This window comes from Chiloscyllium plagiosum, unplaced genomic scaffold, assembly GCF_037043375.1.
Source record: "Chiloscyllium plagiosum isolate Xiang-an unplaced genomic scaffold, Cpla_swu_hap1 HiC_scaffold_16, whole genome shotgun sequence".
Lineage (NCBI taxonomy): Eukaryota > Metazoa > Chordata > Chondrichthyes > Orectolobiformes > Hemiscylliidae > Chiloscyllium > Chiloscyllium plagiosum.
This window is the reverse complement of record NW_028270154.1, coordinates 59839821-59911909: the sequence shown is the minus strand read 5'-3', so window position 1 is coordinate 59911909 and position 72089 is coordinate 59839821. Positions and strand designations below refer to the sequence as shown.

The following is a 72089-nucleotide window of genomic DNA, read 5'->3' as shown; positions in this document are numbered from 1 at the left end:
CTTTTTGGGGAAAAAATAAGTTTCCAAGACTATCTAACAAATTAACTGAAAAAGTAACAAAACAGTGTTGGTGCTGGAAATCTAAAAGTGGGTTGGCATTCTTCCTGTTCATTGTTAAGCATTAACTACTTTTGTGATTTAAGTCAGCTTTGTGTTTACTCTTACTAGTTACACCTTTTCTCTAAGCTGCTGTATCATGCTCAGTCTTCGAAAAGTGTCTTCCAGGTACAAGAATCTAGAAAATTAAATGTTAATGAGTGATATAATGTCAGAATGGGAGGGCGTTTTAAGGATATTCCCTGTTAGTTCTGCCTATACAAATCACCTGAGTGTCTGGTATTATCAAGGGGTAAAAACAATGACTGCAGATGCTGGAAACCAGATTCTGGATTAGTGGTGCTGGAAAAGCACAGCAGTTCAGGCAGCATCCGAGGAGCAGTCAAATTGACGTTTCGGGCAAAAGCCCTTCATCAGGAATACAGGCAGAGTGTGTAGTCGAGGTGTAACCGAGTCTACGGTTTACCAGCCATTCCCATGGATGTGGGGAGCCGCTGGCAGTAATTTTTGTTGGCACTCTGGGCACTGACCAACCAACTTGAGTATGTCAGCATCCAAACCTGGCTACCAGACATAACTTCTCACCAACATCTTCACTTTGGAAACCTTGGATGGCCCTGGTAGAGTTCAGTGAGTATTTCACGGTGACCTTTACTCGGGATAATCACTCTTGCTCCCCACAACAATATGCCATCCTCTACCATGAGCTGGTTTCTCCAGGTCCAAAAATGGCTTCAATTCTAGTTGTGATGGCCCTTTGGTTTCCCCCATCAACACCAGTTGTTTCATTTTTGACAGGACTGGATCATTCTGTGTCCAATGCTGTGTCAGCTGTGACTGGGAGCATATCCAGAAACTTTAATATCATTATAGTCTCTTCCAATGGGGGTATGACTGGTAATGTATCCACTAATGGGAGACATCTCAATGCATCTGCATTTACTGTTCAGCTTTCTGGATGGTGTTCTAACTTGAAATTATAAGCACTCCATATTAGACCTCATTGCTGAATGTGGCCCTAAGCTATGGGCCGCATTGTCTCATCCTCTTTAAGCAGACCAAGTAGGGGTTTGTTGTCTGTGATTATCACAATTTTTTGTCTGTTAAGGTATTGGTGAAACTTCCAGACTCCAAATATGACTGCCAATCCTTCTTTCTCTATCTGGGTATACAGATAACGCTCTGCATTAGCCAAAGTCCTGGATGCAGATGCTATTGGGCATTGCTTTCCTTTGGGCCAGAATACCACCCCAATGCTAAATGGGAGGCATCGCATGTCATCACCAGGACTTTCTTGGGATCATTGTATGCCAACACTTCAGAGGATGATAGCTGTTTCCTTACTTCACTGAAAGCTAGAACTTGTCTATATGACCATTTCCAAGCCTGACCATGTTTTAGGAGTTGATGCTCTAGTGCCAGAATGGATTCCAGGTTATATATGAACTTTCCATAATAATTTACCTAAATGGTTTAAGCTCTGGTACAGATTTGAGAGCTGGGCACCTTTGATCGTCCTCACTTTATCTTCCAACAAGTGTAACCCAGTCTGGTGAACTCTGTAGCCCAAGTAGATCACTGGGGGGCCTGGAACACATTTTTTTCCCCTTTCTCGCCTTATGCCTGCCTTGGAAAAGCACATTATATCCAAGGTCTCTAATTGTTCCGAATTAGTTTTCACAACATCATCTTGATAAATGGGAAACAAAATGCTTTCCATTGTCCACTGAAAAATTGAACAGGCTGATGATACACCAAATAGCAGGCTTGTCTATTGGTATAAGCCCCTATTGATACTAATTGTAGCATACTCATGGGAATCCTCATTTACAACTAAATTGCAAGAAAGCATGGCTCATGTCCAGCTTCATGAAGGGCAGCACCTCTATCAACTTTGCGTATAAATCCTCTGAGGGATTCAGTGTTTACCCAGCTGGAAAAAAAGTGGTTTACCATCTGTTTATAATCCCTAGAAAGGCAAACCAACCCATTGGGCTTCAAAAATTGGTATCACCGGTGCTATCCATTCTGCAAACTGAACTGGTTATAGTGTCATAGAAATGTACAGCATGGAAACAGACCCTTCGGTCCAACCCATTCAAGCCAACCAGATATCCCAACACAATCTAATCCCACCTGCCAGCACCCTGCCATATCCCTCCAAACCCTTCCTATTCATGTACCCATCCAAATGCCTCTTAAATGTTGCAATTGTACTAGCCTCCACCACTTCCTCTGGCAGCTCATTCTATACACGTACCACCCTCTGTGTGAAAAAGTTGCCCCGTAGGTCTTTTATATCTTTTCCCTCTCACCCTAAACCTATGCCCTCTAGTTCTGGACTCCCCAACAGCAATTAAAATGCTTGCTAGCCTGGATCTTGAAAGATTTTTAACTATTTGACTGAGGCTTGGCTTTATTTTGGGGTTTTGCTGTGGTTTGACCTACAGTCCCTCTGATCAGGATATGTCCTGAATGAGGTTATTCAATTGCCTTCACTCAAGTGGTGTTCTCCAATCTCAGTTGGACTGTGGTGAGGGTGTTAATTCCATTAGAATACCTTGAACCCCATATGGTCTGCTCACTGCATTTTCCAACGATAAAGCCATTTGTAGTGCCTGCTTGAAGTCCACTTGGGCTTCAGCTTGTAGGAGTGTTTGCATAGTTACGTCATTAATTCTACATACCAGATGGTCTCTAAGCATCCCATTAAGGTTTAAAAATCACGCTTTTGCCAATCGTCCTAACTTAGTCAAAAATCCCCATCCAGATTCCCCTGGTTCTTGAATTGCTGAGTAAAAATGATAACGTCTCAGAATTAGAAGAGGCTTGAGGTCATAATATTTCTTAACTATGTTCATCAATTCTTGAAAAGTTTTAGTATCTGGTGCCTCAGGGAACGTTAGGCTCCTAATAACAGAAAAAGCTGCAGCTCCCCAGGTTGTCAGGAGAATTACTTGTTGATTTTTGACTGCCACAATCTCATCTGTCCAAAAACAAGCATTCTTTCCACACACTGGATCCAGTCCTCAATGGCAGGGTTGAACGAGTGAAGCTTCCCGAACAAAGGCATGATCCCAGAAATGCTTACCCCAACTCAAAGATTTCTGTTGCAGGTTTCTTTAGTGCTGTGCTTTAGTCACTTGGCCACAGAAATAACTCTACAGAGGTCGATATCTATCACCAGGTCACCCTTTATTTGTGCATGAACAGTCCTTGATTTTAGTTCTGCCTCATTAAGGGTCAACTACCAAAATGTCAGTATCAATGTCACTCCACTTTTTTTGTGTGTGATCAAAACAGTGAAGGGGAGATCATCTTTTTTTTTCTTTTTTTTTCCACCTTTTCCCCAGCACCCATGGTGTGTGTGTGCAGGTATGAGACACAGTGAAAGACACAAAGTACACGAATCTTTATTCAAATTCCACCACCAGGAAGATAGGAAAACACCCGGGTGGCCAGTGATAAACACTGCCCTTCACATCAAAGGGCAGTGCTGTGTGATCAAAACAGTGAGGGGGAGGGTCACTCCACTTTTTTTTTCACTCGATCTTCTGTTTTTTTTTCTTTCTTTTTTTCTTTCCTTTTGAGGGGAAGGGTAGGGACTAAATCAAAATAGAGTTGGACTCTGTTTTTTTTTCTCCTGTGAATCTCCTATTTATCTTTTTTTTCTCTTTTTTTAACCCCCACACTACCACCTAAGTGCGGTAGTGCTTATTTTTCCCCCAGCACCCATTGTGTGTGTGTGCAGGTGTGAGACACAGTGAAAGACACAAAGTGCACAAATCTTTATTCAAATTCCACCACCAGGAAGATAGGAAAACACCCGGGTGGCCAGTGACAAACACTGCCCTTCACATCAAAGGGCAGTGCTGTGTGATCAAAACAGTGAGGGGGAGGGTCACTCCACTTTTTTTTTCCTTTTTTTTTTCTCTTTTTTTCTTTTTTTTATTTTTTTTTCCTTTAACCCCCACACTACCACCTAAGTGCGGTAGTGCTTATTTTATCCCCAGCACCCATGGTGTGTGTGTGCAGGTGTGAGACACAGTGAAAGACACAAAGTGCACCAATCTTTATTCAATTTCCACCACCAGGAAGATAGGAAAACACCCGGGTGGCCAGTGACAAACACTGCCCTTCACATCAAAGGGCAGTGCTGTGTGATCAAAACAGTGAGGGGGAGGGTCACTCCACTTTTTTTTTATTCTAACCCCCACACTACCACCTAAGTGCGGTAGTGCTTATTTTATCCCCAGCACCCAGGGTGTGTGTGTGCAGGTTTGAGACACAGTGAGAGACACAAAGTGCACGAATCTTTATTCAATTTCCACCACCAGGAAGATAGGAAAACACCCGGGTGGCCAGTGACAAACACTGTCCTTCACATCAAAGGGCAGTGCTGTGTGATCAAAACAGTGAGGGGGAGGGTCACTCCACTTTTTAAATGTCAGCCAGGGTTCCCTGATTGGATCAGATTAACAGCCTCAATCAGGGAACAAAATGCAATGCAAGAACTGTTACAAACACTACATTGGACAAACAGGCAGAAAACTAGCCACTAGGATACATGAACATCAACTAGCCACAAAGCAACATGACCCTCTCTCACTAGTATCCTTACGTACAGATAAGGAAGGACACCACTTCAACTGGGACAACACATCCATCCTAGGACATTCCAAACAGAGGCACACACAAGAACTCCATGGCATTCCAACCAGAACTGTTATCAACAAACACATTGACTTGGACCCCATTTACCATCCCCTGAGAAAAAGAACAGGAAGTGACATCACCATAGGAAATGATGTCACCACAGGAAATGACATCATCAACCCAAGGAATCCAAACATTGATTAATATGCTCCTATTGCTTTATCATAGCAAAGCCAATACTAATTATCAGATATACCTTCCCAACAGTCCCTGTGTGAGAGTTCCTCTGGTCTGGAAGTTTCTAGCAGGCAACAGCAGGTGAGCAAGTTGTCCTAGCATCACATGTCTCAGGTCATGCCCACAACTTTGGGACCATTTACCTCTGCAATGATACATGCATGTGTTCACTGACCATTTAGTCCCTTTCTTAGCCTTGCTCCCTGCCGACATACTAATCCTCTAATACATTCCCATCTTCCACATTCCATGATCATCCCAACACCCATTCCCTCTACTTGGTAGCCACCCCTGCTTTGTTCTGTCATTTTTGAAATGTCTTTGACTCAGCTTCTCACAGCTCCCCTTTGCAAATTTTCTGCTGTTTACTCAGTATGCAGGAGCTCCTTACCTTTTGTCTCTGCCCTCTGCTGCCATGTCTGCTCAAGTTTTTAAGAATTTGTGGCTTGGCAGAATCCAAATTCCCAGTCCCACGCCCATGCCCATTGAGTTTCCCTCACCTTTCAACTCAAAGTGGTTGCAGCTGCAGATAGCTCAGAGTCAACAGGCAATGCTTTAAATTGGAAACCTGAGAGTAAATACGCTACAGCATACAGGGAAATGAAAATGTTTCCTAGATAGTCAATGCCAATGATACTGGGAAAAGGAAAGGTCAGATTGTGTTAGCAGTGAGTTCAGCTTCAGTTTTATCTGGTTCAACCAAATCCATGGGAAAACCTAAGGTCATATACTTCTGTGAGATAGAGAAACATTGAGGCACAATATTGCAATGAATGGCTGTAAGGGGTTAAATAACAAGCAACAAGGAGGTTTCTACAAATATGTGAACATAGAAATTAGGTGCAGAAGTAGGCAAATCAACCCATTGTACTCTGCCATTTGATAAGATCATGGGTGATCTTATTTGGCATCAACATCTTTTTGCCTGACACCACATCCTTAGACTTCCTTCTTCATGAATAATTGGTAACTCATCATTCTATTGACTCACAATCCTCCAAGAGAAAAGAAATTCCTTCATCTGAAATAGGAGACCCCTAATTTTTAAATTGTTTCCCTTAATTCTAGTTGCTCCTTGAGGGAAAGATTCTTTCAGCATTCCACTTTTTCAAGCACTCAAACATATTTCAATAAGATCACCTAAATTAAATGAGGACGTACACTACGATCAGGGTTTGAGAATTTGAAAGGATGTTGACTTGCCACCAGTGTGGCCAGTTTGAACTATGGGTGACCCTGCTACTTGATGGTGAGCCTACATAGAACCCCAAGGAAAAATTTAATACGAACTTTAATTTTACAATAATAAAAGTAGGAAGTGTTGGAGAAACTCAGCTGGTCTGGCAACATCTGAGGAGAAAGAAAAACAAAGTGAATGGTTTGAGTCTAATATGACTCTTCTTCAGAAGTCTTCTTCAAGAGTTCCAAAGAAGAGTGTTTTGAACTCAAAATGTTAACTTGATTTTTCTCTCTCCACTTGCTGAGTTTATCCACCACTATTCTGTTGGAATTTCAAATCTCCAGCACTTTGTTTTTAGTTTGCAGTCATTAACAGCAATTCAGTTCATTGAGGAAAGATTCACATTGATTCATGTAATCAGTGCTGTTTTTGACTTCCTCTTTGATGTTCCCATTTTGCAGAATAGCACATCAAAGTAGTTGATTAAACATTACTTGAAGCTAGAGAAAGCTTTCAACTGCTGAAGTTCCAAATATATTGATGCTTCAGCTTTGTGCAAAGAACTGTAAACCATTGCAAGACAAGTTCCAAAGTGTGCATTACCACAGTGTACTGTGCGTACGAAAATGAACTGACAGATAGAAGCCCCAGCATATGTATTCCTCTCTGCATCGTCTTAACCCTTTCTGTTTCTATGGCCAGTCCTGAGTGAAGTTTTATCAAAATAAAATTGATCAAAACATTTTATTTCTCCTCTGAATGATGCATGATCCTGTTGGACTATCATCCTTGTGAATCCTAAATCATCCCGATTCAGCAAAATTCCAGGTCTATATCTTTTTGAATGTTTAAATGGCAAGATTGAAGTGAGCCAGAATGATGAATAAATTCAGCTGTCTTATTTAATCTTTTCTTAGTTAAAATATTATCAACTGATTTATAAATTAATATTGAATGTTTTTGACTTAAGTCATGACATAATGTTACTTCTGCTGCCATCAATTGGCCATAAAAGAGATGACAAATTGTATTTGTTTGCCAGATTCACAGGAAACACATGTTTTGTTTTGATGAGATAATTTTCTCAATATAATTTTAAAATACTTGTAGTTAAAATATATCCTGATTTTCTTATTTTACTTTAATCTATGATAATACAGCTGCCTCTTGCAATTGATCTCTCTGAACTAAAAACATGACCTATAAAATCCTTCAAATTGAAAAAACTCTTACTGTTTCATAAAGAAATTTCTAAAGTACAATTATCTCAGAACAAAATACAAATCAAAATATTTATGATAGATTTTTATTGCATTTTGTCAGAAGGTTCGTAGAAAAGAAACAAAGTACAAGTAAGATGGTGATAGTGCATATGTCATAATTTTTTAATAATTCTGATTATACTAAGACTTAAGCATTTTTAATTACTGTATTGTTATATATTTTTCGTATTATTTTTGTCCATGGTGAACATGCTTTTAATGGTCGATAGCAGAAGCTTGATATGACTTGTCAAGTTTTAGCTATAAATAAGATTTTTCTGTATCATTCATTTCCAACCAGTGTTTAATTTATTATTAAACTGGAGATTTTGTCAGCAACTTACAATTTAAATAAACTTTGGAAATGTTCAAACACAGTGATCAAGCTTGTCTTGGCATGTGACTCAAAATCTGTTGCTTTCCAAATAAATGTTAACTTTGTTCCTAAAACATCTAATGTTTTGCTGGTGTCTGGTAAAAGTCAATAAACATTATTGAGAAGGAACTGATTTTTTTCTTTAAGCCTGAATTTGAATAGCCACTAAATTCCTGCTTGTTGCACCCAGGTGAGGAGGGGTGAGATGTCTTCCCTCCTTCGCCATGCCTTATCTAATTGTCAAAGGTTTTATGAATTATAACGAAGGATGGACTTGCTAATTCTCTGTGTGTCTGAACTTCATATGTGCCGATCACAAAAAAAACTAGCCAGGGAAGTTTTCTTGAGGTAAACAATTTAAGATTAGTCTTAACACCAGTAAAGTCAACCTAGGTAAACACATTAAAGATATTAAAAATTCATCCCAACTTTTGCAATCTCTTGCACAAAAACACATAGATTAGAACCACACATGCGAATATACAAAATACAGAATGAAAGAGGTTACATTTGGCCAAAATTAAAGTCCTTAAGAAGAATAAACAAAACAGTTCACAGTTTGTTCACTTGACTGGATGCAAACATTCAAAAGCTTTGGATTCTCAGTTAGAGTTTTAGCTCATATCTTGGCTTCTGAAAATGCTGTTGTAGAAACTAGTCTTCTTTTAAAATTCTTTGTCTACTGTGACAAAATGGAGCTTTAAAAGACAAAGCCCCATCTTAAAGGGAAAGGGAGAGGGTGGTAGCCTTGCTTCATGAGCTGCTAGTACTTTTCTGCCAAAGAGTTAAGTCTAAAGAACATACAGAATTGCCAGCAAAAAGTTCAAATATCAATTGTGGTTATTTTAAACAACCTGATTGTACTATGCCACACCTTTGAACCTTGATCTGCCAACTCAGCGCTGGGGAGCACCACCTCAAAAACCTGTAAAAACTGTATATTTGAAAAAGTAGCTTGATTAGTTCATACACGTAGAGTTTATTTAGGCATTGTTTAGACTCAAGTGAATGAATTTAATAAACTGTTTTCAACAATGAATCTTCGATACTCGTCTTAATTGCCTTGTTAGTGATTCATGTGCTGGAATCATTCACATCCCTCAGGAGTGTTTTGTCTCTGTTAGGTCTCCATAGACCCTGCGCCTCTATTCCCACCGAAGTGGAATGCAGGCTACATTGCAATGCAAATTGTGAGAGCCATTTTAACTCCGTGCCCTTGCCAAAGTAAAACTGTACTTAAAAAAAACTAATGCCTGTCTGTAACCTATAAATTCAAATAATAATTGACATAAGAAAATTTTCATGACACTATTTGAAAATGATAATTCCAAGAGCTCCCCAATTGCTTAACCATGCAGACAAGAACAGACTTGGACAAAGTATTTGTTGACCTTTGATACAAAGCAATTCAGTATAAGAGTAAAGAAGTCTAACTAGCAATTTTGCAGGACAATGGTGACATCACATAGAATCATAGAGTCATGGAGATGTACAGCATGGAAACAGACCCTTCGGTCCAACTCATCCATGCCGACTAGATATCCTAAATTAATCTAGTCTCATTTACTAGCATCTAGCGATATCTATCTAAACTCTTCCTAATTATACACTCATTCGGATGCCTTTTAAATGTTGTAATTGTACCAGCCTAGACCACCTCTTCTGGCAACTCATTCCATACACACACCACCTTCTGCATGAAAAGTTTGCCCCTTACATCTGACATATTGCATATAGTTTTCGATTTCTTAGCTAAGGAAATATGTATTTGCCTGAGACGAAATTCAACTAAAGTTCACTGGTGATGAAGGGCTTGTCCTAAAGGGCAATTTTGAGTGGACTAGGCCTATAATCTGTGAAGTTTAGGAGAAGGAGAGATGATCTAAATGAAATATACAAAATTCTTGAAGAGCTTGACAGGGTATATACTGGGAAAATGTTACCTCTAGCTGGGGTATCAGGAGGTCACAATCTTAGAATAAGGGTCAGTCATTTAGGGCTGAGACTTGAGAAATGTCTTCAGTTAAAGTTGTGAATCTTTGGAATTCTCTATGCCATAGAGCTCTGGATGTTCACTGGGATCAATAGATTTTCTTAGTGTTAAGTGAGCTAATGGTTATAGAAATAAAACAGTGGTAAGGTAAAGTTGAAGCAGAAAATTAGCTACGATATTGTTGAATTGTAGAACAACTTCGAAGAATCAAATGATTTACTCTTGCTCCTATTTTCTAGGCCCTTATCCTGAAGGCTGTGATTCTCTCCCAGTGGTTTTATGGGTGGTCATCACCTTGGCAGTTTTTTAAAAATTTCTGCCCACAATTTTGAATCAGTGTTTCCTGAGTACAGATAGGGAATCCACCTCAGTGGTATCCTATATTTTCTATGCCCTTACCTTTCATTTTGTCTTTTACTTTAAAAGGAACTACTATTATCATAATGTTAGGAGTATCTATATGCAATTAAAGTCTGAAACCAAAACAGAAAAGCTGCTATCCCATCAGCAAAGTGCTTGTTGCAGTGTAAATTTTCAAAATCAGAATGGTGGAGGACCAAGGGAACAACCCGCAAACTCAAGGAAATTCTTGCAATGAAGAATTTCAACGGGTTCTTGGAAATTGAATGAAGATGGTGGAAAAGGAACTTTTAACTTTTCAGAAGCTAGTGGGGAAGTGCTGATATGAGAAAACACGCAACAAGGATATGAAAGTAGTGAGGTATCAGGGTAAAACCTATCAGGATTTGGTTTTGGTTGTTTTGAAACGGGTGACAATAGACAACAGTTGGTCTTTCGGAGATTACACCATTTCATACCAGTATCCCTAGTGCAAAGTTGCTTGGCAACACTTGTAGTTTACATGATAGGATTCTTAATATGTCAGCAAATTAAAATCGCACAAACAACATCTTGTGGTCCTGTCATGTACATTTATTGCTGTATATTCTATTGTTATATATGAATCCTGATTAACTGTGAAAACAGGATCTGGATACATTATCACAATGCACTTCTTCAGGTTCAGACGGCACGCAGTATCAGGAAGTGACAGGCAGGAGGAGAAGGAGATGCCACCATCCTGAATCTGATGCTATAAAAAGAGAAAGCAATTATACCAATTGAACTCCATTCTGGCCTGGCTTTTGGGAATGGAGATGTTAATCTATCTACCACCAATGAGTTCACAAGCTCATGTTTAATGTTTCTACGTTTTCATTAATCATTTTGCCAACTACCAATTTCCTCAGAATAAATTTATCAGATAGTTAAGATAGAATGACAATTATCATAGAATCCCCACAGTGTGGAACCAGGCCATTTGGCCCATACTGATCCTCCAAAGAGCTACAAATTTGACTAGGTGGAATGCTGAGGTCATGAGTCTTCTAAGGTCTGTTGCCTCCTGGATGCAAGAGTTTGGTACATAATAGAAAGGCTGGATAAACATCTAGAAAGCGAGGGTGAACTAACAGTGTTTATTATTCACATGTGAATCATCAACATGGGGAGGTGGGGTAACACCTTGGAGATCTTGCAGGAGCAGTTTTAGGGAGTAGGTCAAAACCTTCAGAGTAATAATCTTAGAAATACTACTTGGTGGCATGAGCCTCACCTTTAAGGCAAAGGCAGATCAGGGAGGTAAATGCATGGCTTGAGAGATGGTGTAGAAGGGATTTTTGGCATATTGGGATCAGTTTTGGAAAAGGAGAAAGTTGTTCAGAAGAGATGGGCTTAACCTGAGCAGAAATAGAATTAATTGCCTGGTTGACTGAGTAAATAGTGTTGTAGGGATGGATTTCAAGCTTAAGGCAGGTGGGTGGGTTGACTAATAGAGCTAGTTTGGGAAATGCCAAAGAGGGCAAGGATATAAGGAAAAGAAATTTGTGGGAAGGTTTCAGTGTTGACAGTGAACAGTTGCATTTCAATTGGCAAGGAAGAGGAAAAGATAAGGGCAGGATTAAATTGTATATATGTAAATGCACAGCATATAGTAAACAAAATTGGGAAATTGGAAGCTGAATTTCTCTAGGGGGATATGATCTAGTAGCATTGACAGAAGGGTGGCTCAACCGAGAACAGGTCTGGATACTTAACATCCAGGGTTATAAGGTTTTCAATAAAAACAGGATGGATAAAATGTGAGAAAGTGTAATAGTCTTGGTCAAAGATATTATCTTTGCACTTGACCAAGATGCAGTTCCTGAATTAAAATCTATATGGTTGGAGGTAAGAAACAGAAAGGGAGCAATAACATTATTGGGTATTTATTATAGACCTTGAAATAATGGATAGTTTTTGGCAGGTGGATTATGAAAATCTGTAGGATAAGCAGGGTTGTGATAGTTGGTGATTTTCAATTTCCCGAGGATAGGGAAAAAGATAGACTATGGGGCACAGAAGGGAACAGTACGTTTCCAGTCCTACCAGGGAGGGCGCTGTGTTGGATCTGGTTCTAGGAAATTAAGCAGGCCAAGCGGAGAATGTCAGAGTCAGGGAGCATTTGGGAAATAGTGATCATTATCATCTTAATATTTAACGTTATAATGTTTAAGGATAAAAATCTGTCAATCTTCCAGACTGGGAAAAAATAGCTGTTAGGAGTCTAAAATTTGAACTGGAGCACATTGATTGGAAATGCATTTGGTGGTTAAAATAGTGAATGAAAATTGGGAGAATTTCAAAAGAGAGATGAATAGGATGCATGCTAGGTATATACCCATGAGAAGTAAAAACAGAGAAAGCTAGAGTACCCAAGATGACTAAGTTTGTTCATAAGAAAATAAAGAATAGAATAATATGATGCAACACCAGAATAATAATAGGAATAGAAATCAGGAAGAGTATCTCAAATGCAGCAGAGAGGCTATGGCTAGATTAAGGAAGGCTAATTGGAAGCATGAGGAAAGGATGGCAAGCTGTGCTAAAAACAAACAGTAAAATGTTCTCCAGACATACTAATAGTACAAGATTTACTGAAAGCTGGGTCCCACAAGGAACATTGCTCACTGAAGCAAAGGATATGGCTGACGTATAAAGTGAATATTTTGGTTCTGTCTTTACCAAGTTGAAAAATGGTGACCTAGTTGAAAATGTGGGTGTTGAGCAAGTGACACAGGTGAATGTACTGATCATAACTGCATAAATTGTTTGGATAAAATTACCAGACTTTTTGGATGGTGTTTATTATTGCAGCCATTCAATTTAAAAAATTATACACATGGCAGGATAAGAGAACATAATTGCCAAATGTGTTACCACAATTTTAATGAAGGAAAATAGAGGCATTCAGTGGTGGGAAAAACCAGGCCGTGATGGACTATAGTCATGTATGTTTGCATTCTTAGAATCAATGTAATTTATATGGATTGTTGTGTACTAATAGAGTAAGGCAAAAGGTTCTTTTTAAATGAAGCCATCTTTGTATATTGATTGTACTTTATTTTGGGGGCGGGGAAGCTGTGATGATACTTAGGCTTTGAGAGGTGTATTTTGTCCTGGTTTTTTTTTAATGAAGAAAGGTCGAGACCGATGTGTCAAACAGTCTGCTTGAAAGCCAATAAACTAAACAGCTGCGAGGCCTTAGGGTTTTTTAAAAGTTGGAAGAATAGAAGCTACCTGAATGGGTGAGGTTAATCTCCCACAGAACCAGGATGTTTAGCTTTAATCTTCTGCAGTAACTTGGGTCTTGAAGCTGGACGTGGAAGCTTTTATTCCTCTCTGTTACAGCTCAAAGCTGGGGTTCTCTTCCTGTTGCTAGAATTGCGTGAGGGGTAATATTTTAATTTGAATTTGCCTTTTCCAAGGGTATGTTTATGGGATGTTACTATTTTAGAACAGTTAATTAGTAGCTTATATATATAAATAAAATTTTGTTAAGCATTTCAGTTGTTACAGTTAAGCCAAATAGTTTTGTTTCATTTTGTCCGTATTTTAACTGTAGTGTAAAAATAAAGTATGTGCTTGCTTAAAGTCGAGTTTGAGTAATCGAATTGCAACTGGAACACAAAGCCTTATACTTGCCTTTAAGATAAGGAAATGATAGGGTCTGGACTACCGTCTTAATATATTTTGAGGGAGTTTGGTCTGGTCCATAGCATTTATACTTTTATGACTCTTGGCTAAGATAAGAGGATATATTATATTTTCTTTGCCCATTTGTTTGGGATAGGGACATATATGCTGTCAAACTCTCACGATAGATATCCTTGAGCTCATCATCTCAATTTCCACACAATTGGTAACAGTCTCTTGTTAAATAAAATCCCATATCAGTGATAGCATGTTTTAGAGGTCAATTACAAAGCAATGTTTTTCTCTCGGTTGCTGAGAGGGCTTTGAACAAGTTTCTTATTTTTAATTCAAATGATATAGTAGAAAATTTGCTTATAACTTCAGGACTATACATAACTAATACAGGAGCTCACAAAGTGCTTATTCAAACATATTGCAAAGGTAAGTAATACTCAAGTTATGTAATGTGGATATAGTGAAACAGTGAGATATCCTTTATATATTCAGTCAATACATTGTGATAAGTAATGTAATTCTAAAGGATTATACAGTTACAAACTTAAATGCATGTTATTGCTACAAAGTTAACAATACAAAGATTACATTTAGTCAAACATTTAGCTGGTCTTCTAAAATCACAAAGCTTTTATTTTGTTCCCATCCTACAGTAACTCCCTTTTTGTCTTCCTCTGTTGATGGTACCAACTTTTTCCCCAATAAGGATTTAGTGATCTGGAAGGAGATTGCAAATTCTCAGAATCTGTCTCTGTGAAATGGAAATGAGCAAAACAGGGGCATCTAGCATTTAGTTATTCTCATTCAGTTCAAAATCCCATATTGCATTTCCTTGTCAAGTGAAGCTAAGCTGAATTACATGACTTTAAAGTATTAAAATCTACATCAGTTACAAATAAGCACAATATATTAATTGATGAGTATAATTCAATTGTGAAATATCAATATCCCTACTCATCCTACAATGTTGCAGCTCAGGATTAGGAAGTGATAACTGGATGGTTACAAAAAGCAAACATTTCACATCCCCCATTGAGATGAGGCAGGTTTTGGCATTGCCACTTTTAAATAACAGTTCATCCCTCTTTGAAGGTACCAAAGGAGAATTCATCGAGTAGATTACACAGGAGAACTGTCCATTGCTTTGTGATTTGGTGATTCGTATGCTGAGCTAAATGGGAGATAAAGCAATTACTCCATACCAAGTTAGTGATTTCATTTACGTTGCTGAGTGCAACTACCTCTTTTTAGAAGGGGCAGAACAATTGAGCTCCAGTCCACTGACCTTAAGTTGAAGTTACCCTCTGAAATGGCCTAGCAAGCCATCTAGTTCATGGATGGGCAATAAATTGCTGAGCCTGTTCCTCAGGAGATTAACTATAGTCACCATATATCCACCTTTGCTTTTCATTGGTTCTCTGATATCATTTAGGATACCTACCTTTAGTCCTTTTCTGATTGCAATATTTGGTGGCATGTAGCATCCAACCACAATTTACAAGATTCACTAAAAAGTAAATTTTGAAGAAGGAAATATGGTGTGTATGGATAAGTGGGAGGGGATGATTTGGGCTGCATTTATGCCACTTGGGTAATCAATGATGCTATGGAATCTGGAGGGATTATAGCTGACTAATATCCAATGAGGAGAAAGTGAGGACTGCAGATGCTGGAGATCAGAGTCAAGAGTGTGATGCTGGAAAAGCACAGCAGGTCAGGCAGCATCCAAGGAGCAGCAGAATCGATGTTTCAGGCATTTGCCCATTATCAGGAATGAGCCCTTCTTTCCTGATGAAGGGCTTATGTCCAAAACATCGATTCTCCTGCTCCTTGAATGCTGCCTGACCTGCTGTGATTTTCCAGTACCACACTCTTGACTCTGATCTCCAGCATCTGCAGTCCTCACTTTCTCCTCATTGGATATTAGTCAGCTATGATCCCTCCAGATTCCATAGCATCATTGATTACCCAAGTAATCTGATATCCAATGACTGCTGTGAAGAATATGCACAAATGCAACTTGGGAAAGGATGAGATCAAGTTCAATTGTGATGGCCTTTGCTCACTACACAAATCACCCATGAGGGTTGGGACTGCTGACACCAAATGGATGTAAAATTCCTGGATGTGTTCATATCAAACGATATTTGATTTGAAATGTAATTGTAAGCAAAATAAACCCATTGAGGAGATCATAATATGTAACAGCAGAAGGCCATTCAGCCCATGCCATTCAATAAGGTCATTGCTGATCAGATAATCCTCAACTCTATTTTCCTGCGTTCACCTCACAGCCAGATTATAGCTGACTAATATCCAATGAGGAGAAAGTGAGGACTGCAGATGCTGGAGATCAGAGTCAAGAGTGTGATGCTGGAAAAGCACAGCAGGTCAGGCAGCATCCAAGGAGCAGCAGAATCGATGTTTCAGGACCAAAAATCTGTCCATCTCAGCCTCGAATATACTTAAACCACCAACCTCCACAGACTTCTGTGGTAAAGGATTCCTCAGATTCATTACCTCAAAAGAAGAAATTCTTCATGTCTGTCCTAAATGGGTCTACCCTTACTCTGACATTATGCCCTCTTATCCTACCCTTTCCCACAAATGGAAAGAAACTCTCTGAATCTAACCTATCAAGTCCCCTAAGGATTTTGTAAGGTCATCTCTTATTTTCCAAACCCAAATGTGAATAGGTTTAACCTATTCAACACCTCCTCATTAGAAAATTTCTCCATATCCCGAATCAACCTAGTGAACTTTCTCTGGACTACTTCCAGTGCCAGCATATCTTTCTTCAGACAAGGGGGCTAAAACTGCTATATATGATCAAATGAATATCGCCGATCATTTACTACAGAAGCATCACTAACCAGTGGTATGTTTTAGTGTTTTTACAATTATTGTAAGGCTATTGGGAGAATTTGGCATAACATTAACATCCTAGTGGTCCAAAATAATCCAAGAAGCATGGCATTTCACCTACCTGAAGAGCAAACAACATAGGAGGCAAAGCATCAGTGAGTGATAAAAGTGAATTTGGCAAATATTATTCGGAACAGAAGGGGCCCAATTTTGATTATCAGAGTCCTTCATAAACTACTAAAACAGGACAAATTAAATGAATACATTTGAACAACGTATAACCCACAAAAGTACCTTTATACACATAATGCAACATTTTTGATATGAATGCATTGCTGCACCAAAATATAAAACATAAACACCACTATTCAGTAAATATATTAAGTAATATTTAGTTCAGGTTGATGTTGCAATGTTAGCAATTAATCCCTACATTTTGCTGAAATTAATTATTTTATTAACAATAGACTCCACAATCAGTCAGCTTTATTTGAATGATAGGCTTAGAATACAAGCAGCAAAGTCTTCAAAGGCAAATCCCATTAGCAAAGCCAGTCTTTGAAAATTTGCAGACTATTACATGGTGGTGAATTGAACAGACCACACTCACAAGCAGGTTTCTGCAGGTTTCAACAGAATTTCTGCAGGTTTCAACAGAATTTGCAAGAGATTGAAAATTAACTTTTGGATTATTCCTCCTACTAATGCAATTTTATTCAGCACTTTGTTGTAATAAAACAGAATCCTGACATCAAAGTTCATTACAAGAAAAGAAAAACAATCTATTTTAATTATCAGAAAATTGTTTGCAATATTTCTGGTCCTTTCGTAAAACAAAACCATCGGATTAATTATAATACACCACAGAATTATATCTCCAAATCATAAACACATAATCACAGTGGCAATACTGTCACTCTGAAGGAATTTTTACTAAAACACAAATTATAATGTGAAGATCTTTTTTTCCAACATTAGCTATGTAGATACATTATTTTCAGCATTTGTTTTACTTTACTAAACCATATTAGCACTCTTACGAATAGTGCGGCAGCATTCAGGTATTATGTAAATATACCAACACGAAAATGGCACATTGTATCTTCTCAATGGTCATTTGTGTAAAATTAGAAAATATAACAACAGGTTATACTACCAAGATTCACAGAGTATTTGCATAAATGTTAACATTCATTGGATGTAAAAGTTAAAAAATCATAAAATGCTTTCAAGGTGAAATCTTATCCATTTACTCAGGAAAAGCCTTTTTAAAGCCTACTGTAGAGATTGACCAATTTCTGCAGTTACAGTAGTCAGTGTGTAAAATATTTACTATTTCTTGATTCACTTTCTGAGAATGCAATGATCGATGGGCAATTTCTCTGTTCACTTTACCCCTTCAAATTTACTTTCTAATTTTCAGTATAGAATTTTTTGTTTCCCCTTATTTCACAACAGCAAGAAATTATCCCACACACGGTACGAATCCTCTGGTGTCTTGTTTATGCATAGCTATCATCACGAAGCTAAATGGCCATTGGTACATCAGTCAAGTCAGACGATGCAGTGGCTCCATATTGAAACATATAATTCAAACAGGAATGCTGTGTGTTGGACCTGCCTTTGAGCAGAACTTGTAAGGTTTGCTCTATCCCAGACTGTCCAGAAAAAATAAACCTTCCAGCATCCCAAATGTTAAACCACCTATGAGTTTGGGACAAAAGGAATTCCCATCAGTGACCATCTGATGGCTCAGGATCACACTAAACATTATGGTGCAGAACTTTTCAGAAACAAATCTATTGGTTATCTTTAACATTCACTTCCACGAGCTGTCCATATTTATATAAAGCATGCCCAATCCCACAAAGAATTTTAATCTGAAGTTTATTTACATGATATAGAAATATATTGGCAAATCAGAATCGATAAAGCAACGTCATTTGCATGATTAGGCAATTGAGCAAAGTAATTAAATTATTATTGTAGAATTATAAATTGTGCTTTTTCCATATTTCACCAACTTCTTTCTAATTTTAAACTGATGTTACTAGTATCTGAAACTTGAATTGAAGAAACACTGTGCAAAATAATATGTAAAGAAGGTATGATTTGAGGCTCTTAAGAGATGAACAAATGCAACCAAGTTAAAAAACCTCTCGAGATTTCTCTCTAGAGTAAACTGATAGGAAGAACGGACTGACTATTATAAAATAAAATATACTGGTCCACATCTTCATATTGATGTCGTGCCCAAGCAAAGATAATTTTGCCATTTTCTCATGTGCCTTCTCATTGTGGGAGAAGATGAACACTGTCTGTTTTAGCTGGTAACTGTTCTCCTTGTTTAAGTTCCAGTTCACACACAACTGCACTTCACATCAGCTGATCTTTCTCTTTATTTTCCAACACCCCAGAAGACCAATGGGAAAATAGGTACCCTTCAAAGATGTACTTTACCTCCCCACTGTTTTATGCAAATTCACAGGCTTGTGTGTGTTGGGGAAATTGTACAGATTAAACCACAGTAGCGAGTTAAAGTGGTATAGCTGGGGAGAATAGAGGGAATCCCCTGGGATAGAATCTCTGTCCTGTCATTCTACATAGTACACTAGTTTACAAAGCATTGAATGGCTACAGCACAGAAGGCCAGTCCCTATCTGTTTCCTGGATCCCTGTAAATTTGTTCACTTTGTTAATTAAATGAGTCTCTTTGCAGACCTTGAGTAAACCTCCCTAATACACTCTCAGGTAATGCATTCCAGAACCTAATCACCAGCTGAAACAAAAACGCATTTCTTCTTGTTGCTGTTGCTTCTTTTGTTAAATCATTCACAAATCAGTATACACTGGTTGCTTCTTAATAGTTTGAATGAGAAGTTTCCATAATCATTTCCACGTGGACCAAGACCAGCAACAAATTCAAGGTAATAGGATGTTTGAAATATCGGAGGTATTCTTGATACAAAAAGCAATAATCTGGAAAACCGATACAGGAAAACTGCAATAAAACCAGAAATGTTGGACATATTCAACAGATTAGGCAGCATCTGTGATGAGAGATGTAAGCAGAGGATGGGAATTCTGAAACTAATAACTCACTGTCAGATGTCCCCACCCCAAAGTATATCCACCAGTAAACCAGGCACAAGTCAGGAGTGGGATGGACTGTTCTCTACTTGCCTGGATGAGTGCAACATTCAAGTAACTTGACACCACCCAGGATAAAACAGCCTGCTTTGAGCAGCAATCTATTTATCAATTTAAACACTCACTCCCTCAATCACTGATCACAATGGCAGCAGTATACAACATGTATAAGATGGACAGCATCAACTTACCAAATGCTTCTTGACAGGACCTTCCAAACCCGCAATTACTTCTGCCTAGAATGACAAAAACAGCAGAATCGTGGGAACACAACTTGCTGCAAGTTCCTCTCCAAGTCACACACCATCCTGACTTGGAATTGTACTGCCCTTCCTTCACTGTCACTAGATGTGACGTCCTGTTACTCTGTCCAGTTGACCACCACTTTCACGAGAGCAATTAGTGATGGACAACAAATGCAGGCCATGCCATGTTACATTCCATGAAAGAATATTTAAAGCAAGTCAACTTATCGCTCCCCACAGCCACTGCCTAATGTGCTGGGCCTTTGCAGAATTTTCTGCTTTAATAATACTCCAAATAGACATAGGTAAATCTAAAACACTTCCTATCTTCCTTAAAATATTAAATTTTGTGTGTGAACTCCCTTTTTGAAATCACAAAACAGTTGAGGCAGTAATTTGGAAAAAAAAAGGATATTTCACAACTTTGAAATAGTTAATTGAACAGGTTAGCAATCAGCAACAAGGTCTTTTTAATTTAATTTCTTAATAATCAGTTTAAAACACTAAGTTCCAACTGTGGCATTGCAAGTTCAAATTCAAGTATATTATACAATGTGTATATTCATCAGAATTTGATTGGGCCCCTACAGTTCAGTTTTGATTTTATGCACTAAGTCTTTCTGATCAATCTTATCCAGTTGTTGGTGCCACCGATTATACCCCAACAAAGCTATATTTTTAGCAGCAATGGCAGACATTTCCAGGCTACTCGCTATCCATTCTACACCATTCAAATAATAGAGATTGTCATGTAGAACTATAGGAGGGATTCCCTTCATTGAGGTGTAATGAGGATATGCCAGCCAATCGGTGACTTGTACAGAGTAGTATGAAAGAAAGAGTGTCTTCAATTGTTCTTTGGTGAGGGGTGATGGAGAGAAAACCTTCCATACAGCAGCTTCCTGTGGTTGTTTTCTTCTATAATTACTGGTAATATTCACTGGGCAAATACTGCTTGTACTAAACATAAAAAGCTTTGGGCTGTCGGTCGTTACAATTGCTGCAAACGGAAACAGCTTGGGATCTGGAAACCCAAAATACGAAGAATTGAGGTAACCATGCACTATAGAAACAATCATATGTTGGTAGTGACCAGGAAAATGTGTTACTGGTGGTGTCATGTCATTAAAGGTAATATTCGAGGTTTCCCGATGTAAAGGCGTCGCAATCACCACAATGTCATAGAAATCATAACCGCCTTCATCTTCATTTTCATACTTCAGTTGATAAAGGGACTTATCTCCTAAAGAAACAAAATGTTGAAATTATTCTTGGAAATAAACTGAATTTTGCAAACATATATTTTCTTAAATCAACAATAAGCCTTGTGGAACACCACTTGTCACCGGTTGCCATCCCGAGAAGGACCCTTTTATCCCCACTGTTTGCTTTCTGCCAGACAGCCAAGCTTCTATCCATGCTAGCACCTTGCTTCTAAAATCACAGGCCATTATCTTACTCAGTAGCCTCCTGTGTGGCATCTTGTCAAATGCCTTCTTGAAGTCCAGGTAGATAACATCCATTGGCTCTCCTTGGTCTAACCTGCTCATTACGTCCTCAAAGAATTCTAGCAGATTCATCAGGCATGACCTCCCCTTGATGAAACCATGGTGACTTTTCCCTATTTTACCATATACTTCCAAGTATTCAGAAATTTCATCCTTCACAATGGATTCCAGGATCTTACCCATGACTGAGGTTAGGCAAATCAGCATATAACTTTCCCTCTTTTGCCTTACTCCCTTTTTGAACAGGGGTGTCACGTTAGCGGTTTTCCAGTGCTCTGGGACCCTCCCTGATTCTAGGAATTCCTGAAAGATCATCACTAGCACCTCCACTTTCACTTCAGCTAACCCCCTGCGAACTCTGGGGTGTAGTCCATCTGGTCCAGGTGATTTATCCACCTTCAGGCTATTCAGTTTTTCTAGTACCTTCTCCATGGTGATGGCTACCATAACTCAGCTCTGGCCCCTCACTCTCTTGAATTTTTGGCACATTACTCGGGTCTTCCACCATGAAGACTAACGTGAAGTAATTATTGAATTCAGCCATTTCCTTGTTCCCCACTACTATGTCTCCAGCACCATTTCCCAGCAGACCAATGTCCACTTTTGTCTTTCTTTTGCCTTTTATATGTCTAAAGAAACTCTTACACTCTTCCTTTATATTACTGGCAAACTTACTCTCGTGTTTAATCTTCTCCCTCCTTATTTTCTTTGTTTGCTGTCCTCTGTTGGTCTTTATAAGCTTTCCAATCCTCTGATTTCCCACCGCCGTTTGCCACATTATATGCTTTTTCTTTTGCTTTAATGTTATCCCCAACTTTCTTACTCAGCCATGGTTGCTTCATCCTCCCTGCATCCATGCTATTTTCCCCCCTCGGGATGAATCCCTGCTGTGTCTCCTGAATTACTCCCAGAAACTCCTGCCATTGCAGTTCCAATGTCTTTCCTGCCAGGATCCTCTCCCAGTCAATTCTGCCCAGCTCCTCCCTCATGCCTGCACAGTTCAGCTGCAATACCATTACCTCTGATTCAATCTTCTCCCTCTCAAACTGCAGAATAAATTCAATTATATTATGATCACCGCCCCCTAAGGGTTCCTTCACATTAAGTTCCCTTAGCAAGTCTGCCTCATTGCACAACACTAACTACACTTTTGCCTATTCCCTAGTGGGATCCACCACAAACTGCTCCAAAAGCCTTTCTGTAGACATTCCACAAATTCCTTTTTTTCCAATCCACTACCAAAATGATTTTCCCAATCCGCCTACATATTAAAATCCCCCATGATCACTGTAACTTTGCCTTTCCTACACATCTTTTCTATCTCCTGGCGTATCTTGCGCCCAAGCTCCTAACTCCTGTTTGGGGGTCTGTACATAACTCCAACTATGGTTTTCTTACCTTTGCAATTCTTCTATTTTACCCACACAGATTCTACACCATCTGACCCTATTTTGTCTCTTACTATTGATTTAATTTCATTTCTTACTAATAAGGCAGCCCCACCCCCTCTGCCCACCTTCCTATCCTTTCGACAGAATGTATATCCTTGAATATTCAGCTCCCAATCCTGATCCCCTTGCAGCCATGTCTCTGTGATGCCCACCTCGTCATACCTGCCAAGTTTGATCTGCGCCACAAGACCATTTACCTTATTCCTTATATTGTGTGCATTCAGATATAACACTTGCAGTCCTGTATTAACACATTGTCATTCGTTTGTCCAGTGTGCTTGAAGTTTGATTGCTAACCCTTTCCATATACTTTGTCCTATTTGTGCCTGCGCTGGGAGATTTTAATAACCTCTTCTGAGTTCTACACTCTTACCTCCTCCTTTAATTCAGGTTTTCTAATTTCCCCTAGAACTGAGCACTTATTTTCAAGCTCTGCCTACAACCCGTGATATGCGACTCACTAGGACTATGGTCCCTGCACAGTTCAGAGGAAGACCGTCCCATCTAATGCTAATGTCTCATGATTTCCAACCCATTTCTCCCACACCAATCCTTTGAGCGAAACATTTACCAGCTTAATCTTATTGACCCTGTGCCAATTAGCTCATGGATTAGGTAGTAATCCAGAGATTACTACCTTTTTTGGTTCTACTTTTCACTTTAGCTCCTAGCTGTTCATACTCCTTTAGCAGAACCTCTGCCCTAGTTTTGTCTATGTTGTTGATATCTACATGGACCACAACCACTGGGTCTTTACCCTCCTACTCTAAGTTCCTCTGCAGCTCAGATAAGATATCCCAAACCCGAGCACCAAGCAGGCAACACAACCTTCAGGACTCATGATCCTGGTCACAGAGAACAGTGTCTGTGCCTCTAACTAGACTATTCCCAATTATATTTCTCTTCTCTCCCCCCACTTGAATGGCTCCCTGCACCACAGTGCTGTGGTCAATCGGCTCAGTTTCCCTGCAGTCCCCATTCCCATCCACACAGGGAGCAAAACTCTTGAATCTGTTGGACAAGGACAGGATCTGAGGCTCCAGCTGGATCCCTCTATCTGCCTCACCCACAGCCACATCCTCCTGTCCCTGACCACTGGCCAAATTCGAGTTAGTTAGTCTAAGGGGTGCGACTGTCTCCTAAAACACAGCATCCAGGTATAACTCTCACTCTCCCTGATCTGTTGCAATGTTTGAAACTCAGACTCCAGCTCATCGACTCGGAGCTGGAATTCTTCCAGCAACCAACATTTACTACAGACATGGTTACTGGGAACTACAAAAGGGTCCACCAGCTCCCACATCATGCAGAACCAAATCACCTGACTCTTCATTCTATTTTATTTAATTTGTTTTGAATTTGTTTTTTTTTTAGTTTTTAACTTTCTGTATCACTGCTTATGCAAGTTTTAAGTAATATATAAGTCGTAATCAATAAATTAAAGACTTAAATTTAGCAGACCCCTTATTAGACAATCAAATCACAGCCCTCCTGGCTGTGATGTCATTTTTCAGTTTCTCCTCAGTCGGAACAATTTCGAATCGGAATCTCTTACTTTTCCAGATTGCTCTCCATTCACTCCCACTCAGCTCCAGTCCCAAAGTGCAGGCCCCAAATCCACGAGCTAAGTTTTTATAATCTCTTACCTTCCCAGGCTGCTCTCCGTTCGCTCCAGCCCCAAAGTGCAGGCCCCAATATGTGGGACTGGTGAGAGTGTGGGGAGTGTGGTGGTGATTACACATGAATATCTGCCATAATTGGTTCTTCTTTTAGAGTCATAGAGTCACAGAGATTTTCAGCATAGATACAGACCCTTTGGTTCAACCCGTCCATGCTGACCAGATATCCCAACCCAATCTAGTCTCACCTGCCAGCACCCAGTCCATATCCCTCCAAACCCTTCCTATTCATATACCCATGCAGATGCCTTTTAGATATTGCATTAAATCTTTAGGTGATGGAATCTGACTCACAAAGTTCACTTTTAGCCTTTGAACTTTTTGTGTTGTCCTTACCACTGGCATTAACACATTGATAAATTGGCTCAATATTTCTTTCAAGATATGTTTGGTCAAATAATTCAAAACAAACTGTCTGAAAAGATCATTTCTAACTACATGGAGGCCATATTTTAGGTGCAAACTTTCTATTATGCATAGATTTTATGTAAATTTTTTCAAACCTCCACATCATTGTAATAAGGCATAATATTTGTTCATTCCTGTTCCTACCCAAACAAAAAACAGGAAGGGGAGTAAAGTACAAACATTTCAAAGTGCCATCCAAGCTCTCTGAGTTAAAGATCTACTGTAGTCCAATCAGTAAAGTAGAGGAACCGTGCAGCAGTTTGCATATGATACTAGATAACTTACCAAAATCCCAGCTAATATTGTAACATTAGATCTTGAGGATATGAAACCTGAATACAGATGCTCTTAATAACTTAGGCGGCAATAAAATGGCTTCTCAATGCAAATAGCATGACAAAATGGCTTAGAGTCATAGAGATGTACAGCATTCTAGGCTGCAAATTGACAATTCTGCTAAAGCTGCATAAAATGGCTTTTAAGTTACTAATTACTAATTCTGTTATAGCTGCATAATTGACTAACCACAGTCTGCTTCAATAGAAATTAGCAGACAATGCTCCCTGTACAGCATAAAAAAACTAGACTAGATAAGACATTACTGGTCATCCTAACTGATCTTCAGATACAGGTACAGTGGCTCAGTTAGTGAGATAAGGGTGGTCTGAGTGTTGGAAAACTAAGATGGTTCCTAGGATCACTGGATCAAGTAACTGTCAAATAAAGCTGTATCCTATATTGATTGGTAATTGTTTGAATGTACTATGTGATCATGGCCTATACCCTTCTTTAAGAAAAGTATAAAAATGTCCTTGTTTTAGGCCAAGTGTATAACCTCAGTGTTTCTGAACACTCTGTGCCCGACTGTATGAAAAATAAAGAGTGAAATCTTAAAAGCCAAACCGATTCCAAGTGTTTATTGACCGATCGCAGAACTGAGACACCCTGCTGGGGGTGCAGATCTTCAATTTTGTGCTGATAACATATCCTTTAAAAAACAAACAGTCCGGTTTTTTGTAGTGTGCCTTCACTGACTATTGCTCAGTTATTCAGTGTATGAATATGACTTCCATCTAATCATTAAGTATACACTTGGTGGCGGCCTGGGACTCTTTTTGGTGGCTTCGGTGGCTGTTTCTATCAGCTTCAGTTTGGATTTCCTTGTGGCAGCTTCAGTCAGTTTGTGACTCCATGCAACGTTTTCTTCAGCATCATGGCTGGATCCAGCCCGGGATACATTTTCTGAACTTTTATTCCGTTATTTTTCTCATTTATGTTTACGATTTTGTATTTTTGAAGGTCTGTAATGCTTCTTATTTCTTTATTTCTCTAATTTCTTTTCCCTAAGAATTTGTACTCAAGAATTTGTACCTAGGTACTTTTGTATCAAAGATGGTGCTGTAAGTAGTGACTTGTAAACTTTTCACTGTACTCATGTGAGTATATGACAATAACGCTAATTCAATTAAATTTAATTCCTTCCTTACCTGATGGGTGCAGAGAAATTGAAGTCACTGTGGTGTGGGCAACATTGACTTTTGCTGAATCAAGTAACTGGGAACAAACCAGTTTATTTCCTCCTTCCACTGCCCAAAGGCCAGCTTGGACCCCTGCTATCGATACTGCTCCTGCACAAAGAGAGAATAAATCATTAGAATAATGCGTTTGACTTAAATTTACATTTCAGAAATACAAAGCAATTTTCCCTGATGGTCAACGTGGGAAAATTGCTGTAAGCTTTCACTCTGAAATGAATCCAAATTCCATTTTACTTGATTTCCAACTAATCTCAGCATGCCAAATAACTTGCACTATGTGAGATATATGAAGCTGTCTCCTGGAGTCTAATCTCCATTGCCTGATGAAGGTGACTCACACTAGGCTTCCTCGCATCAGAGTCACGACACACCTGAAAACGCTGTTCCCAGAGTCATCCTGAAAGTTGATTTTCAGATGCAGGTTCATAGACAGCACACTAATTATTACAGATAAATGGATTCTAGCAACAGGTAAATAATTAAATTAATTCTACAATTTAAAATTCTAAACTGACCAGGAAAACAAGACACATGTAGAATGTAACTGAGAAAACAGCTCTGTTGTCTTTGTTCTTAAGATCTGTTGGGTTGGCTCTTGATGATCCAAGATTTCTCCTCAACCTTCCATTTTTTTCCCCTCAAAAGCATTTGCTGGCTTGCAAGTGGCACAGGGTGGCTGTTTCACTGATGAACGGTTTCTGACTTATTCAATTCAAAGTCACAACTTGTCACATCTGCATAAGGAAAGATAAGCTGTTTTCCTAGATAACTTACTGCAGAGAACTGAGAGATTTTCTTCATGGCTGCATTTGTTTCTCTTACAGTCTATCTAGCTTCTCTTTGTCTTGTTCACAGCCCAAGCTGTTGTTACCTGGCAACCAAATGGATGGCTGTGGACAGGTAGAGGACCTTTGTTATTGATAACTGGCCACCAGTCCACACCAGTCAGCTTCCCTTGTAAACAAACCATTAGTTCCAGTTCGTCTGCAAATTGCTGGAGCTACCAGCTACTCAAACAGGTTCACAACAGGTATGGATTGCTTAATTTCAACACACTTCAAAATTCTCATTTCAGTCCACAGTTTTAAGAAGCACAAATATAAAAACATAGTGGAATGTGGGTAGTAAGTGTTTGTCATGACTAATCCAGCCCACAGCAAGCAACTATAAATACACACATGAAGCTGTAGTCATTAGGGATATTTTGGAAAGCTATAGGGCAACGAGTGACAGGGAATAAGTGCTGGCCAGCCAGTGATGCCCACATCCCAAAAATAAATTTTAAAAATAGCAAGGGTCTTGAAGTGAGTGGACATGGCTAAATCTGCTCACAGACAATTAGACAACGGCACAGTGGCAAGCACTGCTGCCTCACAGAGCCAGAGGCCCGGGTTCAATTCCCGCCTCAGGCGACTGACTGTGTGGAGTTTGCACGTTCTCCCAGTGTCTGCGTGGGTTTCCTCCAGGTGCTCCGGTTTCCTCCCACAGTCCAAAGATATGCAGGGTCAGGTGAATTGGCCATGCTAAATTGCCCGTAGTGTTAGGTAAGGGGTATGGGTGGGTTTCGTTTCGGCGGGTCGGTGTGGACTTGTTGGGCCGAAGGGCCTGTTTCCACACTGTAATGTAATCTTATCTTAATCTAAAACCCTAGAGAATGGGAATAACTTGCTGCTCCAATTAAACTTATTTTTCTTAGTGCCCATTTTTGCAGAGTGTTGTTTAATTTTTAAGTAATTTTAATCCTGTGTGTTCTATTGTGATGCAGAAAGTGCACCAGCTGTGTACAGTAGGATAAGCACATAACTCCACAGATTACATTCAAACAAGAAATTGTAACTGAAAAAAATGTACCTTTAAAATTTAGTATTTATTTCTAATTCAGTTCCAGGAAGTTTACTTGAGACTATATAGCTCAAGATAAACTAGTTAATCTTTGTTGATATGATATTTCCTTATGCTAAACAGGTTAAGTATTTTTCTAAAACTCTGGCACGACAATTCATTTGTTCTGAAGTTCTTCCTTGAGAAGATCAAACTTCAAAGTAATAAATTTTAAATTTTAAAACTTCTTTAAAAAGTCTTTTTTAAATTATAACCTATTTTTCTAATCAACCTGTTCAGCTATGTTATTTAGAGACATGCAGGGCAGATGGGACTTGAACACAGGCTTCCCAGTCCAGGGGTAGAGACATTGTCACTAAGCCACAATATGGAGCTTCAACAAAACTTGCTTGAGGGTGGAATTTAATGAGGGAGGCAGGGGCTGTCAGACTATCGGTCACCAAAACAGGCTGCAGGCAACCTGCCTCCACGACTCCTAGTCCCATGGAGGTCATTAAATTTCTTTTATTATTCAATGGATAGAAATCTTGCCCCAAGAGCTACCAACTAACTAGAGGCTGGCACCTCTCCATCACCAGGAGTGCCACCTGGAACAACAATTGCCCTTGGGACGACACTTGGGCCTTTAGAAGGGTCGTTGTTCTGCAGACAGCCCACATCCCAATGTCTGATTCCTGTGATCCTGTCCTTTGAACAAGCATTCCTCCCATCAACCTACTTCCTGATCTAACAAAACTAAAATACTGTGGATGCTGGAAATCTGAAATAAGAACAGAAATTGCTGAAGAAATTCAGCTATTTGATCTGGAAACATCTGCAAGAGAGGGAAACAAAGCTTTACAAGTATGATATGACTCTCCTTCAGAACTGAAGGGAGATTTCTCCAGAACTGTGAAATTAGAAGTTAATGCTCTCTTAGAAGTTAATTTAAACTAATATAAATTAAATTAGGTTTCCACACAATACTATTGTTTTTCCGTCCAGCTGGTTAGATTTGAAATATGGAATAATGCACAGATACCAACCATAAAGCAAACCAATACAAGCACTAACATGTAGATATAGGTACCATATCAGAAGCTAAAACTGAAACGTCTAAAAGAAAGGTACATGTGTATACTTTAAACATCTCTATTTGTGGTGGATTTTAAATACTGAGATCGTAAAGCTGCTTCAATGTTAATCAAGCACAAACCGAAAGTGAGCCAAATAGGTCAAGTCATCAAATACATAAAAGTAGACCTACAGCAGAATCTCAAAAGGTAAAGAAGGAAGAAAATTTAGAGATTAGGCCCTGCACGGTTTGCGATTATAGCCATCAATGCCACACAGAAGAAAACAGAGTTGAATGAGAGACCGGAAAGTGAAGCCCCGGAGCATAGGAAGGCTGGAAGAAGAAGAGCTCTTGTATTCTTTTGGATAAATTCTAAGCAAAGATTTTTGTGGGCGTATCATATTGTCATTTTAAATTCATTTGGCCTCCCTTCTCAGTATGAGGTGGGAGTAAACTTCTCAGATTTTGATGTCAATTGATGACAGTTGAAAGCAGTTCGCAATGCCCTTACCAGAAAACACATATCAAATGTTAAATTTCAAAGGTTTTGCTAAAACCATATGAAATTTAGTTGAGCTTCTTTACAGACACACACTTTAATCTGTTTTATTATCACAACATACAATATTTTTTGCGAAGCAGTGTAATTCAGAGTAAACGTAACTACAAATTCATCGTTTTTACTGCAAGCAAGCCGTTTGCAATGATGTGCAAGTTGCATTTTAAATGCACAAAGGACATTTCTCGGCAGAATAATTCAAATTCAAGGCATCTGTTTGAGTCGAAAAGAAAATGCTAAGGTAACTTCTACTTTGGTTAAACTGTTCGTGGAACAAGGAGTATTGCTGACTAGCCCAGTATTTCTGTCCAACCAGAATAGCCCTGGAGAAGACAATGGGAGACCTGAAGAAGGGTTACAGCCAAAACACTGACTTCTCCACCTTCTGATCCTGCCTGGCTTGCTGTGTTCTTCCAGCCTCCTGCTTCTCTACCCTGGAGAAGATAGTAATATGCTGTCTTCTTGATTGAACCACTGCTATCCTTGGGATGTGGGAACACACACAGTACTGTTAGGGAGGAAGTTCCAGGAATTTGTTCCTTAACTGCTGCTTGGTTAATGATGTATTTCCAAGTCAGGATGGTGTGTGGCTTAGAGGGCAACTTGTGGGTTGTAATACCATCCAGATGGTAAAATGTCTGGGTTTGGAAGGTGCTTTCAGAGGCCTTTGATGAGTTACTGCAATATATCTTGTAGATGGTATACCCAACTGCTGCTGTGTGTCAATGGCAAAGAGAATGAGTTTCGAACATGGTGGTCAGCTTTATCCTGGATGATGTCAAGCAAGTGGTGGATTCAATCACACTCCTGACTTGTGCCTTGTAGATGGAAGACAGGCTTCAGTGAGTCAGGACTGAAGCTATCAAAGAAAGATTCCTAGCCCAAAGAGAAAATGCTGGAAAATCTCAGCAGGTCCTACTGACCCTTTGTCAAAGTTAGACTCGAAACATCAGCTCTTTTCTCTCCTTACAGATGCTGCCAGATCTGCTGAGATTTTCCAGTATTTTCTCTTTTGGTTTCAGATTCCAGCATCCACAATAATTTGCTTTTATAAAGATTCCTAGCCTCTGTCCTATTTTTCTTTAAAAAAAGTATTCATTTGTGGGATATGGGTGTCTAGACTGGCCAACATTTATTACCCAGCCCTTCTTTCCCTTGAGACATTAGTGATGAGCTGCCTTCTTGAACTACTGCAGTCCACCTGCTGTGGGTTGATGCACAATGCCCTTTAGCGAGGGAATTCCAGGATTTTGACCCAGCGACAGTGAAGGAACAGCTTCCAAGTCAGGATGGGGAGTGGCTTGGAGGGGAACTTGAAGGTGGTAGTGTTCCTATATTTCTGCTGTCCTTGTCTTTTAAATGGAGGTGGTTGTGGGTTTGGGGATATCTTGGAGATAGCTCATACTGCTGCTACTCAGCGTTGGTGATGGAGGGTTTGGATGTTTGTGGATATGGTGCCAATCAAGTGGGCTACGTTGTCCTAGATGGTGTCAGAGTTGATAATGGTGTGGCGCTGGAAAAAGCAAAGGAGGTCAGGCAGCATCTGAGGAGCAAGACAATCGATATGTTGGGGCTGCACTCAACCAGACAAGTGGAGAATATTCCATCACACTCCTGACTTGTGCCTTGTAGATGGTGCACAGGCTCTGGGGAATCAGGAAGTGAGCTACTCGCTGCAGTATTCCTAGTCTCTGACATGCTCTTGTAGCCACCGTGTTTATGTGGTGAACCCAGTTGAGTTTCTGATCAAAGATAACCCCTAGGACATTGATAATAGGGGTTTCAGTGATGGTAATGTATTGAATGCCAAGAGACAATGGATAGATTGTCTGTTTTTGGTGATGGTCATAGCCTGGCATTTGTGGGGCCAGAACGTTACTTGCCAATTGTCAGCCCAAACCTGGATATTGTCCAGATCTTGTTGTATCTGAACATGGACTGCTTCAGTATCTGAGAGTAATGAATGATACTGAACATTGTACGTTATGCAAACATCGGTGAACATCCCTACTTCTGACCTTATGACAGACCTTCTGACATTGATGAAGCAGCTAATGGTTGAGCTTAGGTAGCCATGTATTTATGTGGCTAATCCAGTTCAGTTTCTGGTCAATGGTAATCCTAGATATGGACTATGGCAATGCCATTGAACCTCAAGGGGTGATTGTAAGATATTCAGTGCTGGTACTAGTGTAATGCCAATTTAATTTTTCAGCTGAAGCCTGGATGTTGTTCAGCTCTTTCTACTTATGGACACAGACTGCTTCAATATCTGAAGAATCACTGATGGTCTGAACTTTTCACAAGCATCAGTGAATATCTCACTTTTGACCATATAAAGGAGGAGAGATCATTAATGAAGCAGCTGAAGATGCTTGGGCCTAGGGCACTACTCTGAGGAACTCCTGTAGATGTCCTAGAGCTGAGATAATTGACTTCCAACAACCACAACTATCCTCCTTTGTGCAAGGTAGGATTCCAACCAGCAGAGATATCCCCCTCCAACTCACACTGACTGCAGCTTTGCTGGGAAGTCTTGATGTCACACTAGGTCAAATGCAACTTTATCTTCAAGGCATCTCCAGTCCTCACTTTCTCTTCTACCTTCAGGGCAGTCAGTCTCACCTCAACTGCAAGGTTCAGCCTCTTGATGCTCTTATAAGGCTGTAAAAGGACCAGGAGGTGAGCGACTCTTGCGGAACCCAAACTGAGCAGGTTATTCCTTTGCAAATTCTGCTTAATTGTAGTATCGGCAGCCTCTTCCAATCACTGTGCCAATGATGGAGTCTAGTCCGATAGGGCAGTGATAGGCCGAGTTGGAGATGTATGACTTTTGTGTACAGCAGATATCTGCAGCACAGCAAGTCTTCAGTACTTCTGCTGTAACATTCCTCAGGTCCACTGCCTTTGCAGTATCTAGTGTCTTCAGCTGTTTCCAGATACCACATGGTGTGGATGGAATTGGCTGAAGACCAGCCTCAGGATGAAACCAAAATGGACAGGAACACAGGAATTGCCGTAAGCCATTCAGCCCATCGAGCCTGCTCTGCCATTTAGTATTATTGCTGATGAAACATCTCAATGCCTTTTACCAAGATTCTCCCTACAACTCTTTTCCCTTGACAGTCAAAAATGAAATCAACCTCTACTTTAAAAAGAGAGTATACTCTGGGGTAGAGAATTCCAAAGATTTCTTGGAATCTTTGTCAAAATAATCAGAGTGAAATGAAATTCTCCTCTGTACTAAATGACATTCCCTGTTCAGCCTCTTTTTTTGCAGCCACCTCCCACCCCCCAACATCACCATCACTGAGGTTGGGGATATTTGTGCAGCCTCAAGCTCCTGTTAATTGTTTAATTGTTCACCATTACTCATGACTGGATGTAACAAACTGCAGAACTTAGATCTGATCAGTTTGTTGTTTGCTGTTGTCACTTAGCCTTCTCTATTGAACTGTATTCCACTATTTAGCAGGCAAGTGCTCCTCCACTGTAGTTTCATCAGGCTGACATAACTTGCAGTATGCATTGTTGTTTCCTGGCAGGCAGTCCTGCACTCTTCATTCAACAAAGGTCGATCCCTTGGCTTGTTGGCAATTGTAGTGTAGCGCTACATCATAAGATTACAGATTGTGTGGTAGTATAATTCTGCTGTTGCTGATGCTGAATGTTGCCTCATAGGCATACAGGCTTGAGTTGCTAGATATGCTCAAAGTCTATCCCATTTACCACAGTGATTATGCTAGACAACAAAATCGAAAGTATTCTCAATGCGCTCACAGCCCGCTGCAGTCCCAGTCTAGCATTTATATGCTTTAGGACCAAGCCAGCTCAGTTAGTAGTTGTGCTGCTGATGAGCTATTCTTGGTGATAGGCACTGAAGCTCTCCACCCAGATCACATGGTGTTCCTTTTCCATCCTCAGTGCTTCCACCCAATGGTGTTCAGCAGCAAGAGCACTGATTAATTAGCAGAAGGCAGGGCAGTAGGTGGTAATTAGTAAGTGGTTTCCTTACCCTTCATGCGGCCTGAAGTCAATGTTGAGGACTGCCCTAAAAACTCCCTCCCAACTATATACCACCGTGCTGCCATCTCTGCTGGATCTGTCCTGCCAGTGGGACAGAACAAAGCCAGGGACGGTGAAGGTGTTTTCTGGGGCTTGTCTTTAAGGTATGATTCCACAGATGTGACTACATCAGGCTTTCGTCTGAGTAATCTGTAGGACAGCTCTTCCAAATTTTGGTCCGGAGCCCAGGATACTGGAACAAAGGTCAATAGGCTATGTTTACCATTATCATGTCTAGGGCCTAAGTCAATGCCAGGTGATCCATCCCGTTTCTTCCATTTCTCATCTTCAGATAAGTCCACATGTAGAGTCACAGGATTCAATTTTGGAATTTAAACAACTCTCATACATAAATAAATAAAACTCATATGTTGTTGAATCATTTCAAGTCTGAGAATGCAGCTGCAGATATATTATGGATAAATTTTGGGAAACGAGTAAAGACCAATATTATGACACAGAAGTCTTCCCTCAGTCTTCTGAGCAATGGAGGTGAAATGACTGAGGTAGAGTTGTGGTCAATCTTCAATCTTTGCAGAGCTGGTAGCTCTCAGATCTACAAATAGGGCCCCACTGCTTGATCTAGGAAGCCAGTCTAAAGAGGGGCTAGTGAAAGGAAAAAAGGTTGCAGCTCATAGTCATTATCCGAATTACAGCACTCCAAGATGCACAGTGTGGAAAAGGGACAGACAGAATGTTGAGCTGCTTTAGGTTAAGGTTGATCTTGGCATTTTGTAAACACCAGAGGGTGCTTACAGAACTGCACATTACCAAACTGCGGAAAGAGACTGCATAAAATTAGTGATAAATGAAAAGCACGTTTTTTTCTTGGACAAGAGATCTCAAAATTCTAATTTGCTTTCTCAATTCCATCAGGCTAATTTCATGCCTCAGTGACTCCATTTGATTTCCCCTGACAGCTCACATTGTCATGGTAAATTTAAGCTTCAGTGTTCAGTAGTGATAAAGCGTCCAAATTTTAAAAGCTTCCAATCGCTTTTCACTCCTCACTTGAACTTTAATCTAGTAATTTAAGTAATAGCATTGTTCTGTCAGATAACAGAAAGCTCCAGAGTTTCTAAGAAAACTACCATTTGAATCTTGTCCCTTGAGATGTTTTACTGCATTGGAAGCAACATATAAACAGACTTTTATGTTGACCTTTAAATGCAATGTTATCTCTGTAGACAAAATGAGTTACAAAATTGAGATTCCCAGAACAATTAATGTAGGAACATCTACTTCACCGGCATATAAGAATGTACAAATATAATTCATTTAACAATTGAATATTGCAACATATTGACTAATAAAAATATTGAGCATGTTACAGGATGATGTACTGCAAGACTCCATCTGGTATCTAACCATATTACTGCAGTTTATCTTCAGACATAAATTATTAAACAGTGCAACGCATTCAGAAGTTAAATGGAGCTAATTCACCCATTTAAAACCTCAAGAAATTCAGATAGTATCTGTATAAGAGTTTTATTGAGGAGGCACAGAATTCAGCTGTTGGGTGCTTCAATGTACTAAATCTCTTTCACAAGCCAAACCAAATCCTGTCAAATTTCCCAGTGGGCTCCAGCCATAATTTTACAAATAACTACTATTGAGTGCAAGATTTTTTTATCAGGTCACAGCTCCCCCTACTTCTCATCAATCATAGAAAGAGCTAGCAGTAAGAACACGGGTCCTGTTGAATCAGCCGGTTAAGAGCTTTCCAAGCATCAATTTTATCCATGAACTGGAGCATTATTAGACAGAATTATGCTTGGATTGTTTTATAGGCAGCACTCCCTGTTGGAAAGAAGCTGAGGTTCTGAGTTAGTAACACCTGGAATTATATTTAGATAGCCAGATTGGAACAATGAGGCTCTATCATGTGACAGGGCTTCTCTCAGCAAATGATGTTAATAAAGAGTCATAAAAGAAGGATATAAACTGTTTCCATTCGGAATCTAATCTATTGGCCAGGCCCATTGCTGATGATGTAGCTTGTATGTGTGAGTTTCCTTTTATTATTGTCCAGTTTGCAACTGCAGAAGTTAAAAAAAATCTGGAATTTAAACTTAGATAAGTTATGCCAGCATGGAGTGATTGTGCACATTCAGTATCAGACCAAATTACAATATTAAATGAATGATAAAGTGTTTGACTGAAATACGGAACTTGCCATTAGTAGATACCCATATAAAGATGCTTTATTTAATCACAGACACAGAAAAGAAGAAACTCAACCCTTACATTTTTTGCTATTAAGTACATCTCTTTTTGGACAATTAAAATTAGAAGAAATTTTGGTCATAGCAGCTGATAAGTTACTGTACAGACACAATAAAAGCAGGACATCCTTTGCTGATAAGAAGTTAAACATGTCAATAAACTGTAAGTTTTGCTAAAAAAGCTAACACCCTCATACATCTAGAAAATCAGGGAGCCTGTCAAGTTATCTTATTAAAATATGTCCCACTCATGGGACGTGGGCATCAAAGGCTGGCCAGCTTTTATTGCCTGTCCTTACTTACCCTTGAGAAAGTGGTGGTGTGCTGTAGGTAGACCTACAATGCTCCTGGGGAGGGAACTTCAGACTTCTGACCCAGCGACAGTGAAGAAAAATGACATCTTTCCAAATCAGGATGGTGAGTGGCTTGGAAGGAAACTTGCAAGTGGTTGTGTTCCCAAGTACCTGCTGCCCTTATCCTTCTAGATGCAAGTGGCTGTGGGTTTGTAAAGTGCTGTCAAAGGATGAATTGGCAAATTTAAGTAATGTACCTTGTAGATAACACACACTGCTGCTATTAAGCATTGGTGGTGGAGGAACTGGCTGCTAGTGAATGTGGTGCCAAATGGGCTGCTTTGTCCCGGAAGGTGTCAAGATTCATGAGTGTTGTTGGAGCTGCACCCATCCAGGCAGGTGGGGAGTATTCCACCATACTCTTGACTTGTGCCTTATGGATGATGGATAAACTTTGGGGAGTCAGGAGGCAAGTTACTCACTGCAGTATTCTTGTCCTCTGACCTGCTCTTGCAACCACTGTGTTTCTGTGGTGAGTCCAGTTGGGTTTCTGGTCAATGTTAACCCCAGGATCTTTATAGTGGAGGATTCAGTGATGGTAATACCATGGTATTGACAAGGATAATGATTAAATCGCACCTTATTGGAGATGGGCATTGCCTGGTGTTTGTGAGGCCAGAATGTTACTTACTACTTGTCAGCCCCAGCCTGGATATCATCCAGATCTTGTTGTATTTATACATGAATTGCTTCAGTATCCGAGAAGTCACCAATAGTGCTGAACGTTGGCAAATGTTCCCACTTCTGACCTTTTAGTGGCGGGAAACTCATTCACAAAGCAGCTGAATATGGTTGGGCGTATGGCACTAGCCTGAGGAACTCCTGCAGAGATATCCTGGAGCTGAGATGGCAGACTTCTTCCTAGTGCAAGGTAAGATTCTAACCAGCAAACAGTTTGCCCCCAACATCCACGGATTCCAGTTTTGTGAGGGCTCCATGATGCCCCCCCCTCAGTTGAATGCAGCCTTGATGTCAAGGGCTGTCACTCTCAGCTGCCCTCTGGAATTCAGCTCTTTTGTCCACCTTTGAACCAAAACTGCTATGAGGTCAGAAGCTGAGTGGTCCTGACAGAATGCAAACTAGCATCACTGAGCAGGTTATTGCTAAGCAAGTGCTGTTTGACACTGATGATGGAGAGTCGAGTGATGGGGCAGATATTGACTGGTTTGAATTTGTCCAGCTTTTTATGTATAGGACATACTTGGGCAATTTTCCATATTGGAGAAAGTGAGGACTGCAGATGCTGGAGATCAGAGCTGAAAATGTGTTGCTGGAAAAGCGCAGCAGGTCAGGCAGCATCCAAGGAGCAGGAGAATCAACCTTTCAGGCATGAGCCCTTCTTCAGGAATCTTGAAGAAGGGCTCATGCCCGAAACGTCGATTCTCCTGCTTCTTGATGCTGCCTGACCTGCTGCGCTTTTCCAGCAACACATATTCAGCAATTTTCCATATTGTTGGGCAGATGCAAATGTTGTAACTGTACTGGAACAGCTCTGCTAGGAGAGTAGCAAGTCCTGGAGCAGAAGTCTTCAGCACTATTGCCGGAATGTTGCCAGAGTCCCTTTTCAGTGTCCAGTGACTTCAACCATTTCTTGATATCACATGGAGTGAATGGAATTGGCTGAAGGCTGATATCTGGAATTCTGAGCACCACACGGGAGGAGGCTGAGGTGGATCATCTATTCGGCACCTCTGGCTTCAATGAGATACTATTTTAAAACAGATTCTCATATAGATGGAATGAAAGAAATGTATAGAAAGAGGGGTATTTATAAATACTTCAAAACACAAACAGGCTTGATGACTTTTAAACTTTCAAGCTTAAAGCCCATGACAGTGAATTCTCCAGTGTTGTGTCATAGGTGTGACCCTCATGATTTTTGTAATTACCTGTATTTACAAAACTTATTGTATGGTTAATTCTATGAAAGCCTATAAGTGCTTTTGAACTTCATTATCCTATAGAATAATTTACAAGTAACAACAGTTCCTTATAATCTCTTTCACTGAACAACTGGTCAACTCTCCTAATTTTTTAAAAGCATTTCCATCTATCTGTCAATATTTAATGTCCTACACTATAATAAACTCTATAATTTTAGCATCTCCCTGTAATTTACATGAAAATTTATTCCTCTACACCTTTCCCACTAGTTGGCAGCTTTTTACATTACATCAACTAATGTAAATACCAGCTGTTTTGTTCCTTAGTTCTTTACATATTTTTTTTTTAAAAAAGGGTCTGTCCTCAAATGCTCCCAAAACAAAACAAAAATCAACCCACACCTGGCCAAACAAATATTCCATCTCCCATATAGGTTATTCTCTGGAGTATGTTGAAAACATTCCTACACCTTAGCAGGCTTCTATCTCAAAAATCACCATCGACAAGGAGATTCAACATCAGAGCAGATACAGCGGCTCAGCCTTCTACAAACCGTGTAATGAGTTTTTGACAACAAAGACTTCTGAAAGTAAACCAAAGCCCAGTTATACAGAGCAGTTATCACCACCACACTCCTGTACCATAGGGAGCCCTGGATTGGATACACAACTTCCATCAGCAATGCCTCTGCCACCTCCTGTGGATCCAATGGAAGGACAGAACAAACTCTGGTGTTCTTCTTGAAGTCAGCTCCAAAAGTACACAGGCTAAAACATCAGTGGATTGGACACTGCATCTGGATAGCTGAAAAGGGTCTCCCCTGCCAGGTTCTGTTTTTTTTTCAACCCGCAGTGACCAGCATTCAACAAGACGACAAAACACATCACAGACACGGTGCAGCTCTCCCTGAAGCAGTCACATTGACGTTAACAACTTGATGCTGATCTTCCAGAATGGCAAATGATTTGTCAATTAACTTGCGTTGAGCTTTGGGTCACAGTATCTTAAATGATGAGGTAGTGTGGCAACAGAGATGCAAAAGAAAATTCTGCACTCTGGATCCCGTTACCTGCTGTGACATCCAGCCCTATGTGACCAAAGATATCTGGTTTGGGATTCAGTCTGGTCAGTCGCATCAAGGTACACAGTAGAATCAAGTGACCCTGGGTAAAATTTATCCTCATACAGGAGAGACAACCAACAAGGTAACTCTACATCAAATTTTGTTTGATAATACTTCCCTGACATTTTAAATGTGCTAGGTAAATGCAGGTTGTTGCAAATCATAAATAATATCAAATGCTAACAAACCCACAGCTTATCTCTAAGCAAATATCCCTTGTCAGAACAGTTCTCATGAAGAGTTTACTTCTGTGGATTTCAGCTGTCATTCTGCAGAGATTTATAAAATGTTAGAAAAATGGGTGGGTTCTATATTTCATTTGAAAACAACTTTTAGCTGTCCTGAGAAATGACTGTCCTGAGAAATTACATATGAACCCTGGGATTGCCCTTAATACTCATCTGTCATTATAGTAATACTCAGCCTGTCATTATATTAATACATAATTGCAATATTCTCATAACCCAGGAGAAAATAAAGCAGAAAATGTAGCAAGAAGGTGTTTGCTGTTTAACCTGCAGAACTATTATTCCCCTCAAAATACACTTGGTTTAATACTTTGTAAAAAAAAAAGTTAGTAACCAGATGCTTTACGGGAGGACTATGTATGGTTAAGCCATTTTATCTTCAAATTGTACCACTCTTCAGAAAATATGCAAGCATGAAAAAAAACCCAAGGAGAAATATTAAAGGAGGACAAACAATTTTGCAATGATCTAAAAACCAGCTTTTTATACAAATTGGGATTTGATAGTTTCACAATTTTCTCCTTGAACAGACCTTCCTGTTTTCATTTCAATTGGAGTGGGGAATAAAGAATGGAAATCATTATATTTTAGCATGTTAATACCTCGCCAGAAAATGGATCTACACTATTAATCAGATTGTTCCTTTCTTGACTGCATTTTCTACAACAGTATATCCCGAGCAACTGTTCTCCCCTGGCGTGATACTATGAACTATGGGAACAAAGATTCAACCCCATAATAGATCCTTCAACAGAGGCGCTACAGGAGAGGAAAAGAGTTAAACAATAGCTGTTCCAGCACTACTATTGTGCACCTTTTGGCAGCTTGTTTATCACATGTTAATGGAAAACGTTTGGGAGCAGATCTGCGTAACCTATTCCCAGGCCATGAGTGAATTAAAGGGATCGGAAGAGGGAAATCACTGGGTGTAATATTTTTGTTATTACAAAACTCTGCTTCACAAGAAAGACAAGAGGACTAAATCATATCTGTTCAACTCCATTTTGCTAGGACAAATCAAGTACTAGATAAGCTTGATTGGCAGTTTGGTGTGACCCACAACTGACCCCATGAGGGCAAGACAAGCAGACCATAAAGGCATCTTTCTCAAGGTTCCCAGTTTACTGACAGAGATATATTAGTCAACAGTCAAAGGCTGACTAAACGAAAGATCAGCAATTTGGACCTTTTCCATTTTGCATTTGTTCTTGCACAAGTGGAACAACCATAAGTCTGGAGGGTTGCCTCTCAATCTTAGTGAAGGGGAAAAAACACTGAAAGGTGCTGGATATCCCAACGTGAGAAAAATACATGCAATTTCCTTCTCTGTTTAAAATGATACAAAAAGAAAAACACGCGGTTCACAAATTTTTTTTAAATATCAGCACACAAGGCCACCTCTCTTTTTCCAGCTCCTGCAGTTGCTCAACAAAATTTTATCTATAGCTGCTTACCCAGTTTCACACATCTGCCTATGTACACCTCGTAAACTAAATTTAAGCAAAATCAAGGCAGGTATGGAACCACTAGTTTATTAAATAAAAACATCCACTTACAAGTACAGGAATTAGAAACAGGAATAGACCATTCCATTTCTACAGCCTGATCCATCGTGCTTAAAAAGAACACGGCTGATCGGATTGTAAACTCAACTGACACTTCCACATAATTCCAAGAACTTCCACCCCTTTTCTTGGCTGTTCAGTATTCCTTAAATGGTTTGTCACAGTTTACTCCACATAGAGTCATCGAGATGTACAGCATGGAAACAGACCCTTCGGTCCAACCCGTCCAAGCCGACCAGATATCCCAACCCAATCTAGTCGCATCTGCCAGCACCCGGCCCATATCCCTCCAAACCCTTCCTATTCATATACCCATCCAAATGCTCTTTAAATGTCGCAATTGCACCAGCCTCCACCACTTCCTCTGGCAGCTCATTCCATACACGTACCACTCTCTGTGTCAAAAAGTTGTCCCTTAGGCCTCTTTTATATCTTTCCCCTCTCACTCTAAACCTATGCACTTTAGTTCTGGACTCCCTGCCCCAGGGAAAAGACTTTGTCTATTTATCCTATTCATGCCTCTCAAAATTTTGTAAACCTCTACGAGGTCACCCCTCAGCCTCCGACACTCCAAGGAAAACAGCCCCAGCCTGTTCAGCCTCTCCCTTTAGCTCAAATCCTCCAACCCTGGCAACATCCTTGAAAATCTTTTCTGAACCCTTTCAAGTTTCACAACATCTTTCCGATAGGAAGGAGACCAGAATTGCACACAATATTCCAACAGTGGGCTAACCAATGTCTTGTACAGTCAAAACATGACCTCCCAACTCCTGTACTCAATACTCTGACCAATAAAGGAAAGCATACCAAATGCCTTCTTCACTATCCTATCTGCCTGCGATTCCACTTTCAAGGAGCTATGAACCTGCACTCCAAGGTCTCTTCGTTCAGTAACACTCCCTAGGACCTTACCATTAAGTGTATCAGTCCTGTTAAGATTTGCTTTCCCAAAATGCAGCACCTCGCATTTATCTGAATTAAACTCTAAAATCAGACAAAGACAGAAGACCAAATAAAATCTAAAACTGGCACATTTGCAGTCTGTGGAGCTACATAAAATGGAGGAAGGAAATATCTTTCCCAGAGTTACAATCTCCTTTCTACAAGATAGGGAAGCAAAAAGGGTCACCCATGGGACTGAACTGATACTCTGGCTATTCACTGGAAGCCAGTTGCTTAGCATTACTGGAAAAATCTCAGAACAGCTTGCTAGTGAGCCGTTCTCAATAGACAATGGAGCATTTTTGCTTTGAAAGTAATCTTGTTCTAAATACCTTACGGTGTCAAATGTTTCTAGTAAACGGAGACAACAGCACAATAATATGAGCTCAGCATGCCACTGAATGTACTATTTTTAGCAGCATTGCAGCAAATCACAGACCATGTATAAAATTACAACAATAAGAGCTTGTATAACCTTCACTGCCTACAGCAATACTAAAATTCAAAGTAATTTAACATTATAAACTGCATTTTAGCACGTCTATACATGGGTTACACAATCACAGATGGCAACAATCTTAAAAATATCCCTGAACTGCAATAGCGCACACTCAGGCAAAATGTGCATCTCTTTTCTTTTTGTTCCAAGATCCATAATGCATATGTTACAGCAGTGGGAGGCATTCATAGAGGCGTTTCAAGGAGATCATGATAACTATGCTCTCACAAAATAAAAAGGTGGGTTGGCCAAAACTAAAGCTCCCTGGATGTATAGGATCATATAGGGTAATACAAGACTGAAAAAGAAAGCTTACATCAGACAACAAGAACTCAATACTGCAGAAAATTGAGAGGAGTATCAAATGCAAGGGCAAAATCAAAAGCTACAGCAGAAAAGCAAACAAAGGGTACTAAAGACTATCAGCACAAGAAATCAAGGAGAACCCAAAGTTGTTTTACAACCACGGTGGCTCAGTGGTTAGCACGGCTGCCTCACAGCACCAGGGACTAGGTTTGATTCCAGCCTCGGGTGACTGTCTGTGTGGAGTTTGCACATTCTCCCTGTGTCTGTATGGGTTTCCTCTGGGTGCTCTGGTTTCCTCCCATAGTCAAAGATGTGCAGGTCAGGTAGATTGGCCATACTAAATTGCCCATAGTGTTACATGCATTAGTCAGAGGGAAATGGGTCTGGGTGGGTTACTTTTCGGAGGGTCGGTGTGGACTTGTTGGGCCCACGGGTCTGTTTCCACACTGTAGGGAATTTAATCTAATCTCTTTAACCTAAAAACCACACAAAGAGTACCATTCATAACAGATCAAAAAGGTAGCCTATGCAGTGACACAGAAGATATTTAAGTGATTATGAATAACTATACGGTGTCTGTCTTACTAAAGAGAATGATTCAGATACTGTAGTTAAAGAGGATCATAAGTCCATAAGATTGTGAAACATTGAATGTGATAGACATACGGAAAGAGGAAGAGTTAAGGTGATTCGCACCATGAACACCATAAATCATAAACGGCCATAAGTGATGGACACAGACTGTTTAAAGAAGTCAACAACAAAATTTTTAAAAAATCAGTAGATGCTCCAACCATCAACTTCCAATTGTCACTGGGTTAACGTGTGGTGCTAGAGGATTAAAGACTGAAAAGGCCGTATGTGTTTAAAAATTGACAGGCAACCTAAATAATTACAGATCAATCTCTCCAATCTCAGTTGTGGGCAAATTATTGGAATTAATTCAGAGACAGGCCAAATTGCCACTTAGAAAGGCACAGAGCACTCAAGGAGAGTCAGCATGGATTTATTAAGGAAAGACTTCTGAGTGACTGGATTTAATTTTTTGAGGAGTTAACAAAGAGGACTGATAGGGAGAGTTGTTAATGTGGTCTACATGAATAACAAAGGGTGATGGTTAATGAGCATCAATCAATGCAATTTAAAGATTATTTCCAATGAGGTTCCACATAGGACCTTCCACAATGAGGTTGAACATAGAGCAGTACAGCACAGTATAGGCCCTTTAGCCCTCGATGTTGTGCCGACCTTTTATCCCACTCTAAGATTAAACTAACCTACATACCCTTCATTTTACTATCATCTGTGTGCATATCCAAGAGTCACTTAAATGTCCCTAATGTCTTTACTATCAGTGCTGGCAATGCATTCCACACACCCACCACTCTGTGTAAAGAACCCACCTCTGACATCTCCCCTAAACCTTCCTCCAAACGCATAACATTATGCCCCCTCATGATAGCCATTTCCACCTGGGAAAAAGTCTCTGGCTATCCACTCTGTCTATGCCTTTCATCATCTTATATACCTCTATCAAGTCACCTGTCATCCTTCTACATTGCAATGAGAAAACCCTAGCTTTCTTCATTAGACATGCCCTTCAGTCCAGCAGCATCCTGGTAAATCTCCTCTGCACCTTTCTAAGCTCCCACATCCTATCTATAATGAGGCGACCAGTACAAGATAGTGGGGATCTTACCAGGGCTCTCTTGAACTGCAGCAGAACGTCATGGCTCTTAAATTCAATCCCCCTCCTAAACAAAGCCAACACACCATACACTTTCTTAACAACCCTATCAACTTGGGTGGCAACTGTGAGGGATCTATAAAAAATGACCCCAAGATTCCTCTGTTCCTCCACACTGCCAAAAATCATGCCATTAACCCTGTATTCTGCATTCAAATTCAACCTCCCAACATGAATCACTTCACACTTGACCAGGTTGAACCCCATCAGCCACTTCTCAGCCCAGCTTTGCATCCCATTGCAACCTACAGCAGCCCTCCACACTATTCACAACTCCACCAACCTTCATGTCATCAAACATACTAACCCAACCCTCCACTTCCTCATCCAAGCCATTTATAAAAATCACAAAGAGCAGAGGTCCCAGAACAGATCTCTGCTGAAGACAACTGGTCACCAAATTCCAGGCTGAATACTTTCCATCTACTATCACCATCTGTATTCTATGGGTCAGCTAATTTTCTATCCAGACAGCCGGTTTTCCTGTATCTCATGCCTCCCCACTTTCAGAATGAGCCTACCATGAGGAACCTTATCAAACGCCTTGCTAAAATCCAGATACACCACAACTACTGCTCTACCTTCAACAATGTGTTTTGTTCCATCCTCAAAGAATTCAATAAGGTTTGTGAGGCATGACCTGCCCTTCACAAAGCCATGCTGACTATCTCTAATCAAACTATGCCTTTCCAAATAATCATAAATCCCGTCTGTCAGAATCCTCGCCAACTGACATAAGACTGACTGGTCTGTAATTCCCAGGGTTATTCCTATTCCCTTTTTTGAATAAGGGAATAACATTTGCCACCTCCAATCATTTGGTTCTACTCCAGTGGACAGTGAGGACCACAAAGCTCATTACAAAAAGGCACTACAATCCCTTCCCTTGCTTCCTGTAAACCTTGGGTATATCCTGTCTGGCTCACGAGACTTACCTATCTTCACATTTTTCAAATTTTCCAGCACATCCTCCTTTTAACATCAACCTGTTTGAGCAAATCAGCTGTTTCACGCTGCCCTCACAAACAAGGTCCCTCTCAGTCGCGAATACTGAAGCAAAGTATTCATTAACGACCTCCCCTACTTCCTCCGACTCCAGGCATAAGTTCTCTCCACTATCCCTGATCGGCCCTACCCTCACTCTGGCCATACCCTTTGTTCCTCACATATGTGTAGAATGCCTTGGGGTTTTCCTTAATCCTACCTGCCAATGCTTTCTCATGCCCCCTTCTACCTCGAAGTCCATTTTCAGTTCCTTCCCGACTACCTTGTAACCCTCTAGAGCCTGTCTGATCCTTGCTTCCTCAACCTTCAGTAAGCTTCCTTCTTCCTCTTGACTATATGTTCCATATCCAAGGTTCCTTCCCCTACCATCCCTTCCTTGCCTCAGTGGACAAACCTATCCAACATGATCAGCAAGTGGTCTGTTGTGCATTTCCTTGAGAACATCTGTCCCCAATTTAGGCTCTACAGTTCCTGTCTAACAGCATATAGTTCCTCCTCCCCCAATTAAATACTTTCTCATACCATCTGTTCCTATCCCTCTCCATGACTATAGCAAAGGTCAGGGAGTTGTGATCACTATCACCAAAATGCTCTTCCACCGAGAGATCTGACACCTGACTTGCTTCGTTGCCAAGCATCAAATCCAATATGGCCTCCCCTCTAATTCGCCTATCTAGATATTGAGTTAGGAATCCTTCCTGGACAAAACTGATGAAATCTGCTCCATCCAAACTATTTGCACTAAGGAGGTTCCAATCAATATTAGGGAAGTTGAAGTCATCCATGACAACTACCCTGTTTCTTCTGCACCTTTCCAAAATCTGCCTCCCAATCTGCTCCTCCATGTCTTTGTTGCTGTTGAGGGGTCTATAGAAAACTCCCACTAAATTTCCTGTTTCTGACTTCCATCCATACTGACTCAGTTGACAAACCCTCCTCGAGAAACTACCTTTCTGCAGCTGTGATATTATCCCTGATTAGCAATGCCACTCCCCCACCTCTTTTACCTCCCTCCCTATTCCTTTTGAAGCATCTGAATCCCAGAACATCCAACAATCATTCCTGTCCATGATATTCGAATCTCCATAATGGCCACAACATCGTTGCTCCAAATACTGATGCATGCTCTAAGTTAATCACCTTTATTCCTGACACTTGTTGCGTTAAAATAGTTGATCCCTTGTTACTGATATATTTAACTTAAAATGAACGAGGCATGATTACAATGTATAGGGAGTGAAATACACAAAAAATTGGCTGCATTGTTGATAGTCTAGGAGAAAATGAGGACTGCAGATGCTGGAGATCAGAGCTGAAAATGTGTTGCTGGAAAAGCGCAGCGGGTCAGGCAGCATCCAAGGAGCAGGAGAACCGACGTTTCGGGCATGAGCCCTTCTTCAGGAGCCCTTGAAGAAGGGCTCATGCCCGAAACGTCGATTCTCCTGCTCCTTGGATGCTGCCTGACCTGCTGCGCTTTTCCAGCAATACATTTTCTGCATTGTTGATAGTGAAGAGGAAAGCTGTAGAACAATATTAATAGATTCATGAGGTGAGCAGAAAAATAGCGAATGGAATTCAACCCAGAGAAGCATGAGGTGATGCTTTTGGAGAGTTCAATAGGACAAAGGAATACACAATAAATGGTAGGATTCTGAGAAGTTTAGAGGAAGGCGAGGGATATTGGATGCCCACAGATCCCTGAAGGAAGTAGTACAGGTTGATAATGGAGTTGAAAAGGCATACTTTCCTTTATTACCAATGAGGTTATGCTGGAGTTACATCAAACTTTAATTAGGCCATGATTTGTGCACCGCACTGTTCTGGTCACCTCAGTTTAGAAAGGATATAACTGAACTACAGTAATGTAAGGAGGTGGTGCTGGAGGACTGTAAAATTATTAATGTTATATTCTTGTTCAAAATAATGTCATAAAGCTAAACACAGCAAGTACAGAGTAGTCAGTTTAACTTTAATAGTGCAGAAAATTCTACATACAACTATTTTGAACACGATTAATCGTCGCATGGAAGCATACAGGTTAATTCAGAACAGCCAACGTGGCATTGTTAAGGGGAAAAAAAACAAAAACAAACACACAAAAATAAAATTGGCTCTGACTAGCTTGGGAGCTTTCTTTGATGAGATAAGAAAGGATTGAGGAGGGCAAGGTTCTTAATGTAAATGTACATGGATTTTCAAAAAGGTATTCAATACAGTGTCACACAACAGTTCGATGAGAAGATAATAGGTCATGGAATATAAGAAACAATATAACAATATAAAGTTGATTGAGTAATAGTAAACAGAAAATAATGGATGATGATATCTTTTTGGAAGAGCAGAATGTTTTTAGTGGTGTTCTCCAGGGGTCAGTATTGGTACCTTTGCACTTCATGATTTACATAAATGGTCTACATATTAGTATGCAGGGGAAATTTCAAAGATCTTGGACAATACAAAATTTAAAGTATTATAAACTGTAAGAAGCATCCTTTAGAATTTCAAAAGAACATAGATAAGTGAGTGGATGGGTGGCAGCTGAAAATCAATGTGAACAAGTGTGAATTGGTAGATATTGATACAAAAACATGGACTGACAGCAAAACAATTAAGGGCACTGTTTTAAAAGATATGCAGGAGCTGTACGTGTTCTTAATTCATTAAAGATGGCAGGAGAGGTAGGGAGAGCTGTTACTAAAGCAGTATTCTAGGCTTCATAAAAAGGGGCATTGAATACAGGAGCAGAAAGGTTATTTGAACTTGTATTAATACACTGCTCAGACCTCAGCTGGAGTATTATGCACATTTCTGGGCATCAGACTCTAGGAACAATGTGAACTCATAGGAGATAGTGTTGAAGATCTTAATGAAAATGGTCCCAGGAATGAGAACTCTCAGAAATGAAGATGCAGAAGGCTAAGAGGCGAGCCACTTGAAGTTTGCCAAATTATTAGGGGTGTGGACAGAATAGGTATAGAGAATATCCCAGCTCCTAAGAGGATCAGAGGGCACTTTAAAGTAAATTGTAAAAAAAAAAGAAGGTAAGGTGAGATAAAAGTTTTGTCTTACAGCAAGTGTTGATTCTGGAATGCACGAGAGCAGATTTGAGGCATTTAAGAGGGCATTGGATGGTTCATTAAATAGAACCAACATACAGGATTATGCAGAAAAAGCAAGGAGGTTGGTACCAAGTCAGAAGGCTATAAACAGCTACTGCAGGCACAATGGGTTGACTTGCCTCTTTCAGCACAATTAACAATTCTGTCACCTTTCCAAATTGTTGTATACATGCTTCTATCCAGCTTTGTTTTAATCTTTTCCTTTTATGTAATAAATTTGTGCTTTTCTATGAAGAAAACATTGACATCCTCAAGTGATTGTTAAGTTACTAACCACCACGGTAACCAAATTGCAAGAATAAAACATATGATCTGTCAAGTAAGGTTGCACTTTAAGATCTGACTTGTCCAGCATTACCATTAGCTGGGATCATTATAAATCCAGAAGGAAACTCACAAACACAAGCTCCTTTTTTCCCCATTCCAAGTTGCCTTTGAGAAGATGGTGATAAGTTACCTTCTTGAACTGCTGCGGTCCATGTACTGTAGATATAGACACACCGTGCCATTAGGGAGCGAGTTCTTGATGACAGTGAAGGAACGGTGATACATTTCCAAGTCAGAATGGTGAGTGGCTTGGAAGGGAACTTGCAAGTGGTCCTCCCATGTGTTTGCTACCTTTGTCCTTCAAAATGGAAGTGGTTATGGGTTTGGAATAATTTTAAGATACTCAAAGCTCAGTTTCCACTTTCCTTGCTCACATAGCATGGTTTCATTTTGGCATATGTCTGCGTTCACTCAAAGATATCTTCTTTAGTTAATGGCTATTCCTAAGATCCTTAAGCAAAGTGCTCACAAAGCTCACTCAATCTTTGACTTGTCTTCCCTGAACTCATGAATTCAACAGTCTTGTAAGGATGTCTCCCTCTCTTGACATCTTAAAGCCTTTCTTCAAAGCTTTCACCTTTTGAGCGTCTAAGTCACTCAAGACTCCTTTTCTTTTACACAGTCTGTTTTTGAGACTTCTACCTGCACCGTAAATGTTACACGCCCTTTTTCTCCAAACTGAAAATGTGTTGCTGGAAAAGCGCAGCAGGTCAGGCAGCATCCAGGGAACAGGAGAATCGACGTTTCGGGCATAAGCCCTTCTTCAGGAATGGCTTCTTCAGGATTCCTGAAGAAGGGCTTATGCCCGAAACGTCGATTCTCCTGTTCCGTGGATGCTGCCTGACCTGCTGCGCTTTTCCAGCAACACAATTTCAGCTCTGATCTCCAGCATCTGTAGACCTCACTTTCTCCTTTTTCTCCAAACAACAAGTTTATCTTGAAAACTACAACAATCACTTACCTTCTGGAGGTTTGTCTCTCTTTCTAAATGTAAACCTAGAAGAGTATAAAGGCAGTGAGAGTATATTTACAAGGGAAATCAGGAGGGCAAATATGGGACATGAGACAGCTTTGGGTTAAGGAGAATGCAAAGGGATTTTATAAATATATGAAGGACAAAAGGGTAACTAGGGAGAGAGTTGGGCCTCTCAAAGATCAGCAAGGCAGCCTATGTATGGAACCACAGGAGATGGGGCAAGATACTAAACGGGTACCTTGCATCAGTGTTCACTGTGGAGAAGGACATGGAAAATACAGAATGTGGGGAAATACATGGTGACATCTTGAAAAATGTCCATATTACAGAGATGGTGGTGCTGGATGCCTTAAATTTCATAAAGCTGGATAAATCCCCAAGCCCTGATCAGGTGTACCCTTGAACTCTGTGGGAAGCTAGGTTTAGTTTGAGAGGGAAAAGATTTAAAAGGGACCTAAGGGACAACTTTTTCACACAAAGGGTGGTGCGTGTATGGAATGAGCTGCAGAGGAAGTGGTGGAAGCTGGTACATTACAACATTTAAAAGGCATCTGAATGGGTATATGGACAGGAAGGATTTAGAGGAATATGGGCCAAGTACTGGCAAATGGGACTAGATTAATTTAGGATATCTGGTCGGTATGGACAAATTGGACCGAAGGGTCTGTTTCTGTGCTGTACATTTCTATCTTCCAAAAAGTCACCTGCCTTGCTTTTTTAAAAATCCTCTTTAATCCTTGTTTTTTAAAACAATGAATGATTCACACCAAGGGATTTTTGAAAAGACTTCATTTAAATGCATGCAAACAAATTCTAGATAACCCAACCACTCAGAAATCAAAATCTAAAATGCAATGAAAATAGTGTTTTCTATTTTCTTAAAATGCATAATATAGGACTACAACTACAATCTGTAATCTCATGGAGGCCAGTCTTTAACCAAATCTACTCACTCATTGTAACATCACAAAATAGTTGGGGACACTGCATAGTGTAATAGCCATGGGCTGTGACAACAGTCAGGTAGTGGTACTAAAGCTTGCAGTCCAGAACAAACTGTACCCCTAGCCAAGATGTTCCTATACAACTACAACACTGGCATGTACCTGAAAACTACTCAAGTATGTCCTGTGCACATAAATTCAGTCAAATTCAACTCGGTCCATTACTATTCTATTAGTCTACACTCCATCATCAAAATGACAGAAGAGGCTGTCAGCAGTAAATTCATGCAGAATTTGCAAAGGAATAACCTGCTCAGTTTTGGTTCCACCAGGGTCACTTACCTCTTGGCCTCATTACAGTCTTCATTCAAATCAGGGACTAATAGGGTTGAATACCAGAGATCAGGTGAGGGTAACAGCCTTGAAATTAACACTATATTTGGCCGAGAGCAGCACCGAGACTCCCTGGCATTCACTGGGAATCAGGGATTAAACTCTGTTGGTTGAAGTCATGCCTAGCTCAAAAGAGAGATGGACGTGATTATTGGAGGTCAATCATCTCATGTCCCTGGACATCTCTGCAGGAGTTCCTCAGGGGAGTGTCCCAGAACCAACCATCTTTAACTGCTTCCCTCAAACTCATAAGGCGAGGACGTTCAATCATGATTGCACAATGTTCAGCATCATTCACAATTCCTCGGGTATTGAAGGTAACTTCACATGCAGCAAGACCTGAACAACATCCGGGCTTCAGCTGATAAGTGGCAAGTAACATCCACACCACTGATTTGCCAAGAAATGGCTGTCTTTAACAAGAGAGAAGAAACAAACATCCTCTGATATTCAATGGCATTACCATCATTGCTGCTCTCGGCCAAATATAGTGTTAATTTCAAGGCTGTTACCCTCACCTGATCTCTGGTATTCAACCCTATTAGTCCCTGATTTGAATGAAGACTGTAACGAGACCAAGAGGTAAGTGACCCTGGTAGAACCAAAACTGAGCAGGTTATTACTTTGCAAATTCTGCATGAATTTACTGCTGACAGCCTCTTTTGTCATTTTGATGATGATGGACTAATATCAACATTGACCAGAAACAGAACTGGACTAACCATATAAGTACTATGGCTACAAAAGCAAGTTAGAGACTGGGAATTCTGCAGCAATTAACTTACCTCTTGTTTCCCCAATGCCTGTCCACTATCTGTAAAGTACAAGACAGGAGTTTGATGGAATACTCCCCAATTGCCTGGATGACTGGACCTCCAACAACACCCAAGAAGTTCGACACTATCCAGGTAAAAGCAGCATGTTTGATTGGTGCCTCATCCATGAGCTTCGACATTCACCTCCTCTACCACAGTGGCAGCAGTTTGTACCATCTACAAGATACACTGCTTAATTTCACCTAGACTCCTTCGACAGTGACAAAACTATAATCAGATCACCTAGAAGGGATGAGCAGCAGATTCCTTGCAAGCCACATTCCAGCTGGACTTGGAAATACACTATCATTCCCTCAGTGTCACTGGGTCAAAACCCTGGAACTCACTGCCTAACAACATTGTGGTTTTATTTGCAGCACATGGACTGCAGCAATTCAAGAAGGCAACTCTGCACCACCTTCTTGAGGACAATTAGGGATGGGCAATAAATGCTGGTTCAGCATTAACACCGACATCCCATTAACACAGGGGAAAAGAAAAATCAAATTTTGCTATGCATGGTTCTGTAGTACCTAAATTTGCCAAAAATAATAACACAAACTTTCATCATAATACAGACCAAGTGGTCAAAAATAAAATAGGTTAGGTAGTTCATTTTGTGTTTCACCTTCTGTGCCATAATTTTTTTTGAAATATTCCAATTACTCGACAAGGGGGAAATATACAGCAATGTGGGGGGGGGGGTGCAGGTGAGCAGCAGTATGCAAGTTAAATGGCCCCTTCTGTGCTGCAATAATTCTAAGATTACAAACAACAGGATATACAAAATGCATATGGTGTGAAGCTAAATTCAATCACAGGATAAACCCAAAGATGTTGACTGAACTTTGTGATGAGGGTGTAATTTTTTGTGCACATTTCATCCTTTGCTTCTTTCAATTTAACATGTGGAAAGGAGAAACTTTAACTGCATTAACAACTTGACAAATAGCTCTATAAATTTAAATTATGTCAGAGTGAGACCTGCCAACATTATCTTTCTGGCAGAAGCATCTGCTATGAATAATACAGAGATCAGCTGCTTTTCTCACAAGAATTAATTGCATCTCGCTGTGCCAAACTCAGTGTGGAAGAAAATAAATTATTCTTTAAAGGTAGGAAAATTGTTGCAGTCAATCTTTACAAAGACCCAAATGCTAAATGCACAGAATGAATTATCAAACAGGCAAGGTCCCAGAAAGTTGCTATCAAGAATAAAAACTAACTTTAATCGGTATCTTCCCTGGCTATACAGGCTGTACAGCACTTTATTACCGACTAGATCTCTTAATACAATTGTGCCAGAAAACGCTTCTCCTGTTACAGAATCTTAACTGTGAAATAGATGCTAGTCTTTTTTTATTAAAAAGAAACCTGATCTGCAGTAGCTATTGATTGCACTGCAAACAGCTTATTAAAATGAATCCAACTAGTAGCAAGTATTTTTTAATTTATGTAAGACGTTCATTCCCCTGTAATTGTGCATCTTTTATATTAATTCGTTCACAGAATGTGACAGTCACAAGTCAACAATTAGTGCCTGACCCCTTCAGGAAGGCTTAAGAGTCAGTCACATTGTTGTGGGTCTGGAGACACATGTAAGCTAAACTGAGCAAGGATGAGGGATTTCCTTCCTGAAGGGATATCAGGACATTACTTTTTAACAACAATTGACAATGTTTACATGGTTGCTACTAAGCCAGCTTTTTATTCCAGATTTTCATTGAATTGCCATTTGCCAAGGTGGGTTGAAACTTGTGTCCATGGAAGATTGGCCTGGGGTTCTAGTTTGCTAGTCCAGTGAAAATTTACTATGCCACCACTTTCCTTTACATGTAATATTTTATGTGTATTTAAAGGTTAAAAAGCTACATACCAGCAAATGCAGGAACGGTTACTGACTGACCATAGTTTACTCTCGTAATAGCAGTGACTACTTCATCAACGAAGCGCTGGGAGATTCCTAGTTCCTGCAGGGTCTCTGCCACATGTCGCCGTGTCATGTTAATGAAACGATCCCCACCCAATGACTGCAGCATTTCTTCCAATGTACTGAAGGAATAGCCATGGGCCTGATACTTGTAGATCCTACCATATAATGACAAGATAGGGTTAAACATTTCTTTTACTCACCATTTCTCCTTTTTCACTTCTTGAGAAAATTGTTGCCTATTGATTGCCAAGCATTAAAAAGGAACTAATGTACATGCACGTGAAGAAATATCACAACGTTTCTTTTATCAGCTGCCAAGAGATACCCAGTGTTTTAAAAATTGCATTCACAATAATTATTTCAGTAGACACTAGTAACTTGCTAGCCCATACCACATAGAATGTGATACAAAAAGGGCTTCATTCTAAAACTGCTCAACCCTGCTAGTAACTAGCAACTCAATCTGTCTGCTTAATAACAATGGTCTTTTCACTGAGGCATCTTTGTTGTCCTAAGGACATGCATGGGTATGGAGAAAGTTAGGTGGAGGAAGGAAGAGAAAGTTAGGTGGAGGAAGGAAGGGAAAGTAGTCTCAGTGAGACACAGTGTTTGCTTTTTCTACCATATCTCCTTGTTTATACAAGGAGACATGCTGTTAATTCACAATCACAACTTTACAGGTTTGATTTTGGGCAACAAATGTTTCCTTCAACATTCTATGAAGTACCCAGCATTCAATTAGCACCACGTTCAGAACACTGGCAACAACCCATAACTGCGCAAATTAATGAGGTGTTGGATTCATCTCTCAACTGTAGCAAAAGGCAACAGAACCAATGGGCTGGTGTGAACTGTGCTTTAAGACTTGATGCAAAAAGGCATTACAAATCTCAAACATATTCAGGAATTAGTCTTTTTCATTGTAGAAGTGACAGGCAGAAATTTCACAGGATGACAAATTTTATAGTTCTACTGTGATCAGAACCATTTTGGAATTCTGCACTGTTCCCACTAATCTGGCTCAACCTGCTACAGGAGGGGGTTAGGAGTCACATCTGCAAGTCACCTCTTTCTATGCAACGCAAGACTCCTGGACTGACCATGGTAGCAGGCCTACTTGTAATGGGGGAAGGAGCAATCAGTATAGTCTAAGCTGCCCCCTTCCAAAACAAACTCAGCAAAACCTTTTTGTCAAACTGTGTTGGATCCTTCTGCCCACGCTGGACCTCAGATGCATGTTACTCTCTTTTGAACCATATACATCAGATGAGACCAGGTGTGCCAGTGCTGATGGTACAAGAGATTTCAATAATGGACCTAACAGCCAACATCCATTACAACCTGTGGAACCCCAATTCTGATCCCTCTTTACATAGATTGCCTTGTCGAGTCAGGTTGGGGCTCCTTCAACACAAGGCTAAACAGAAAACATTCCCAGGAGGCTGGGATTTAACATATTCCATGGGCATTCACCAGATCAACTGTGGACTTTTGGAACTAACATATTTTGCTTACAAAGGTCCTGCTTTGATTCATTATACCTTAGCACCAACAAAGCAACAGAATGGAAATAAAAAATAAAAAATACAAAAGCCTTGATTCCTGATGGTAAATGGGCTATTCAAAGTTTTGCTGAAATATTATAGCAAGAGATTGAGAAGTATGAACTGGTGGTCTCAGTTAGCTGATCTTAGTGACAGCAGCGAGGAGAGCATTAGATAATTAACTTTAGACAGTCTTTAACAGACTAATAAAATGAATCATTGGTTGCACTGATTGACGGAGTTTGTGCTTCCCAGCAATCAAACAGGTCAACGTTTGCTATAGATCCCAAGGCTGCTGACAAATATTTGTAGATGTACAAGGAAACAGAATAGATTCCAAAACAGAAACATTTGACAGTAGATTCCACATTGATCTGAAACAACATTCTGTTACAATAACAGAATGGTCACATTCTTGCACAGAGGATATTTTCTGTAATTGATGTGGGTGCCAGCCTTTGCTGTGGTGGAACTTCCACTGGCCTCAAAAGATTGTTGCTTCAAGGCCCATTCCAGAGATTTGGCATAGCATCTCAGCTAGACTTCAGTGCTACATTGCCTGCGCTGCCATAAATTAGCTAGGACATTTAACATACATCCTCTGAGATGGATGCGAAAATGTTCCAAAGCACGATTACAAGAGCAAGGGAGCAAATATGGTGTGCTCACCAACATTTAGCTTTCGACCAACACCTAACAGATGATAGCGATATTCATTTCACTGCTGTTTATAGGACATTGCAGTAAATCAATTGCCTGCTGAGTTCCTTACTTTAAAACAATCTCTACATTTCAAAAATACTTGGCTATTGGGAGGGCATGAAACAGGAACTCTATGAAAATGTGACTTCTTTTTTCAGTTTTACAGAAAAATGGAAGGAGCAGATCATATTTCAGTGTGTCCATTAACTGATGATTTGTGTTCTAAGCAACAATATATGAATTACACAATATACTATACCTCATGAACTTCTCCACTATCTCTTCCACCCACATTTGCAGACGTAGTAAACTAAAGCCATATCGCCACCACATTTTAAACAGATCCTGGAGGTACCAATCAGTTTCTTCGAATACAAACTCTTCCCCATTGAATAGTGCCACTTTCTCTGGAACATTTTTTCTATGCTTCAGCCCTGGTAGACAGAGAGACAGGCAAAAGTAAGAAACAAATTGATATAATAATAAACAATAAACTTATTGAATAAGCAGTGTCTAAAATTCAAGAATGCGTTTTATGATAAAAAGATTTAGACAGTGAATAGCTGAATGATACTGAGTAAATAGTCTTAGGTTTAATTTGTGAGGATGGTCGCAAAGGTTTCTGGTTATATTTTGGGTGAACCCTGTCAGGAATCTAATTAAGGTGAGACCAAGTCTGGGTGAAAACAAGCATTTCTAGTTTTGACGCAACGTCAATTGAAAATGCAAATCTGTCTCTCTTTCCACATAACCTGCTTGTTATACTTTCTCTTTCTTAACCCTTTGCTTTCTTAGATTAAAAAACTCAAACTTTTCTCCCTTGTTTACTCGACCTCAAGACTACATGTCAACACAGTTACCGGCTGGTCTCATTGTGAAAGCATGGTTGAGTTCCAAAAATGAGCAGTAGTGGACTCAGCTCAGCAGGAACCTTATATAGAATGTGAGTGTTACTGACAAGGTCAAATATTCGTTGCCTGACCCTAACTGCCCTAGAATTAATTGACCCATGCAGAGGGCATTTAAGAGGGCAGAGCACTCCGGCATCCACAGTCCTTCTTTTTACCTATTTAAGAGTGCAGGATTAGTAGGCAGACTAACATTGTATGATTAAATTAATTTAGGTACAATCATACAATCAATATATTCGATTAATCTGACTAATCTGCATATCTTTGGACTATGGGACGAGGCCTGAGCACCTGGAGGAAACCCATGCAGACATGGGGAGAATGTGCAAATGCCACACAAATAGTTGCCAAAGGCTGGAATTCAACCTGGGTCCCTGGCACTGTGAGGTAGCAGTGCTAACCACTGGGCTACTGTGCTGCCATTGGGCAGAGAAATGTACCATGGGATTATGAACAGAGTGAAGAGCCTAACATTATTAGATTCCCTACAGTGTGGAAACAGGCCCTTTGGCCCAACAAGTCCACACCGACCCTCCGAAGAGCAACCTACCCAGACCCATTCCCCTATACCTAACACCATGGGCAATTCACCTGACCTGCACATATTTGGACTATGGGAGGAAACTGGAGCACCCAGAGGAAACCCACACAGACACGACTGCTCATTTTTGGAACTCAACCATGCTTTCACAATGAGACCAGCCGGTAACTGTGTTGACATGTAGTCTTGAGGTCGAGTAAACAAGGGAGAAAAGTTTGAGTTTTTTAATCTAAGAAAGCAAAGGGTTAAGAAAGAGAAAGTATAACAAGCAGGTTATGTGGAAAGAGAGACAGATTTGCATTTTCAATTGACGTTGCACACAGACAGTCGCCCGAGGCAGCAGTGCTAACCACTGTGCCACCGTGCCGCCCATTTCATGAAGACCTTGAAATATTCAGACTTACAGCTGCAAAGCTGAGAGATGTTTGTTTATTTTCAGATTTAGACTTCCAAGGTTGAAAAAGACAGAGATAATACACTCCCCAGCTGGTTAGCCCTTAGCAAGGAATATTCACAACCAACATTTTGTCTAAGCTGTGCAGCTGTGTACACATGCAGCAACTCCATGATTCCATATACCAACTTTGGAAGTCTGTGCAGCCAGAAAGACAATTTTAATGGATCGCTGGTGACCAGACCTAGGCTGTTGTATTGGTGTATTTTAAAGAGCTTAGCAATTAACTAAAGGTAATCTTTGTATTAAAGTTAAATATCTAACAATACATTTGTTTGGGGAAGGAAACTGCCGTCCTTACCTAGTCTGGCCTTTATGTGGCTCCAGACCCACAGCAATATGGTTGACACTTAACTGCCTGCTGAGCAATTAAGGATGGACAATAAGTGCTGGCCTAGCTAGCAACACCCATATCCTGTGAAGGAAGAAAAGAAAATACCGTAGAGGAGGAATTCCTGAAGTGTATGGGGGATGATTTTATGGAACAATATGTTGAGGAACCAACTAGAGAACAAGATATCCTGGAGTCTGGAAGAACACAGCAAGCCAGGCAGCATCAGGAGTTGGAGAAGTCAACATTTCAGGTATTAACCCTTCTTCAGGACTAGATGTGGGGGAGCTACAGATAAAGGGGGTTGGGGAGAGTAGCAGAATGGTGGGTTAGGGATAGGTGAACACAGGTAGTGCATATGACCTGGTTGGTCAATGGGAAGGATGAATCTGGTTGGTAGCTGAAAAGGAGGGTTAGTAGGTGGAATGGGAGGAGGCAGGGCAGAGAGGAGAGAGCTGGGGGATGGGATGGGAGGTTATTTGAAATTGGAGAACTAAATGTTAAGTCCTCTGGGCTAAAGGCTGCCTAGCAGACAGTGAGGTGCTGCTCCTCCAATATGCGGTCTGATTCATTGCAGCAAAAGAGGAGGTCAAGGATGGACATGTCAAAAAGGGAATAGGAGGGTGAATTAAAATGGGCAGTGACCAGGGAGTTGGCCGTTTCTGGCCAGGCAAAGATGCTTGGTGAAACAGAAACCTACTCTAAGTTGGAGAAGATGCAGGTGAACCTCTGTTTCACCTGGAAGACTGTTTGGGGCCCTGGATGGAGGTGAGGGAAGTGTTGCACATTTTTTGCCTACAGGCAAGTGTTAAATCTTCAGCCAGTGCTCCCAATGTGGTCTTCTCTACATTGATGAGACCCAACATACTACTGCATCCAATGCTCCTGATGTGTTCTTTTCTACATCAGTGAGACCCAACATAAACTAGGTGTCCGTTTTGCCAAGCATCTTTCCAGGCCCAAAATGGCCAGCCTGACCTCCTGGTCACCACCCATTTCAATTCCCCCTCCAACATGTCCATCCTCAGCCTCCTCAAGTGCCGCAGTGAATCAGAGAGCAAATTAGAGGAACAACATCTCATCTTCCAACTGGGCAGCCTACAGCCCAAAGGACATAACATTGATTCCTCGAATTACAAATAACCTCACCTCCTCCCTTTCATTCAACCTACCAAGCAGATTCATCCCTCCCATTGACCAACCGGGTCCTACCTGTGTTCACCTATTACTATTCACTATTCTGCTACTCTCTCCACCCCCCGCATTATGTGTAGCTCCCCTTACCCCCAGATCTAGTCCTGCAAGAGAGTTATACCCAAACGTTGACTTCTCCACCTCCTGGTGCTGCCTGGCTTGTTATGTTCTTCCAACCTCCTGTTTATCTATTTTGGATTTTAGCATCTGCAGTTTTTTTGTTCTAACCAAGATATCCCAGGCTGTCATGTGTCAGAGAAAGGAAGATTGGCAATTTAGCAGCGTATGGAAAGAGTGAGCATAATTTGATGAAATTCTTCATTAATATGGAGAATGGTAAAGTTGGTTCTTAGAGTAGGGTCCTGAATCTAAATAAAGGAATCTACATGTATCAACATGAGCTGACTATAACAATTGGGGAACTTTATGTAAGGGAACGATGGTGGATAGGCAATGCAAATATTTACAGCCTGTGGATGAACTGCTGCAAGTGTTCATTCGTGGCCATAAAAATAAAATGGGATAAGTGGCTCAACCAAGGAACTGTCATACAAATTGGCCAAAAAAGCAGCAGACCTGAGATTGGGAACAGTTTAGATTTTAACAAAGAAGGACGAAGAGATTGATTAAGAGTAAAATGACTGTAAAGTCTTTTATTAGTATTTGAAGAGAAAACAATTTAAAGAGAAAACAAAATTGGAACTCTTTCAGTTAGTAAGTTATGAAATGGAACAAAGAGACAGCAGACCAATTAAATATATATTTTGATTCTATCCTTGCAAAGCAAGTCACGGATACTGTCCAGACAACGGTAGGCAACATAGGCTGTCGTGAGAGGGAGGAACTGAAGGAATTGAGTATTACTAAGGAAATAGTACTGGGGAAATTGATGAGATTAAAGTTTAGTAAATCCCCAGGGTCTTCTAATCTACATCTACTTAAGGAATTGGCCCTTGAAATAACGGATGCATTGGTGATCATCTTTCAGGCAGAGTCAGTATGGATTTTTGACAGAGAAATCATGCTTGATAAATCTATCGGAATTTTTCCAGGAGGTAATAAGTAAAGTTGATAAGGGGAGCCAGTGGATGTGGTTTACTTGGACTTTCAGAAAGCTTTTGATAAGGTCCCATGCAAGAGATTAATTAGCATGTAAAATTAAAAGTGCCTGGGATTGGGGATTGTGTACTGATATAAATACAGAACTAGTTGGCAGATAGGAAACAAAGAGTGGGAATAAACAGGTCTTTTTCTAAGTGGCAGACAGTGACTACAGGGATACCACAAAAATCAGTTTTGGGACTCCAGCTTTTACATTATATATATTAATGATTTAGATAAGGGAACTAAATCCACTATTTCCAATCTCCAAGTTTGCAGACAATACAAAACTGGGTGGGAGGTCTGCTGTGAGGAGGACAAAGATGCTTCAGTGCAATTTGAATAAGTTGATTGAATGGGCAAATGTATGGTAGATGATGTATAATGCGGATAAGTTTGAAGTTGTCCATTTTTATAGCAAAAACATGAAGGCGGATTATCATCTGAATGCTGATAGATCGGGAAAGGGTAGTGCAACAACCCCTGATTGCCCTCATACACCAATCATTGAAAACAAACATGCAGGCGCAGCAAGCAGTGAAGATGACAAATGGCATGTTCACCTTCATTGTGAGAGGATTCGAGTACAGAAGCTGAAATGTCTTGCCACAAGGACTTGGTGAGACCATAACAAGTACTGTGATCTCTTCACCTAAGGAAGGATATTCTGGCTATGGATGGAGTGCAACGCAGGTTTACAAGACTGACTTCTATGATAACAGGGCTGATATATGAAGAGAGACTGGCTCAGTTTGGATTAAATTATTTGAAGTTTAAGAATGAGAAGGGAGTTCATAGAAACTTATAAAATTCTAAACAGGACCAGACACAGTAAAAACAGGAAGATTGCTTCTGATGACTGGGAAGTCCAGAACCAGAGGTACGATTTAAGGATGATGTGGTAGGCTATTTACAACTGAGATCAGGAGAAATGTCTTCACCCAGAGATTGGTTTTCTTGTGGCCTGCCCCTTCACAGAAAGTGGTGTGGCAAGCAGGCCATTGGGCCCATCAAATCCACACCAACCCTCCAAACAAATTTCCACCAGGCCCACATTCTTGAATGTTTTTAAGAAGGAGTTTGATATAATTCTAGGGCTAAAGGGGTCAAAGTCCTGTTAGAATTTTATAAGTTTCTATGAACTCCCTTCTCATTCTTAAACTTCAATTAACATAACCCGAACTGAGCCAGTCTCTCTTCATATATCAGCCCTGCCATCGTAGACGTCAGTCTTGTAAACCTGCGTTGCACTCCATCCATAGCCAGAATATCCTTCCTCAGGTGAAGAGATCACAGTACTTATTGTGGTCTCACCAAGGCCTTGTACAATTGAGTCAGATTACCATTTTGAATGGCAAAGGAAGCTTGAAAGGTCAAATGGCAAAGTCCTTCTCACACATACTATGTGCATATGTTTATGAGATGCAAGCTTCACAGAATTTTTGTAGCATGGTAAGAAGCCTTTCTGCCCATTGAGTCTGCATCCTTCTATTTTAATCCACCTCCATTCACTTGGGTTGTGAAAGCACAGTGGGATAACCAGACATGTATTTCATTCCCACATCTAAAATTTAACTTTTAGTTAACTGTGAATCATCACTTACTCGTGCATTATTTATGGCAACGCCTCCACCAATCAGAATCTGCCTGCCAATAATCAGCACTCACTTCTCATGATATTAAATGTTGTTTTTCCATTTACTTTTATAATGCTTCCAAACTGTCTTGATTAGTGTAAGACAGGCAGTTTGTTAAATGCGTATTTTTCAGCAACACTCAAGTTGTGTCATGTTATCGTATTATCAAATCTCAAAAAAAACATAGTTCTGGATTCATACAGTTATCGGCTTTCATTAAATTATAGACTACTTACAGTGTGGCAAACAGGTCATTGGGCTCATCAAGTCCACACCAACCCTTGAATAACATCCCACCAGACCACACCCATGCCATACCCTGTAAACCTGCATTTGCCATGGTTAATCCACCAACCTTGCACATTTAATATGGCCAACCCATCTGAGCCTGCAAATCTTCAGAATATGGGAGGAAACCGGACCGGCGGGATGAAACCCACGCAGACATTGGAGAATGTGCAAACTCCACACAGCCCGAGGATGGAATCGAACACAGTTCCCTGGTGCTAAGAGGCAGCAGGGTCAACTACTGAGCTACAGTGCCACTTCACTCCTCATTGCTAAAGAAAATGTGGTGAATACTTTGGAAATTAAATTATTAAACATAATCTTACCTAAATGTTTAACAAAGTCTTGCATATGAAGGTTGAGAGGGTGAATCACTGAGCCGCCAATCTCATATTGCTGACCATTTACAGTTACTGTTGCTAGTCGACCTCCAATAGTGCCCTTCTCGTAGACATCAATTTTAACATTGTGACCAAACTCCCGTCTAAAGAAATAGGCAGCTGATGATCCTCCAATTCCTGCACCAACTACAGCTGTGGAAAACAAAATGAAAATAAATTAATGAAAGGAATTCCAGTGTATAATATCTAGCTACTTATTTTGGCTATGTTTAGATATACATTGAAACAAATCACTTTGGTCATAAGATTACATAGATTTTGTTTGACATGTTAGCATTCCATTCAAGTATTTTACCAACTCTTAATAATTGCAATTGATCACAACACACTGAAAAAAAATCAAAGCGAAGTGGGGTGGAGTTAAATGAAGAAAAATATTTAGAGGGGATCAAATTTACACTCTCACCAAATGATTTTGAAGTTGCAAGCTAAGCTGGCATTACTATGGATTTGGTTGAGTTTGAAGAAAAGCAAAACCAACCAGACCTTATTCAATATTCATACAATTGCCACACCATGTACAAATAAACATATCTCCAATGAAACATATCAATATAGATACCCTTTTAGACCTATCCTGTCGCCTCAAAATCTCACCTGGTAACTTTGCTACAACTCTTCAATTTTCTTCTATGAATTGGGGAAGCATGGTGATGTATTTTTATTGCACAATTATCTGACTGCAGCAGGATTCGAAAAACATGAAATTCTCACAATGTCAAAGCTGGACGGATATGTGCCAAGTGCTGGCAAATGGGACCAGATAAGGTTAGGAAATGTGGTCAGCAGGGGCGAGTTGGACCGAAGGCTTTGTTTCCGCGCTGTATTTCTCTATGATTCTACCAGTCAGGTCTTGGGCCTCATAAACCAATTCAAATTACGCCAAACAGTTTTCAAATCGTGTTTAACCTGAAACTGAGGAACTCCATTTGATGTATTACATTGTATCAAAATCAAGCTAATTTAGGTGAATGATGCCCTTATCCATTTTAAACATCTCTACATTGTTTGTGGAAAGGATACGATTTGCTGTCATTTTTCCTTGGATTCATGTAACTGCCCATGTTTAGAGCAAAATGCGATAGTTTTTTTTTGCCGGGGGACGTTACTTCGACTCTAATTTTAAATTCAGAAACTCTCAGTAAAAATTTGAGAACACCATCTGTACAGGCTGAACTAAGGTAAACAGCGAACATGTTACAACTCTGCAGTTAAATCACTTATCAAACATATATCTTACCTATTTTTTTAGGGGGCGCTTCTTCCTGATGGCTCACGGTGACTGCGATTCTCAGCAATAAAGTACAAGTCAACACAGCTCTACCAGCCATATTGCACAAAGCTGAAACCCAATGACCAATGCACAGTGACAAAAAGGACGGAAGATGTCCCAAACCCGTTGACAGTGAGTATTTGCAGCAATGGGGAGATCGGATTGAAGAGCAGGCTCTTTCGCAGAGCTCCTCCGCCGTGGGCTAACCCCGCACAGGCGGTTTCTCCAAATATCTGGAACCGGATCACAAATTTAACTCAGCACGAGCGAGTAACAAAACACTCCATATAGGCACAAGGTTCACCCTTGTCTCTGGAGTTATTTTACTTAAAATTGGGAGAACATTCAAGGGCATGCCCCCTCCAGTTGCCACAATTCCTTCACCTCATGTATATCAGTCCCATTTATCAAGTGATCCTTGTGCCAGGTTTTGCGACATCCCGCACCATTGACACATTGTGGGAGAAAGGCGCAAGCGCGGGCCCAGATCAGGAAATCCAGGGCGATATGACTCATTTCTTTGTAATAAATGACCAAGGTTGACACCTTAGACAACACCCACTTACAGATTCAAATCGTCCACATTCAGTTTTGGGGATAAAGGAGAGATTTTAATATGTACTGTAATACTTTTACAGCCAGGGCAAAAATAACATGCACAGATTTGGAACGGTACAGAAGAAGAATATTCTGCCCATCATGCCCGTATCTGCTCTTCCAACGAGTATCATCATAGAGTCATACAACACTGAAACTTTCTAGCCTAGCTCGTCCATGCCGACCAGATTTCCTGAATTGAACTAGTCCCATTTGCCTATATTTTCCGCTCACCTCCATCCAAGGCCCCAAACAGTCTTTCCAGGAGAGACAGTGGTTCACTTGCTTCTCCTCCAACCTAGTTTATTGAATCTGGTTCTCCCGATGTGGTCTTCTCTACATTGTTGTGGAGAAAATATAGAGAATCACCAGGAGATGCAGAGAGTTCTTCAAGAAGTAGGTCCTTTATTTGCAAACAAAAAAACGTGACCCTGAGAAAGCAGATTCTTGAATGCCCACGAACCTCAGGGTCCATGGATTTTTTAAATCATGTTTCTGTTAACTTATCAGTATGTCCAACTATATTAATCAAAGTACCTCACTCTAGCTACACAATAAACCAGTGATGTTAATTCCCATTATCTCTTTAGTTGTACATTCTACTTAATGTTTTTCTAATGTTATGGTTAGATATTTATTATCACTTCTGCTACAGTGATCTTTCATTGTAGACTAACCTATCATGATAGATATTTAGCTATTCCATCTAGTACAGTAGTCTCCTGTCTCAAGCTGACTCTATTAACTATTAATTAGATATTTTAATGTCATGTCCCAAATATTTATGGTCCCAATCCTGTCATAATAATACTTAACAGAGAAACTTGCTTTATTACTTGTGTTATCTCATCTCGCCATAGTGACCTTTCAGCCTTAACCTTACTCTGCGAATTGATGTAAGAGCATTCCACTATTCTTATCCCATCCTACCTTCCACAGATTGCCAGTGGTCTTCATGCTTTAACCCTTCCCATGCTTTCATGTTCTTTATTTTCCATATCCCCCCTTTGAGACCTACTGGTCTCACCTAGAGAAAGAAGACCATAAGCTCAGCCTCTCTTGTGCCCAATACAAACAATGTAGGTCCCAACATGGACGAAATAACTTGCGGAGTCTGAGACTTAAAGGGTTCTTCCTCCATTCCTGGGGTCCCTTGGGCCAAAATGCTGTCCTTCAATAACCAGAACAGGAAAAAAAGACCCAAGATCCCTCACAATCTAGGACCTGCGTGTTCTTCAGGAGTATCATTGATGTCCCCACATGGACATATTCCTTGCACCATGACAGTTGTCAAATCATAATAGTAGAGTGGTGGGGTTCCGTCAGAGGGGTAAGTACTTCCTGGGTTGGCTGAAATTACCACAAGTTTCCATGTAGTGACGCGAACTAAAAAAGACTTAATAAAAGATAAAGCGCAACAAAAGATGAAGGCGACAACAAGCAAAACTGCACCTACAATAAGATCAATCTTGACAAACCATGCTCCTCAAAACACTGATATATTATTCAGCCAATCAAAAACCTGATGACCAAACCCGACATTGTCTTTTAGCCCCCATCTTAGATTCTTTAGTTTTTCCATTGCTTTAGTAAAAGATCCCCCAGGGCTAGTGTTGTTAGCTATAAAAGTACAGCAATGCTCTCCAAGCATCATACAAACACCGCCTTCTTCTGCCAGTATTCAACCTAAAACCTGTCTGTTTTGCCATGTCATTTTAGTAGTAGCACCCAATTGTTCTCCCAAAGCCACAAGGACATCATCAGTATAATTGATAAATCTCTGCTGTTTGTAATAAATGTAATTAATCCTTTCAGCATTCTTGCTAACCCCTATCACAGGGATGAGAGCCTCCCAGCCCGCAGCAATCTCATTGCGCGCCTTAAACTCATTAGGAATACCTCTTGGCTGTCTTATGATTAAGGTGGTACCATATGTATTATCCTTCCACTTGGATGATGGTAGGTGATGCCATTGTCACTACGAAAGATCCCTCTCTCCTTGGCTCATTCCAGCATCTTTGAAAAACCCGCACGTACACCCATTCCCCGGGTTTAATAGGTCCTTTCTCATTGACAGGTGGCGGTTCCCTAGTGTTTCCTGCAGGTGGATAGTCTCATGCATCATAGTTACCTGCTGCATATATTGTTTAAGTTCGAAGCTTAACTGCTCCAAGCTAGGCCCTTCGTATGGGCCTCTCCACCTGGGTACTGGCTTAGGTCTACCTGTGAGCATCTCACGTGGTGTCAGATTGGTCATGCAATTAGTCTGCATGTGATAACTCATTAGTGCCAGCGGCAACGCATCAACCCAATTAAGGTTGGTGCTTGCGCAGATCTTGTTTAATTTAGCTTTCAATGTCCCATTAATTCTTTCCACCATATCCTGTGACTGGGGATGATACATGCACCCAAACCTCTGTTTGATTCTCAAAGTCAGTAGCACCAACTTAACTACTTTCTGAATGAAGGCAAACCCATTGTCTGAATTAATTTCCGATGGTATACCAAACCTTAGGAGACTTCATTCATCAGAAATTTCACTACTGTCCCAGCTCCTGGTTTCAACCTTATTTCCACTGGGCTAACTGATTTCACTCTCCCCAGATTTGTATCATGCTGTGACCACAAAGTGGCTAGTAATGCATCCAATTGCTCGTTGCCATATTGATCACCTTCCTCCACTGTCACTAGCATGGTCCACTGGGGTGTTACCTTGACTTCCTTCGGATTCCCTATCAAATTGCAGCATGCTAGGATTTTAATGTAACTGCCACTCCCAGATTCCCAAACCCTTGACATGAGCATATACCATTCCCTGACTGTTTCTACATGCCTGGCCATAGGTCCTAAGTCTTTAGATTGATATCCCTTATTTACCAGTAAAGTTACATGTGGTGCGGCGTCTGGTACTCTATGCCACTTTTCCAGGAACACATTTCTCTCTATTTGCAGGATCACTCCCTGCTCCCCTAATAATATTGCTTCGTTTCTCAAATGTTGTGGAGCAGTGACTTTCTGCTGCCACTGCCTCTCTAGCACCTCATCCTGAGACTCATCAAATATCACTGTACAGTGCAGCTCAGACTTAGGTGGTCTTGTTTTAGTCAACATCGTCAACACTTCTGCTTCCCACATCCCCCAAATGTCATGAATATCACTTGCTATACCCCCATCCAATAAACATTAACATCTTTAACTTCTTGCACCACTAATTGTGTATTGACCTTTTCTATGACCAAGCCCTGCTGTGTGCACTTCAATCTTACCTCTAACTGTAGTAAAGCATCCCTACCTGACAAGTTAATTGGCATCTCTTTAGACACTAATATTGGCAGAACTATCTCCCTACCTTCCATTTCTAATCTTGCAGGAGCTGTAAATCAAGTTAACTGTGATTCCCCTGAGAACCCTACAGTTTTAACAAATTTACTTGACATGGCAAGGAGAGAGGCATACTGCGCCTGTACACCAATGTATGGAGCTCCAGTATCTATCATCACCGGTATCTGCCGCCCTGCTATATTAACTTGTATTACTGGTTCTTGATCAGCCTCCCATGCTAGTACAGTGTAGTGCTCATTCCCACCCAGGTTCTCAGGGCATCCCTAACAGGTCCTGCTGGGCCTGTAGGTGCCTGGGAAGTAGCCACTGGGGACTCCTGCCATCTAGGCCCCCTGTAGGGCAGAGAGGGTCTGGTCCAATAAGGGCAATTCCTCCTAAAGTGGCCTGGTTGATGGCATCCCCAGCACATCATTTCTGGCCCCCCTTGAGCCTGATTATTTATCATGTAGCTTAGTTCCCCATTCCTACATCCCTGTCCTTGGGGACTCCAGTTCTGTTTAGACAGTTGTTTAAATCTGCCCTGCCTGGGATACGTCATCCGCGGGAAAGCTTCTCTAAAAACCTCCATTGCTGGCATGGGACTTTCTGGCCCCTGTCTGGCTACCTGATAGGACCCCCCCTTGCGCTGGCTCTTAGTTCACACCAGTGTTGATTACTGTGTCGGTTCTTACTGGCAACACTTTTTAAGCATTTTCTTTTTCTTTCTTTTTAAGTTCTTCGACCTGCATTTGTGCCAGCGTCCTTTGCACCTCCTCCTGCTGTTTAGACAATTTCTCTTTGTCTTTTCGAAACCTTTCAACTGCATGAGCTACATGATCTCTAAATTCCTGATGGCTCATCGATGATGTCAGACCCACCACCTCCTCCAGCCTTGACTTGACTTGGGAGGGCATTGCCTCAATGATGGAATTTCGGAACATAGTGGTCAGCAACTGATTAGTCTCTATGTCTCGCTCTGTTTCCAGCCTCCACTTCTTTAACTGTTTCTCCAAGTAGGCAGCCGGGTTTTCACTTTCTCCCAGTGGATCCCCTCTCAGAGCCTGGGGGTCCATTTTGGGTGGATAACAGTGTCTTAAGGCCTGCCATATATTCTGTCTCACTCGATCAAACCCAACCCCATCAATCATTGGATTGTCTGCCGCATTTTTCAAACAGGCTTGGATCATTATTTCCTTTAACTTCAGGAGTCCTACCAACCTCACCAGCAGTGCCTTCACGTCTCCTGTAGCCAGCAATCGCCCTGTGGTTTCATCTTCAAAAGCCCTGATCCACTTTCCTGCTCCCTCATGTAAACTGGGCAGCGCATTCTTCAGCCCTTCCAGATCCTGAGTTCCCCAAGGGATGTATTGTGGGTTTCTCCCCTCTATTATAAGGAACGAAGCATCCTTCCCTATTGGCCCTTTTTCCCTTTACCGACACTACTTCTCAATAAATCCCCCTCGGGCTCTGAGTCCGATGCTATTTCTAATTCCTCCCATTCTTTAGGTACTGCGGCTTTTTTCTTTCCTTGTCTCTCATCATCCCTTTCTGCTTGCTCTGCGTCATCTTCACTGCTTTTTTCTTCAGCCCTTCTTTCATATCGCAATGCATATTCCTCAATTGCTTTTTGTTCCCTTCACCCATGCAGCACACTAATCTCATGTTTCAGCTTTTCTTGCTCTCGTTGTATAGCTTGTATTTGCCTCTGCCTGTCCCTTTTTTTCTCTTTATCTTCTTTCTCTCAGTTCATTTTTGTCTTCCACACTTCCATCCCATTCTAACAGTCCCTCTATTTCTACTGTTCGCTTTATTACTGGACACTGCTTCAATGCCTTTTCATTTGAGTAGGGAGGAGGTCTATTCAACTCCTCTACATCTGGGTACAGAGGGGCGCTGATTCCTACTTTTCTGTTTCCCGTAACTGCTCAGCTTGTTCTTTTGCAGCTTTCCTAGTCACCACAGGTGCGTGACAAGCTATCTTCTGTTCCTCACCCTCTTTCCTGAAAAGTTTCAATATTTCCATCTCCTGATCCCTCTTTTGATTTCTATTTTTAGATTTATCTTTCAGCTTATAGTTCTTAATTAGTCCTTCCATCTCATTACACATATGTATATCAAAGGTACCTTCTTTTGGCCATTTAGTCAATAAATCCTTAGTTCTTTTTTCCCATTTCTCAGAATTTTTTACAATATCATTTCTTGTCATGGGAAATTTCTTACTCAGTATCTCAACTGCAGTCTCTTTATCCATCTTAAGATATATTTCAGTCCAACTAATGTATTATGTTTGCTCTCATAAATCACTTCCTCATGCCATTCAGGTCTGGTAGTGCTTTGTCAATAGTATAAGCAATCCCTAACTTTATAACTTGCAATTGTCCCTTACCAATTTATCAATTCCTAAATGTCCTCAATTGCAGCTAGTTAATACAAACAACCTATTCTCATTCATTCAACCTAAACCAATCCAACACTGCACCTTCATAATGCACCAATCACTAACGGTTTCTTGAGAAATTTCTCTCTCAAAAAAAACTATCTTAAATTCTTACAGTGCAAAATAAAATCAAAATACTAGGGAGAGGTGGGCGCCGCAGGGAGTGCGTCATTTCTCCCTCCAACTCTATTTTGATTTAGTCCCTACCCTCCCCTTCACTGTTTTGATCACACAGCACTGTCCCTTGATGTGAAGGGCAGTGTTTGTCACTGGCCACCCGGGTGTTTTCCTATCTTCCTGGTGGTGGAAATTGAATAAAGATTCGTGCACTTTGTGTCTTTCACTGTGTCTCACACCTGCGCGCACACACCATGGGTGCTGGGGATAAAATAAGCACTACCGCACTTAGGTGGTAGTGTGGGGGAAAAAAAATAATAAGAAAAAAAAAAGGAGTGTCACTGCCCTTTGATGTGAAGGGCAGTGTTTGTCACTGGCCACTCGGGTGTGTAAAAAAAATAAAATCAAAATACTCCTGGATCTCAAGGTCCAGGGAAACAAAACACAAACATTTAACCACCAACAAACAATTATGCATACGAATCAGATCACAATGATTAAACTATAAACTCTCTCTCTCACAGACACACACACAGAGAAGCATTCTGCAAACTACAGCTGCTCTCTCTCTCTCTCACTCACACACACACACACAAAAGAACTCAGCCATAGCCTTACTTAAACAGATCCTTTCTTCATTTCCAAAAGTCTATAGGCCTTATCTAAAACATTTAACGGT

The 72089-nt window shown here is 40.5% G+C and overlaps 1 protein-coding gene across 1 annotated transcript; it reads right to left on the bottom strand.

Moving 5' to 3' along the window:
• Positions 1-17124: 17124 nt before the first annotated feature.
• Positions 17125-65144, bottom strand: pcyox1l (prenylcysteine oxidase 1 like). Its single transcript, XM_043703827.2, has 6 exons — positions 64906-65144; positions 63591-63797; positions 57067-57241; positions 54505-54716; positions 26584-26724; positions 17125-21293 (listed from the first exon to the last, which is right to left on the bottom strand). Exons 1-6 carry the CDS (start codon positions 64994-64996, stop codon positions 20635-20637), a joined length of 1485 nt encoding a protein of 494 aa, XP_043559762.1. The 5' UTR covers positions 64997-65144; the 3' UTR covers positions 17125-20634.
• Positions 65145-72089: the final 6945 nt, after the last annotated feature.

Excerpts from the sequence above, each read along its gene's own strand:
- pcyox1l (XM_043703827.2), bottom strand. The coding sequence starts at position 64,996 with ATGGCTGGTAGAGCTGTGTTGACTTGTACTTTATTGCTGAGAATCGCA. Across the intron at positions 57,242-63,590 it reads AGACTTTGTTAAACATTTAG|GGCTGAAGCATAGAAAAAAT; the intron begins GTAAGATTATGT and ends TCTGTCTACCAG. Across the intron at positions 21,294-26,583 it reads AATTTCTCTGCACCCATCAG|GAGATAAGTCCCTTTATCAA; the intron begins GTAAGGAAGGAA and ends TTGTTTCTTTAG.